This window comes from Protopterus annectens, chromosome 1.part1 (genome assembly GCF_019279795.1).
Source record: "Protopterus annectens isolate FY-2018-M chromosome 1.part1, PAN1.0, whole genome shotgun sequence".
Lineage (NCBI taxonomy): Eukaryota > Metazoa > Chordata > Ceratodontiformes > Protopteridae > Protopterus > Protopterus annectens.
This window is the reverse complement of record NC_056726.1, coordinates 702,869,007-702,941,095: the sequence shown is the minus strand read 5'-3', so window position 1 is coordinate 702,941,095 and position 72,089 is coordinate 702,869,007.

Sequence of the window (72,089 nt, the reverse complement as noted above, 5' to 3'; positions counted from 1 at the left end):
GTTTTATTATATTTTTATTTAATATTTTATAAAGACTAACTCAAACTTGAACACTTAGATCTCAGTCTCCCACACCTCTCAAATACCTAAATACTAATCTCCTGCCTTGAAATAAATCCAAAAAAATATTATTTTAATAGCCACCTATATTCCCCCTGGCAACAATCCTATAACTATTGAAAAACTCCTCTGCTGGTGTTCATCAAATTTTAATCCGGAAACCATCATAATGGGAGATTTTGACTTAAACTGGCTTACATGCCCATTCAAAAATGCCTCAAATTTCATCAATCTTCAAGGCTTCTTTCAATTAATACAATAACCCGCTAGACTTGATCCACGTAGTAATAAACTATACAAATACCACTAAAATAAATTAAGAAACCATCCATATAATGAATGCACTCAGGAAATAACATGGAAATCCAGTAATTTAATGATATTTAGCACTTTCATCTCCTGTAAGAGACTTCATCAGAATACAACTTCCTACATAAAATAACCCACTTAAATACTTCCAATTAATGGCATCATAATTAAACCTCATTATTCCCAGGAACGTTTACATAGCAATAAAGGAACAATATCTTAAAATATTAAATGCATTAAAAACCTTACAAAAATGTAAAATATATATTCTCATATTGTATAAACCTACACATATTAATGAATAATCAAACAAATCACAATTCATTTTAACATAAAAAATTTTTGTATTGAATAATACATGACTCTAAAATTGATTTGCTCTTTCCAACAACATGGGAGCAATGGAAACAGTTTCATTCAAACCAGGTGGAAAAATGGCAGCTAATTTGAGCTGCCATTGAGTTTATCTTTTCTTTAATAAATACTTCCAATCTCCACCCCTTGGATTCATTTTAACAATGTCCAAAATTCCAAAAATAAATTTCACAAAACCTGAGCAAGTAAGAGGATGCTTATATAGAGCAATGGATAATTTATTATTTTTATATCATTATTATGCTTGTACACTCTGTTTTTTAACATACGTTCTGTTTTACCCAGATAATAATGAGTAAATGACATACAAACTGCCAAGCACACTAATCCAGTGGTATTGCAATTTCCCTTCTTAAATGTTATTCTAATTTTCAAATTGTTACTCAGAATAATACTACCCTGTTTAATATTATATGGACAATGTGCACACATCCCACATAGTCTGGTACCTGAACCTATCACATTGGTCCTGTCTATTTTTATTTCAAATATTTTTTTCAGGCTTAAACCCATCTTGTTAATAAATATATGTTTGTCTCCCACTTTATTGAAAATCTCCCTGGTTGTTCTAAAAATGTTCCAATTGTGTTCCATTGTTTTTTTATTTTATTATTATTACTATTATACTGCAATACACAAGTTTTTTCAAACTTTCTATTCCGATGACCATCCCCAGAATAGTTAACACCTTTGGTAAAACATACCACTAGAAGTGGTTTGTAAAAAACACCCCATTTTACATATACTTCATTTAAAATGTCTTCAATCAAAATACTTGGGGTATCCCCTCTCTTGAAACATATTAGAAATCTTTTCAAGTTCAGGGCCTAGATCTTCCAAATGTGAGGTCATACGAGCCACCCTGATGGCCTGACCCTTAACAATGCTTTTCTTTTGTCTCATGGGTTGATTGCTTTTGAAATGCAAATATACATTACAAAAACTGTCCTTTCTGTATATTTTGGACCTAAAAACATCATCTCCATTAAAAATGTAAGTATCTAGATAATTTATACTTTTTGTATCATACTGGTATGTGAAATTTAAAAAAATCCGTACTAGAATTCAAATATTGAATAAACCTAGGGATTTCAGACTCGCTACCCTCCCAGAGGATGAAAATGTCATCCAAATAATGTACATACCACTTGACACTACCCCAAAAAAGACACTTTTTTTACATATTGATTCTCCCAACCCAGAAGAACCAAATTAGCATACACAGGTGAACACACTGCCCCCATGGCTACACCCCCTATCTGCTGATAATACTCTCCCTTGATCCATAGAAAGTTATTATCTAAGACTATGCTCATAATTTCACAGACCAGTGTAGCCATGTCATGTTCCAGTTCAGATTCCTGAAATAGTGCCTGTTCAAATAACATGAGACCCACATCCTTGGGAATAGTGATGAACAAATCTTTAACATCTACTGTTAAAAAGACAATATTATTTGTCCACAATTCTTTTTTTATTAAGCCCCAAAATACCCAAGAATCTTTAACTAGATGGGGAGTCTTATCAACCACATGCTGTACACAGGAATCGATTAAAACTGCCAAAGGGTGTATTTTGGAGCTCCTGGCAGCCGCAAAAGGTCTAAATAGGAGTTTAAAAATATTTTTATGAATCTTAGGTATACCAATAAAGACTGGTATCACAGGGTCCCTTCTATGCAAAAAATCATATAAATAAATATCTATTCTCCCATCAAGCAAATATTCCTCAAGATATGAATCTATCCTGGAATAAGAAATGTTGATTTGATTTCTAGAAACACCCAAAATAAGTAGTCTCATCAAAAAGCAAGTTCTGCATCTCATTCAAATAATCCATACTTTTATATAACACTGCACCTCCCTCTTTGTCTGGAACCATAACACGAATCTGTTTGTCTTTCCTCAAATCCAACAAGAGGTTATACTCTCCCTCTGTTAAGTTATCTTGTCTCCAGCTGTAACCCTGAGCCATGCCATAAATATCTTCCAAAACCAGCTTTTCATATGTTTCTACTAAGGGGTATAAGTACTTCTTTTTTGGGGTAAAGAAATTGGTTTGTTAGAACTCACTATAGTGTCATTTTCCTTGTGACCAAATGTAATCTCAAAATGTAATTTCTTAGTATACAAATTCAGGGCAAAGATGTTATCCACTAATTCACCCTTAGAAGAGGGAATACACTGTATTCCCTTAGAAAATAACTGGAAATAATCATCAGTGATATTATATATTTTAAACCAATTATTTTGTTTTCACAATGTTCTGCCTTGTATATGTTAATTCCTGTACCTGCTTCCATTGGGGTATACATTCCTCCTCGGCAGGTAATAACTCTTGTATTCCCCTTTTCTGTGTAGTGCTGTGCTAATCTCTCTGAGCGTCTGACTACTGGAAAATCCTGTTCCCCTCCCTCATTTCACCATCCATATTCCAAGCCTCACCACTTCTAACCACTTCACTGTAACTATTAAAATTCCTACCTTCTGCACCATAAGAAACATGACATTTATTGCTAATCATCTGTTTGGTAGGATATACTTGTTTATTTAAATAACTTTTCTGATCTCTATCCAGTTTGCATTTTTTCTTTTGAAAAATATTATAACATCTCTTTTCCACCTTATCCAGCACTTTAAAATACATTAGTTTGTATCACATTAGTTTGTATCACATCCTTCTTCTTTTCATAATAAAACAAGCAAGTTCAATCCTATTTCATCAAAAATTGTACAAAATCGTCCACAATTTCCTCATTATAAGTCACCACAAAGGGGAATTTATACAATCTCAACCCCTGTGGTATAATTTTTAAACTTATACACTGATTCAAGTAGGCAATGTCCATTTGCAATGTTTTATGTTTAAACAGTCTTTTTTCAAGCCTATAAATCAAGTCCTTGAGAGAGCATGCTTCAACCACTTCTCTTTCATTAGCACACTCTGTTGGAACAACACCATTATCCGAAAAGCTGAACTGTTTACTCAAAATGTTGAAAATTTAACATTAACATCCACTTGACCCTGTCCCTCATCACTCTGCCTTCATGAGGTATCGCTCTCACCATTTACAGTACTTATACCATTACCAGCAAAATGTTTGCTGTAATTAACAGTGCCTTGCACCAAACGGCCATCGCCAGCTGAATTAGAATAATTTGACACTCCTTGCTGATTTCAACGAATGTCCTGGGGAATAGAAGTGGAAAAAGTTATAGAATTAACTATATTGTGGCTTTGTGTCTCAGAAGCCAAAGTAGCTTCCTGCTGTAATAGCGGATCAACTCCCATATGACCCGCACAACTGTTAGCTGTAAAATCACCAGGAGGGTGATTTGAAATAGAACATGCCTGAGTACTCGTAGAACCATGGCTATTAGGATGTAAATGGAACTGTGAACCCATAAAAAACTGCCCAGCAGCTTGGCACGAACAATTTTCCTTCTGAGTGAAAAGCTCGATTAATTTGGTTAGCTCCCCTTTCAATTGAGAGACTTTCAACCTCAATTGCTTCACTTCCACATTGGCCTCTTCTGTAGCATCAATATTGAATGCATCCAAAGTATCCATTTGGCCTGAGAAACAGATGCTATGGTGTACAAAACATATTACAAAAGGCAAAATCACCACACCTTATATAAACGACACAAATACCACTAAAATAACTTAAGAAACCATCCGTATAACGAATGCACTCAAGAAATAAAATGAAAATCCAGTAATTTAATGATATTTAGTGCTTTCATCTCCTGTAAGAGACTTCATCCGAATACAACTTCCTACATAAAAAAAAACATTTAAATACTTCCAATTAATGACATCATAATTAAACCTCATTAGTCCCAAGAACTTTTACATAGCATTAAAGGAACAATATCTTAAAATATACCAAATGCATTAAAAACCTTACTAAACTTTAATACATATATTCTCATATAGTATAAACCTGCACATATTAATGAATAATCAAATAAATCACAATTCATTTTAACATAAAAAAAATGTTTATATTGAATAATACATAATACTAAAATTTATTTGCTCTTTCCAACAACATGGAAGCAATGGAAATAGTTTCATTCAAACCAGGTAGAAACATGGCAGCTAACCTGAGCTGCCATTGAGTTTCTCTTTTCTTTGATAAATTCTTCCAATCGCCATCCCTTGGATTCATTTTAAAAATGTCCAAAATTCCAAACACAAATTTCCCTAAACCTGTGCAAGTAAGGGAATGTTTATATAGAGAACTGGATAATTTATTATTTTTGTTTCCTTATTATGCTCGTACACTCTGTTTTTTAACATACGTTCCATTTTACCCACATAACAATGAGTACATGCCATACAAACTGCCAAGTATACTAATCCTGTGGTATTGCAATTCCCCTTCTTAAATGTTATTCTACTTTTCAAATTGTTACTCAAAACAATACTACCCTGTTTAATAATATATGGACATTGTGCACACATCCCGCAACATTGCAAATGGACATTGCCTACTTGAATCAGTGTATAAACTAAAAAATTATACCACAGGATTTAAGATTGTATAAATTTCCCTTCAGTGTGACTTATAATGAGGACATAATGGATGATTTTGTACAATAACTATTCTGGGGATGGTCATTGGAATAGAAAGTTTGAAAAACCTGTGTATTGCAGTATAATAGTAATACTAATAAAATAAAAAAGCAATGGAATCCAATTGGAACATTTTTAGAACTAATAGGGAAATTTTCAATAAAGGGGGAAACAAACCTATGTTTATTAATAAAATGGGTTTAAACCTGAAAAAATTATTTGAAATGAAAATAGACAGGACTGATGTGATAGGATCAGGTACCAGACCATGTGGGATGTGTGCACAATGTCCATATATTAAACAAGGTAGTATTGTTCTGACTAACAATTTGAAAAGTAGAATAACATTTAAGAAGGGAAATTGCAATACCACTGGATTAATATACGTGGCAGTTTGTATGTCATATACTCATTATTATGTGGATAAAATGGAACGTATGAGTGTACACGCATAATAATGATATAAAAATAATAAATTACTAGTGCTCCTTATAAGCATTCCCTTATATGCTCAGGTTTTGTGAAATTTATGTGTGGAATTTTGGACATTGTTAAAATAAACCCAAGGGATGGAGATTGGAAGAATTTATTAAAGAAAAGAGAAACTCAATGGCAGCTCAGGTTAGCTGCCATGTTTCCACCTGGTTTGAATGAAACTATTTCCATTGCTCCTATGTTGTTGGAAAGAGCAAATAGATTTTAGTATTATGTATTATTCAATACAAACAATTTTTTTAATATTAAAATGAATTGTGATTTGTTTGATTATTCATTAATATGTGTAGGTTTATACAATATGAGAATATATGTATTACATTTTTGTAAGGTTTTTAATGCATTTAATATTTTAAGATATTGTTCCTTTATTGCTATGTAAAAGTTCCTGGGACTAATGAGGTTTAATTATGATGTCATTAATTGGAAGTATTTAAGTGGGTTATTTTATGTAGGAAGTTGTATTCTGATGAATTCTCTTATAGGAGATGAAAGTGCTAAATATCATTAAATTACTGGATTTTCATTTTATTTCCTGAGTGCATTCATTATACGGATGGTTTCTTAACTTATTTTAGTGGTATTTGTGTGGTTTATATCAGGTGTGGTGATTTTTCTATTTGTAATACATTTTACATGCCATACCATCCATTTTTAAGGCCAAATGGATACTTTGGATGTATTCAATCTTTCTGGGACTGATGCTACCGAAGAGGCCAATGCGGAAGTGAAGCAATTGAGGTTGGAAGTCTCTCAATTGAAAAGGGGGGTAACCAAATAAATCAAGCTGTTCACTCAGAAAGAAAATTGTTCGTGCCAAGCTGCTGGGCAGTCTTTTATGGGTTCACAGTCCCATTTACATCCTAATAGCCATGGTTCTACGAGTACTGAGGCATGTTCTATTTCAAATCACCTTCCTGGTGATTTTAGAACTAACGGTAATGCGATTGGCTGTGTGGGTTACATGGGAGTTGATCCGGGATTACAGCAGGAAGCTACTTTGGCTTCTGAAACACAGAGCCACAATACAGTTAATTCTTTTTAACATTTTCCACTTCTTTACCCCAGGACATTCGTTCAAATCAGCAAGGAGTGTAAAATTGTTCTAATTCAGCTGGCGATGGTCGTTCGGTGCAAGGTACTGTTAATTAACCCATATATTTTCCTGGTAATGGTATAAGTACTATAAATAGTGAGTTTGATACCTTGTGAAGGTGGGGTGATGAGGGACAGGGTCAAGTGGATGTTAATGTTAAATTTTCAACATTTTGAGTAAACAGTTCAGCTTTTCAGATAATGGTGTTGTTCTAACAGAGTGTGCTAATGAAAGTGAAGTGGTTGAAGCATGCTTTCACAAGGACTTGATTTATCGGCTTGAAAAGAGACAGTTTAAACTTAAAACATTGCAAGTGGACATTGCCTACTTGAATCAGTGTATAACTTTAAAAATTATATCACAGGGGTTAAAACTGTATAAATTTATCTTTGGTGTGACTTATAATGAGGAAATTGTGGGCGATTTTGTACAATTTTTTGATGAAATAGTGTTGAACTTGCTTAGAAAAACAGTGTTTTATTATGAAAAGCATGAGGATGTGATAGCTAAGGAGACAGATGTTTTGGATAACAAAATCAAATCTGATTTGTTGTTTTTTTCAGTACAAAGCAATCTATTTCAAAGTGCTGGATAAGGTGGAAAAGAGATGTTATAATATTTTTCAAAAGAACAAATGCAAACTGGATAGGGATCAGAAAAGTTATTTAAATAAACAAGTATATCCTACCAAACAGTTGATTAGCAATAAATGTCATGTTTCTTATGCTGCAAAAGGTAGGAATTTTAATCGTTACAGTGAAGTGGTTAGAAGTGGTGAGGCTTGGAAGATGGATGGTGAAATGGGGGAGGGGGAACAGGATTTTCCAGTAGTCAGATGCTCAGAGAGATTAGCACAGCACTACACAGAAAAGGAGGAATGCAGCAAGAGTTATTACCCACCGAGGAGGAATGTATACCCCAATGGGAGCAGGTACAGGAATTAGCATACTTGCGGCAGGACAGTGTGAAAACAAAGGATGGATTTGCTATATATAATTTCACAGATAGAAATATCACTGATGATTATTTCCGATTATTTTCTAAGGAAATAAAGTTTATTCCATCTTCTAAGAGTGAATTAGTGGATAACATTGTTGCCCTGAAGATGTATACTAGGAAATTACATTTTTCAATTACGTTGGGTCACAAGGAAAATGACAATATAGTGAGTTCTAACAAACCAATTTCTTTACCCAAAAAAAGAAGTACTTATAACCCACCCCTGCATCCCTTAGTAGAAACATAAGAAAAGCTGGTTTGGGAAGATATTTATGGCATGGCTCAGGGTTACAACAGGAGACAAGGTAACTTTACATTACAGAGTGTATAACCTTTTGTTGGATTTGAGGAAAGACCAACATATTCGTGTTATGGTTCCAGACAAAAGGGGACGTACAGTGTTATATAAAAGTTTGGATTATTTGAATGAGATGCAGAACTTGCTTTTTAATGAGGCTACTTATTTGGGTGTTTTTAGAAATCAAATCAACATTTCTTATTCCAGGATAGATTCATATCTTGAGGAATATTTGCTTGATGGGAGAATAGATATTGTTTTATATGATTTTTTGTATAGAAGGGACCCTGTGATACCAGTCTTTTTTGGCATACCTAAGATTCATAAAAATGTTTTGAAACCTCCATTTAGATCTATAGTGACTGCCAGGGGCTCCAAAGTACACTCTTTGTCAGTTTTAATTGATTCCTGTGTACAGCATGTGGTTGATAAGACTCCCCATCTAGTAAAGGATTCTTGGGAATTTTGGGGCTTAATAAAAAAAGAATTGTGGACAGAGAATACTGTCTTTTTAACAGTAGATGTTAAAGATTTGTTCACCACTATTCCCAAGAGTGAGGGCCTCATGTTATTTAAGCAAGCACTATTCCAGGAATCTGAACCGGAACATGACATGGCTACACTGGTCTGTGATATTATGAGCATAGTCTTAGATAATAACTTTCTATGGTTTGTGGGGGAGTGTTATCAACAGATCAGGGGTGTAGCCATGGAGGCAGTGTGTTCACCTGTGTATGCTAATTTGGTTCTTCTGGGTTAGTAAAATCAATATGTAAAAACTGCCCTTTTTGGGGTAGTGTCAAGTTGTATGTACATTATTTAGATGACATTTTTATCCTCTGAGCAGGTAATGAGTCTGAAATCCCTAGGTTTATTCAATATTTAAATTCCAGTACAGATTTTTTTTAGATTTCACATACCAGTATGATACAAAAGGTATAAATTATCTAGATACTTACATTTTTAAGGGAGCTGATGCTTTCAGGTCCAAAATATACAGAAAGGACACTTTTTGTAATGCATATTTGCATTTCGAAAGCAATCACCCTATGGGAGAAAAGAAAAGCATTGTTACGGATCAGGCCATCAGGGTGGTTCGTATGACCTCACATTTGGACGATCTGGGCCCTGAACTTGAAAAGGTTTAAAATTTCTTCCACCAAATACTTGGGGTATCCTCTTTCTGAAATTTTAAATGAAGTATATGTAAAATGGGGTATTTTTTACAAACCACTTCTAGGGGTAGGCTTTACTAAAAGTGCTAACTATTCTGGGGATGGTCATTGAAATAGAACGTTTTAAAAATCTTGTGTATTACAGTATAATAGTAATACTAATAAAATAAAAAAGCAATGGAATCCAATTGGAACATTTTTAGAACTAATAGGGAGACTTTCAATAAAATGGGAGTCAAACTTATGTTTATTAACATGATGGGCTAAACCTGAAAAAATTATTTGAAATGAAAATAGACAGGACCGATGTGATAGGTTCAGGTACCAGACCATGTGAGATGTGTGCACAGTGTCCATATATTATTAAACAGGGTAGTATTTTTCTGAGCAACAGTTTGAAAAGTAGAATAACATTTAAGAAGGGAAATTGCAATACCACTGAATTAGTATACTTGGCAGTTTGTATGTCATGTATTCATTATTATGTGGGTAAAACGGAACGCATGTTAAAAAAATGAGTGTACGAGCATAATAATGATATAAAAAATAATAAATTACTAGTGCTCTATATAAGCATTCCCTTACTTGCTTAGGTTTTGTGAAATTTATGCTTGGAATTTTGGACATTGTTAAAATGAATCCAAGAGGTGGAGACTGGAAGAATTTATTAAATAAAGAGTAACTCAATGTCAGTTCAGGTTAGCTGCAATGTTTCCACCTGGTTTGAATGAAACTGTTTCCATTGCTCCCATGTTGTTGGAAAGAGCAAATAGATTTTAGTATTATGTATTATTCAATACAAACAATTTTTTATGTTAAAATGAATTGTGATTTGTTTGATTATTCATTAATATGTGTAGGTTTATAGTATATGAGAATATATGTATTACATTTTAGTAAGTTTTTTAGTGCATTTAATATTTTAAGATACTGTTCCTTTAATGCTATGTAAAATTTTCTGGGACTAATGAGGTTTAATTATGATGTCATTAATTGGAAGTATTTAAATGGGTTATTTTCTGTAGGAAGTTGTATTCTGATGAAGTCTCTTACAGGAGATGAAAGCGCTAAATATCATTAAATTACTGGATTTTCATTTTATTTCCTGAATGCATTCATTATATGGATGGTCTCTTAAGTTATTTTAGTGGTATTTGTGTGGTTTATATCAAGTGTGGTGATTTTGCTATTTGTAGTAGTAAACTATCTATCTTAGATGGGATCTCACGAATTCAATCTCAGTCTGTTATCACAGACTAAGTGACCACCTTCCCACCTATCGGATAAGACAATGTTCATGCACACCTAAACAGACTCTCTTCATATTTATCCATAACAAAATAAACTTCTCCCCTGATATCTTTAAAACACTTCTACTTCATTTTGACTGGTCCCCCTTAAAGTACCTGTACCTTGAACTTGCCGTACAATACTTCAATGAAAAATTTCTCACTGTTCTTAACAAGCTAACCCCCTCTCAGGAAGATTTGTATAAGATCTAAATCCATTCAATGCTTTACACCTGAAACCAAATTACTCCTAAAACAAAAGTGATAAACTTGACATCTCCACCAAGACTTCAAAAACCCAACTAACCTGCAGAACTACCACAAACATTGCAACACAGCAAAAATGAAAATCAAACAGGGTAAAAAGCTATACTATACAACTTTACAACATAAGTACCAAAATAACCAAAAAACTTTTGGGAAGCTATCAACCAGTTATTAAAACCAAGTCAAACTACAACCCCTCTCTCATCCACTTTAAACTCTACGGATAATCTTGCTACATAATTTAACAATCACTTCATCAACATTATTCTATCCCTAGCCAAACAAAATACCAATAATCACATTTCAATCCCTGCAGATTATAAACTGAACCAGAAGCCTTCCACATCAACCCTGTCCAGACTAACATCATAAAGAAACTACTAGCTAAACTCAAACCTTCATCTCCTGCTGCCAACCAATTAATGCCTCAAACTTGCTGCAGACATCACTGCCTACCCCATATCCCTCCTAAACAATAGATCCATCTCTGAACAGTATGTACAAAAACTCTGAAAAATATCCTATAAAATACACATACACAAAGGTGGCAATTCCACCAATTTTCCAAATTATAGACCAATTGCCATCCTCTCACCCTTAGCCAAAATCCTAGAAAAATGTGTTCATACCCAACTCCTAGACCATCTCCTCAAAAACAACCACCTATTCCCATCTCAGCATGGCTTTACTCAGTTTCCTCAATACAGTCAATCAACACAGAAACAATGGTCTACACACATCTGTTATCTTTCTTGACCTATCAAAAGCCTTCGATGTTGTCTCACATCAAAAACTTAATGAAGAGCTAGCCTCTCTCAACCTCTCCTACTCCTACCCCTACCTCCACTGGTTTATCAGCTACTTAACTGACTGTCACCAGGCCACTAAGTGGCTAAATGTACTCTCCCTACAATTGGATGTCTCTATGAGCATACCGCAAGGGACTATACCAGATCCTCTTCTTTTCAATATTTTCACTAACAAGCTCTGCACTGCCACCCAACATGCAACCATTGTCCAATACATTGATGACTCCACCCTCATGTGCTCTGCTCCCTCCCTATCTGACTTCCTTCACAAAACCCAAAAATCCTTCCTGGACATTGAAAAATATCTTTCTAACTCCCAAGTCATTCTCACCGCCAACAAAACAAAACTCATGATCTTGTTTAATAACACAACAACCAATCTCCCTCAGCCCTTTACTAATCTACTCCACTAACAACACCATCATTGTAAAAACAAACCACACCAAGCTCCTGGATGTCATTGTACATAAGGATCTTAAATTTGACAAACATCTATCATTAATTATTAAAAAGGTCCATTTTAAGCTAGGGTCACTTTACAAAATTAAGTCCTTCCTAAAAGCTCTACCAGATATTCAATTGCAAAGACTCACTTACTCTCAATACTGTTATACACCACTCCCATATTCACTGACTTACAAAAAGTGTAATCTAAACAAACTTGAATCCTGCTACAATTAGATAGCCAGATTTGCTTCCAATCACCCCATCCAGAACTCATTACTGTACATCCCTACACCAACTAAATTGGTTGGAACTACCTAACCTTCTATTATTCCACCAACTCACTATAGCCCATACCACCCTGCACTACCCTGATAACTGCCCATCTATAAGCAACCTTATTCAACCATACTCCAGTACCAGACAACTTAGATCCTTCAACAAACTTCTCCTGAAAGTCACCAAAGCCAATAATAGTCACTGTGAGTCCTTATACTCTAGTAACTTCCAAAGCCTGGAACAGCATGCCTCGCAACATACTCAGCACAAAAAATTCTGCCAAATTCAAACTCCTACTCAAGGAACATCTATTCAAGACCTGACTGTGCTCTTGTTGCAAGCCAGGTTAACTACAGCCCTTACCTTTCTCTCTGTTACTACTCCTACATCTTATTACCATTCCCCTTTATTTCTCCATTTTTTTTTATTTTTAATTCTAATTTCCACCCTCCCATTTTCTTCTAATAATACCATTATTATACCTATGCAATATTATAGTCTAAAACCATGCTCTACCATTTGGTATTTTATGTAACTTTTGTTTCTCCCTACTGATGATGCACAAACTATACTTTTATTTGTTATACTTTTTTATATTTTGTCTTTCCATCACTGTGCAAAAGTATAAAACTATGTACCAATTTTCCCCACCAAATGTTTATCCTTTTTTTCCTACTAAATGGAACTTTTATCTTCTCCCTGCTGCAAAAGTATAAAACTATGTACCAATTTTCCCCACCAAATGTTTATCCTTTTTTTCCTACTAAATGGAACTTTTATCTTCTCCCTGCTTACATATACTGTATAATGCATGCACTATATTTGTATTTCTATACTTGATTTATATTGTGGAGCTTTACTGCCTGAGCCTCCGCTGAAATGTTGTCTTTTTCAACCCAGTCAGACACTCCCAGTAAACAAAGGGAAATACATAAATAACTTGTACACCTAGCTACCATAAAGTTGTACAGGAAGCCTGCTGTTCATGAATCAATGTTTTGAAAAAAATGATAAATATCAGCCTGTTATCATCAATTCTCATGTTTAATCAAAAACAGTTTTCTGACATCAGTAAGGATGTTTCTGCTTTCTCTAGGTTGTATAATCTCACAGTTGGTGTATTTAGAGATATGCAGGTGTGTGAGTGTGGGTGACATTTGTCACAATTAATCATGTGCATTGTCAGCTAGGAATTGTCATTAGTTATAGCTCTGTTGAAGTTGGGGTGGGGATTAGCCATATATTTATCCAATACTAAATGAAGAGCTTGACTTCTCAAAGTTTCCTGCAGGCTGTGATCACAAGAAACACCACAAGCAACTCTGTCAGGTAGAATACATGAAGGCTTCAGTGATCCAGAAACTAGATACCTTACACTGCAAAACAATCCAGATGAGCTTACCAGCAGAATCATCCAAGGGGCGTTTCTTGAAAGGTCTGCCTGGAGTCTGCAGGACAAAGTAATCTGTTACCCAGTCTCTTTCATCAGACACAGGATCATCCATTTGTTGATCCCACAGATTCCACAGATATCAGTGAAATTATCTCATGTGAAATCATGGATCCTGTATCAATAGAATAACTGCACTATAGCTCAGTGTTTGTGAAATTCCTGACTGTTAGGCTTTTCCTGAGGACCACTGATGATAACAGAGCCCTGAATTCTGTTATCTGTGACAAACACTCTCTTTTAGTTGTTGTCCTTTAAAGCCAAGTTAAAATAACCTTCAAGTGAGCAAGTCTTAGGTACCACTAACAGTGATGCTTAATGCATGTTCCTAGGTTCATTGGTGTATACTAGGCTAACAACCACTAGGGCCTTTATAAACCTAGCCATGTAACTCAAATGTGTCCCACAAGTTATATTTGTAAGATGTTTATATAGGAAGTAATTGTTGGTCATGACATGATTTACTGACTGCCTCTGTCCATCAGAGACATGGGTGCTAGACCAAGGGTGAATTTTTGATTTCCCATCCAGTGGCTCAAGTTATGCTTAAACGGGGTTAGGGGAGGACTTTGTTTCATATGGATAGGGAGCCTATTCAAGAGAATAGGAGTCCACTTAAATACATATCTGTCTCTCCCGTGTCCTACTTTTGTTGCAAATAAAATTTAGATCATTACATGCTGTTTGTTTTGCCGATGTGCAATAGGCTCATTTGTGTGGGATCCAGGGATGCCTTGAATGTTAGAATAAATCGTCTCCCAGTAATCTGTAGGAGACTGAGTATAGGTATACGTCTTTGAGGTGATCATTGTGGTTATACACTGTATTGTTTTTGTAAGAAACCTTTGTGGATGCTCCAGTTGCTGCATGTGTCTGGTCAAGTACATAGCGTAGGGGGCATTAGACTAAATGGTGGGTCTGATGAGGACAAGTGTAGTGGTACAGTCACTTCCCTGGCTGTTGATGTCATGCTCTTACTTATAAGTTGAGTAATATAGAAGGATTTCCTTACTAACTCAGAAACTTGTTGGTTGAAGGTGAGGTTGCTGTCTAAATTTGTTTCTAGATCCCTGATTGGTGGGTCAACTGTTAAGGGTGTTTTTTTGATGGCATAGTTTCCTGGGGATGACCAGCTTCCTAAAAGGTACTATAATCCATTTCTTGGCATTGAGTTTTAAACTGTGTCTTTGAGACCAGTTATTTGTCTGTGTTAGTCCCTCTTGTAAGATGTTTATGTCTGGGGGATTCTGTGACTACTCCCAGTTTGCAGTCATCTGCAAACTTGGTCAGTCAGAGGCCTTTGATATTGGCCTTGACTTCAGAGAAGTAGATGCCAAAGAGGAGTGGGCTCAGAGTGGAGAACTCAGGGATGCCAGGGAAGCCATTGGTGACCTGCCTCTTTGTGGAGGTGGTCTCAGAAACCCTAACTACATGGGTCCTATCTGTGATAGTTAGCTATCCAGAGCATTATATAGGGGTTTGTGCTTAATTAAGTAAGTTTGTCAACAGTGCCCAAGTGGGGTATTGTATCACAAGCCTTATTCAGGTAAAGATAGGCAATATGCCCTGTTTTACCCTCATCCATTGCCTTGGTGACCTTCTCAAAGATGTCCACCAGGTTCAGTAGGCATGACATTCCTTTTACCATGTGTAACTTGGATGGATCCAGTGCCTAAATGTCTACTATGTCTTTGTTGATCATTTCCATAATAATTCTTTCCATGGCTTTGCACGTAAAACTAGTCAAACTAATGGGTTTACAGTTTACAAGATCTGTTGATGGTCTGTCCTAATGAAGAGAGATAGCCATTACAGTATTCCATTCTCATGGCAAGAAGCCTTTTTTAAGACAATATTTAAATAATAACTCCAGTGACCTTGATTAGTCATATTTTAGACTATTTAGGAGGCATCCCTGGATATTATTGGGGACAGTTGAAGCTCTGTTCTTAACCTTAGAGACTGCAGCGAGGAGATGCTGTCTCTTTATATCTGCAAGGGTTATATCTGAATGCATTTCCTGGGGTGGTTCCTGGGGTTGAGTGTGGAGTAAAGCTGGAATTGAATTTGTCACCCAGCTCAGTGAATGTGACATCATTAACCACTAGTGCAGCACATTGCTATGTACTGCCTCTGAGTTGCCTGACACAGCTGAAGAAGGCATCATGGTTTTCTGTTGCCTGGAAGGCCATCTTGACCTCATAACTGGATTTATTGGACTTAATTAGCCGTCTTAGTTTCCTGTATAATTTGATGAGTGAGTTTTTATCTTTATTGGAGTTAACACTTCCTGATTTTAGCCATGATTTTTTTTCCCTCTAATTGTATAAGCTCTTTAGTTTGAGATCCCACCAGGGTGGTTTCTTTTGGAGCTGGTTTTGGGGTAACTTCTGGTAGGCACAAGTAATCTGTATGCAACCATTGACATGGCTGCACAGAGTTTCTGTGAACAATTCTGCATAGTCTGCGGTGTTCTCTTAGTTTGGAGGGGCAGTGAAGTTTGAGATGCTATCACTTAATAAAAGGTAGTTTGCCTTAGAATAGTTTCTAATTTTTACTGGAATTATTAAGTTGATTTTTATTTCAAAGTAGACAGCTTTATGGAAGGACTTTACTAGGGATGGCGTGACATTGTGGGGGTGGCGCAGCACATTCTTCCATATTTATGAGTATGAGGTCCAGTATTTTGAAACTTCTGGTGAACATATGCACTAACTGGTTAAGGATGTTTGTATTTGTGAAGTCCAGGAATCTCAGTGCTGGCAGGTTTGAGGCCATGTAGGATTCTCGGGTCTATATTACGAGATTGAAAAACCCTATACGCGAATACCTAAACATCGGCACCTATACCGTGAACCGCAAAAATCCCGAACACACTAAACTGCGAAAAATAAAATATCGAACTATCATAGTCAGCCAACCTCCACCACCCGCTACATAGTACCTACTCAAACAAAATAAATAAACCACATACATACACTAACCAAACCCTACTTCTAACCTAAAGTAAAGCACCAAAACCCTACTTTTAACCCTACTCTAAACCCCATATACACAACTAACTATGCACTACCCTTAACCCCTCCCTAACCCTAAGGTCCGTAACTATCGCACACTTCCCCTACAGACATACACCCAAACAAAATAAATAATCCACATACATACATTTAACAAAAACCTACTTCCAACACTACACTAAACCCCACATACACAACTATCTATGCACTATCCTTAACCCTTCCTTAACCCTAAGGTCCGTAATTACAGCACACTTCCCCTGTAGACATACACCAAAACAAAATAAATAATACACATACATACACTTAAAAAAACCCTACATCTAACACTACACTAAATCTTACATACATTACTTATCTATGCACTTACCTTAACTCAAATCCTAACCCTAAAGTCCTATCTATCGCACACTTACCTTATGGAGCTATACCGCAGACAGGCCAACCAAAACAAATCGACATTCCAGAATTTGCGGTTTTGGACATTCAAGGTTCATGTACTTCGCGCAATATGGGTCAACTTATTCGTATTTGCGTAAATGGGTTTTTGATCTCGTAATAGGAACCCAGTTTCTCAATCTATAGAGGGGTAATTAAATTCCCACATGAGTAAGGTGTTAGGTTGGATGGTCCATGTCTCCAGCAGGTCTAAGTAAGTGCTACGAGTTTTGCAGGACATAGAGGATGACCCATAGTTTTCTAGGATATGGTACAGGATTTTATCTATAGTGATATGCACATGGAGAAACTACAGTGTTTCATTCTGTTTAACCAAAGTAGAGGTATGCTTGTTATTGCTGTATATCGAGACACCTCCACCTTTAGTCCCTATCTGAGCATTGGCTCTTCTAAAAGTGGGGAAGGAACTGAAACCTTGCACTGCTGGGGTACTGTCTGTGACTTTAAACCATATAAAGAAGGAATCACCACAGCTAGGTGCTCCACCAGCTGTTCTTTAAATTGCATTACTATAAGATAGTTGCCTATGAAGGGAAATTTTGGATGCTCATCATTCTTAAAGCTGCCACTGCTGGGGACAGATAGACTGAAAATAACTTAGTAGCTGCTGTCCCAAGGAAGAGCACCAGTTCTGTCTAAAAATACAGAAATCTGTTATGGGTCATAAACACTAGTACATAACACTAAGCACCATGCAAATCCAGTACTGCCATCTACATCCCATGAAGAAAGAGGGACAGAAGGGTTACCATTCTATCTGAGTAATTTTCTCAAAGGACAGATCTAATAATACATTTTTACTTGTATTCTGTTTTGTACACCGAAAGAATTTTGAATAGAGAACTATTCTTTCAAAAAACAAGGCCCTTAAAAAACATTTTCTCCAAACTGATTCAGAAGGTTATGATATCCTTTTGGAGTTTTCAGTTTGGTTTAAGTAGAAACTCTCCTGATGACCCCCCCCCCCCCCCCGTGCAGGGCATACTGCACCAGCAAACATGGTGGAAGAATACTCCAAATGCTTTAAAATGTGTAGATTCTTTCTCAACACATCAGCATTATTTGAATAATGGCAACTCTATTTAATCTGGAATATCCTCATCTGAAGAAAATGACCATGGTGCATGGTTCTACTGTTGGGCTTCTCAGTAAATCATTTATTGCTCCATTTTGTTTGTTGAGTGAAATGGGTTCTCAATTAGTCAAGGATGTCAGCCTGGAACATTTTCTTAATCAATAAGAAAGAATACCTCTGGTAGGCTGCTCCTAAAGGAATACTTCTCTCTGTGAGCAAGCCTATTAAAGAGGAGAAATGTCTTAACATGTGCAACCTGAGAAGCAATGTGCTACAGACTATTTCTTCTTTTTTAATCTGTTTTCATGGACATGGAATCCACTGCTTCTCCTTTATGACACTATAGGGGAGAGGGCCATTTTGCCAGCTCACTGTCTGCAGTAGGGAGGGGGAACTTCTGTCTGTGATATAACACCTCCCAGTTGGTGGGGAGATATTGCAATCACAAGAAACATTTCTTTTAAGTAACTGACATTACACAGTTGGTCTGGAGATAACTAATGTTGAATGTAATGATGCGGATGATATCAACAGCTCTGCCCAGTTAGGGCACTCCAAACAATACCCCTTTACAACACAGTGTATATAACTCTAACAATACCCCTTTACAACACAGTGTATATAACGCTAACAATACCCCTTTACAACACAGTGTATATAACTCTAACAATACCCCTTTACAACACAGTGTATATAACTCTAACAATACCCCTTTACAACACAGTGTATATAACTCTAACAATACCCCTTTACAACACAGTGTATATAACTCTAACAATACCCTTTACAACACAGTGTATATAACTCTAACAATACCCCTTTACAACACAGTGTATATAACTCTAACAATACCCCTTTACAACACAGTGTATATAACTCTAACAATACCACTTTACAACACAGTGTATATAACTCTAACAATACCCCTTTACAACACAGTGTATATAACTCTAACAATACCCCTTTACAACACAGTGTATATAACTCTAACAATACCCCTTTACAACACAGTGTATATAACTCTAACAATACCTCTTTACAACACAGTGTATATAACTCTAACAATACCTCTTTACAGCACAGTGTATATAACTCTAACAATACCTCTTTACAACACAGTGTATATAACACTAACAATGCCTATTTACAACACAGTGTATATAACGCTAACAATACCTCTTTACAACACAGTGTATATAACGCTAACAATACCCTTTTACAACACAGTGTATATAATGCTAACAATACCTCTTTACAACACAGTGTATATAACACTAACAATACCCCTTTACAAGACAGTGTATATAATGCTAACAATACCCTTTTACAATGCAGTGTATATAACGCTAACAATACCCTTTTACAACACAGTGTATATAATGTTAACAATACCCCTTTACAACAGAATTTATATAATGCTAACAATACCTCTTTACAACACAGTGTATATAACGCTAACAATACCCTTTTACAACACAGTGTATATAATGCTAACAATATCTCTTTACAACACAGTGTATATAATGCTAACAATACCTCTTTACAACATAGTGTATATAACGCTAACAATACCCTTTTGCAACACAGTGTATATAACGCTAACAATAACTCTTTATAAAACAGTGTATATAATGCTAACAATACCTGTTTACAACACATAATCCTAACAATACCACTTTACAACACAGTGTATATAACACTAACAATACCCTTTTACAACACAGTGTATATAATGCTAACAACACCCTTTTACAACACAGTGTATATAACGCTAACAATACTTCTTTACAGCACAGTGTATATAACGCTAACAATACCTCTTTACAACACAGTGTATGTAACACTAACAATACAATAATGATACGAATTATATCAACAGCTCTGCCCAGTTAGGGCACTCCAAACAATACCCCTTTACAACACAGTGTATACAATACTAACAATACCCTTTTACAACACAGTGTATATAATGCTAACAATACCTCTTTACAAGATAGTGTATATAACGCTAACAATACCCTTTTACAACACAGTGTATATAATGCTAACAATACCCCTTTACAACACAGTTTATATAATGCTAACAATACCTCTTTACAACACAGTGTATATAATGCTAACAATACCCTTTAACAACACTGTGTATAAAATGCTAACAATTCCTCTTTACAACACAGTGTATACAATGCTAACAATACCTCTTTACAACATAGTGTATATAATGCTAACAATACCCTTTTACAACACAGTGTATATAATGCTAACAATCCCTCTTTACAAAACAGTGTATATAATGCTGACAATACCAGTTTACAACACATAACGCTAACAATACCCTTTTACAACACAGTGTATATAACGCTAACAATACCTCTTTACAAAACAGTGCATATAACACTAACAATACCCTTTTATAACACAGTGTATATAATGCTAACAATACCCTTTTACAACACAGTGTATATAACGCTAACAATACCTCTTTACAAAACAGTGTATATAACACTAACAATACCCTTTTATAACACAGTGTATATAATGCTAACAATACCCTTTTACAACACAGTGTATATAACGCTAACAATACCTCTTTACAACACAGTGTATATAACAATAACAATACCCTTTTACAACACAGTGTATATAACGCTAACAATACTCTTTTACAACACAGTGTATATATTGCTAACAATACCCTTTTACAGCACAGTGTATATAACACTAACAATACCTCTTTACAACACAATGTATATAATGCTAACAATACCCTTGTACAACACAGTGTATATAACGCTAACAATATCCTTCTACAACACAGTGTATATAACGCTAACAATACCCCTTTACAGTACAGTGTATATAAATCCACTGGTGGATCGGATCCTTGTTTCCCCATCCTCTTCCCAACCTTCCAAATTGGAGGTGGTCTCAACCATGGGGGCTGGTATCATGAACACTGTTTCTAGGAACAATAGGAAACAAAAGTAGCAGATGGTCACCTTGAAGGTACACAATAAGAGTGCCATGAATTTTAAATTAAAAAAGGAAGAAAGTTGCTGAATTCAAGCACTTGTAATACATAAATATTGCTGTAAACCATTTGTATACAGTCATGGCAAACATGCAGTACCTGAGCTCAAAAAAAGCATAGACATAGTCAAGAATGAGCATTTAAGAGGTATACAGAGAGATCTTAAAGATCATGCGAAAAGCATTAAAATGAAAATGAAAATGAACTAAAATGTTCCATTTCAGCTCTGTTTCAGGTTTTTTTTAATGCTTATTCCTTATTAAAGCCAACCATCCACCATCTCATTGCCATTTAGGTCCTTTATTTTCAACTTTCTTGAAAGTTGACAGCCAGCTACAGGAGACTGTCATTCTGAGACCTATCAGGATGTTTCTCTTTTGGCTTAACCTCTTGATGTTGTAGCACACTCACTAAAATGAGGGCCCTGTAATGTTCTCATGGTAAAAAATTCACACTTGAACACATTCTCTACAATAATCAATGACCCCCCTCTGAGGACTAATGCAAGTGCAGCTTAGCCAAAGCTGGTCCCACATCCACTAAATATCTGCTACTTGTTGTTTGCATCAGACTGGACTACACTATCTCCCACACTGATGGGCAAGCTAGCATAAGGTATTCACTCCTACACCCTGCCTGGATCTTCTAGAGCGTAATCCATTAACTTACTCTAGCATCTGGATCATAGTCAGGGTTCCATCCCTCTATACCACGGAGGCAGCTACCCAAAGTTTTCTGCTTTACTACACAGCAAATGATATAGATCACCTGTCCAATTTCAAAGGAGCCACAATAAAAAATATTTTTAATTAGCTGGAATATTACAGCTAGCATTTTGTTAACTTCTATGCAAGGAAATTAACTGAATGCTTGTTGCAATGACCAAACTAGAGGACATCTTGGCAAGCATCAAAGACTGAAGCAATACTAATATCATAAACTCTAATTGTACCCTGACTATGGAATGGGGTTCATTCCTGTCATGGTATTAAAAATGCAACTCGTTTGGCAAAAGGAAAAAAGGGAGAAACCTGCATGTCATCTTAATAACCTTCTGACAACATATAAATTATATACTGGAGTTGATACAGATATACTTTACAATCAATACATTCAGGGCAAAAGAACAGAAATGTAATAAAAAACAATCATATGGAACAAATGATTGTCTATTACTAAGCAAAGACATAACACAGAGCAGTAAAAAGGGATGAAATCCAAGTATGGCTTTGGTAGATTTAAAAAAAAAACATTTGACAATATTCAACATTCATAGGTTCGTAGGTTCATAGATTCTAAGGTTGTTACTAGGCTAACAACCACAAGTGCCACTACAAGCATAGCTCTCACACACCCAAAATCATTGGGGTCTGGAGTCTCATGGGCATTTATGGGGTGGTCATGTTAGTAGGGAAGCAACTAAGAATTTGTGGCGGGGATGGGTGTTAGTGAAGATAACACTTTTATTACTAATGGCCTCTATCCATAAGGGACATGGAGGTAAGACCAGGGGTAATTTTATGATTTCTCATTCAGTTGTCAAGGTTTCATTTGAATAAGGTCAGGGATGAACTCTGTTTTACATACATGGGAGCCTATTCTATAGTGTGGGGATCCTTTGGGGCCAATATCTATATCTGAAACACATTCTGTTTATGTCACATATTACAAGCAAAAATATACTGGACAATTTACCTCACATTTTAAAAGATTCTTGGCATTGCCTAGATTGCATTAGGAAGATCTAGATGGAAAATACTGAAGAATGTTGGTTTGTAACAGTGGATGTCATTAATTTGTTTTCTGTGATCCCCCATCAAATTGGGTTAGATTGGTTTAGTAGTAGTTTGGCAAAACATAGTGACCTGCATCAAGTAAAGAGAAGCCTTTTAGTTGAATTAATGGAGATGGTATTACTCAACAACTACATACTGTTTGATGGTGAATATTATAAACAGATGACCGGGGTTGCGATGGGACCCAGATGTGCACCCATTTATGCCAAACTTGTGTTGGCTGAATGGGAAGAGCAATTTGTATTTAAGTCTGATTATACGTCCAAACATTTGATGTACTTAAGTTATTTGGATGACATACTTATTTTATGGAAGGGCTCCAGGTATGAACTTGATGTATTTATTGGCTATCTGAATGGAACAACAACATTCTTAAAATTTACAAGTCATTTTGATAAGGTTAAAATTGATTTTTGGACATACGGTTATACAATGAAAATGGTCAAATACATTGTAATATTTTTCGTAAAAAGACATATAGTAATTCGTTCTTACATTATGACAGCTGTCATCCTATCAAAAGAAAAATATGGTCAAGGGGCAGATGATAAGAATGCCCAGAATAGTAAGTCAAGATATTTGTTTTAGGGTAGAACTTGACAAGTTGATAGATATGTTCAAAAAGAGAGGGTATCCCTCTGATTTACTAACTAATGTTAGTAAAGAAATTGAGAAAAGGAAAATCGATGACTTTAGGCCTATTTTGTTGGACACCAATAGAAATCTTGGCACAATAAATGACAATAACAACCCCGGTCAGAATTACCATTCTGGTATGGTTATTGAGTACAACCCGATGGGAACAAAGGTTAAGAATATTACACACTCTGTATGGGACAGTGTGTTTACTCAGGAATTCAAAGATATAATTGGGTGTGTTCCAAGCTTTATTAATAGTAGAGGTCTGAATTTGAAAGATCTTTTTGAAAAAACTTCTTGGACAACTAGTCAGAGACCTGCTGGGATGGGGAAATGCATTACATGTAGCACTTATAAATGTATTAACAATGGGCCATATGTACAGATATGCAGTTACAAGAAGACATTAAAATGTCCTGAGTACTATAACTGTGACACAAATATGATTGTGTATGTGGCTACATGTCTATCCTATACTGCATTCTATGTGGGAATGACCACAAGAAAATTGAGATTATGAATACTTGAGCATAATAGAGACATTAAAAATAAAAAAATCTACTAATGCTTTATGTAATCACAGTAAGAATTGTAGTAATTTTAAAAGATTTTTACTTTTTGTCATTGATAGACTACCAAAACGTGATTTTGGAGGTGACCTTAAAACCTTATTGCAAATTAAGGAATGTTTATGGCAGCTACGCCTGGATGCAGCTAAAGCACTGGGCACCAGTAACAATATTTCAACAGTGTGTGTACTAAAATACAAATCTCAGTTTTTATAATGTATTTACATTTTAAATGTTTATTCAGCATTATATTTATGGCTAGGTTTATTTTCTTATCTTTTTATTGTATAGAATTAATGAGTTTATTTTTAATATTGCTGTAGCTTTAGTATAGACAACAAGTTTTTGTACACAAGGTGGTAACTTTTTGTGTTGAAGGGAACTGGGTGCTAGGGGGTTAAATGTTTTTAACAATTTAGAGTGTAATTTGTCAATTAATTTGTACTAATTGATATGTAAATGCTATTAGTGTTCTTCTACACTGACACTGATGAAGTCCAACTGTGGGTGAAAGTGCTTAGTCAGTTTGATTTCCTCTCAGCAGCCTGTAGGAGATGGAATACAGAGACAGAGCCTTTAGGCAGTCAGTGTTGGACAGGGTATTCATGCCTTGAATTTCCCTGGTGAGAAACCTTTGTGTGAGTTCTTACTGTTGCAAGCATCTGTTTAGATGCATGCTAAAAAGGACATTGGATTCAATGATAGGTCTAATAAGGGGCAAATAGAGTTGTACTATAACTTCCTTGGACCAAATTACCATGCCCTTACCTATAAGCTGGGTGACATAGAATGGTTTTCTTATTATCTTACCTATGTATTCATCAAAGGCCAGATTGCTGACTACATATGTTCCCAGATCCTTTCCTACTGGGTCAACTCGTAGGGGCATTTTATCATTGTAGTAATTAACTTTGGGTTGTTGATAGTTTCCCAAAGGGCATTATAATGCATTTTTTGCTTTGAGTATTAGGCCATGGCTTTGGTACCAGTCATTAGTCTGTGTGAAACCCATTTGCAAGATGTTGGTGTCTTGGGGTAATCTATTATAGGTCTCACTTTACAGTCATTTGTCATCTTGGTGATCCAGATGCCTTGAATGTTAGCCTTGACTTCTGAGAAGTACATTCCTAAAGGAGTGGACTCAGCATGGAGCCATAGGTTACTCAGTGGGTGATTATTCTCTTGAAGGAGGTGGTCTCACCGATCCTGACTTCTTGGGTCCTGTCTGTGAACTAGTCAGCAATCCAGTGAGTTATGTAAGGATTTATGTCTAGCTCAGAGAGCTTGTGAACAATGCCTGAGTTGGGTATTAGCCAGGTCAAGCTACGTAGTATGCACTGTTTTGCCCTTGTCTATTGTAACATATTAAGTAGGTATGAACTTCCCTTAACAAAGCCAAATTGGGATGGGTCCAGTGTCTGTAGGGTGAAAATGTCCTTGTTAACCATATACATAATAACTCATTCCATGGCTTTGCATATTAGTCTTGTTAGACTGATACATCTGTAGTTCCCTGGGACAGTTGATGGTCTGCCCTTGTGGAGGGGAATGACTGTTGTGGTCCTTCATTCACTTGGAATGTTGCCTGTTTCCAGTCTGTAGTTGAAGAGTGCCTCAAGTGGTCCTCATAGGTCATGTTTTAGACTGTGCAGGATGCAAATGGGAATGCTGCCAGGACCCAAGGAGATTGTATTCTTTGCTTTAGCGAGTGTTTCCAGCATCTGGTTCTTGTTGATAGTTGGGGGAAGTATGTTAGAGGGAATTTCACTTAGTGGAGGTGGGGGGGCAGTGGGGGAGTGAAGTTTGAACTGAATTTATCAGCCAGTAAATTTGCTATGTCACCCTGATCGGTGAAGGTGGCACCATTCATCACCAATTCAGCACACGTCTGTGTGTTACTTCTAAGGTTCTGGACATAGCTGAAAAAGGCCTTGTGATTGTCCTTAGCCTGCATGGCTATCCTAACCTTGTAGTTAGTTTCTTGTTTAGTTGTGTAAGATAGCACTTCTCTTTAAGGGAATTGCTGTTCATGATATTGGCCATGCATTTTTTTTTGCTTTTATTATATACCCAGTTTAAGTCTAGATTCTACCAGTAGGGTTTGTTTTTAGTATTTGTTTTTGGTTTATTTCTCAAAGGTTCAGCAGACTCTCTACAGCCATTCACATGTTTATATAATTACTGTGTGAATAATTCTGCATAGGTAATTTTAGTTTCTGGGTTATGAGGAGCCCTGAAATTTTAAAAAATTGTCTCTAATAAGATGTAGTTTGCCTTTGAACAGTTCTTAATTGTCACTGCTTTAGCTGGATTTTTCCAGGTTAATTTTTACTTTAAATGAGACAGCTTTGTGATCCGACCTCACTAGTGAGGCTGTGACACAGGGGAAGATACAATGCTCTGTCATGTTGGTGATTATCAGAACCAGTATGTCTGATCCTGTGGTTGGAGCGTACACTATCTGTTCCAGGGTGCCTGTGTTAATAAAGTCCAGGAAGCATTGTGCCTGTGAGTTTGAGGCCATCTATGTTTCTCAATCTACAGAGGTGTAGTTCAAGTCACTCATGAATAGGGTGTTTGATTGGATTGGTGAGTGCCTCTGGTAGGTTTAGGTAAAAGTTGTGAGACCCTAGGGGCACAAATGGTGACCTGTAGCTAGCAATGATATGGTGCGTCACCTTTTCTATAGTGACTTGCACATGAATGAGCTTCATGGTGTCATCCAGTTTAACCAACCAGTACGTATGTTTATTGCTAACACAGAGTGCGACACTTCTACGTATGTTTATTGCTAACACAGAGTGCGACACTTCTACGTATGTTTATTGCTAACACAGAGTGCAGCACTTCCACCTTTGGCCTCAGTCTGTGCTGTTGTTGGGCTAAATGCATTATTGGACCCTTACAGAGGTATACAATGCACACTACACTGATAAATTACTTATCAGTCAATATGAAAGAGTGGCAAACCACTTTACAACCAAATCATCACTTTTATATTTATAAATTGGTTTACACTGATATTCCAAGAGACGATGAAACTTGGAAAGAAGCAGAAGAAAGCAGGAAATAACACCAGACCAACAGCAATACTGGTAGATAAAACAGTTACAAATCAATTTAAAAAATACACAGAGCAAAATAATTATCAGTCAGGGTTAGTCATGATATGTTCAGGATTAGAAGTATTACACAGCTAGTCAAAAAGTATTTAAGGTATAAAAGAGGGATTACTGAGTGGGATTATTTCGAAATGACTGAGCAAGACTACCGTAAGGTGCATAAGGTGACCATATCTTTGTCAACGGATCTATCTTACTACGTCGACATGTCAAAACGCCGACAACAAAATCACCGACACCACATAACCGACATTTCACAAACACGAAACCTCACATGCCCGACACACCATAATCCCGACAAGCAACAAACAAAACAAATCCCCAGTCCAAAAAGCACACACACAACACAAGCACACCAAAATCCTTACAAACCAACACTAAACCTCACATACACAACTACCTACAACCTTAACCCAAACCCTAACCCTAAGGTCCGCCACTATCGCACACTCACCTAACCCGCCTAACCCTAACTCACTTAACCGCCCTAACCCACAAACTATCACAGTCGCACACTTACCTAGCCAGCGCCTAACCCTAACTGACTGACTCCGCCCCTAACCCACAAACTATCACAGTCGCACACTTACCTAGCCCGCGCCCTAACCCTAACTCACTTAACCCGCCCCTAACCCACAAACTATCACAGTCGCACACTTACCTAGCCCGCGCCCTAACCCTAACTCACTTAACCCGCCCCTAACCCACAAACTATCACAGTCGCACACTTACCTTACTCGCACCCTAACGTCCGTCACTACCGCATACATACACAGCCTTTTCCCATGTCGATGTTCTCAGCGTCGGGGTTTTGATCCGTCGGTCTTCTCCGTTTTCGATCTTCTGGCATCGGTGTTCTCGCTGTCGGCGTTCTGACTTGTCGACGTAGTAAGATAGACCCTTGTCAACATAATTCATTTGTCTTTTTTTATATTTATTGATAATTCAAGCCTTCAGTTAGATCCAGTTTTTATTGTATCAGACAAGTGGTTTGTGTCACTTCACTCCTAGTACGGACCAAAGACTGTGCTGTCACAGAGCCCTCTTGCAAACAAGCTGTGATCCTAACAATAGCAAGTTTTCTAGGTGCTGACCAAGAACTGCATCCCTTACTAATCCCCACTGATTGAGTCTGTACTTAAAAATTCATGGATGAACAGTAGTCACTCTGCTGCAGTTATTAAGCCTTTTAGTAAGCAAGATGTGTTACTCCCAGTAGCAATTTTTTTAGGTAGTATTTGTTCCTTATTGATTACTTAACTCCATCATATTTACTGTGAGAACTGAACATTATACCTGCACACTGGAAGACATAGGTGGCCACTGTATCAGTACTGGACACTGTTTTTTATCAGACATTCGCTTCCTCTGGTTCTGTTCCTACTGTCATACCTGAAACAAGCTGTTTCCCACAAAAATAGCCATTTGCCAAAATCCATTCCTGTAGTAAAATACCTGCCTCATACACCTGTACAATTATTTAAAATCCCAACACTATTCAAACAGTCTATGCTATTTATCCTTCTATCATAACTATCATAACCAGTTAACGTTGACCATCACAATACAATCACCACTTTAAACTGAAATACCATAATTGGAATGGTTTTGATACCCCACCCCCTTGTTACAGCAAATAAATAAATACACCATCCTATTCAAAATATCACATGTTTCACTACAGGTATCCACAGAAAATTACATTCTAAAACAAAAAGCAATTCATACACCTTGAAAATCTACAACACAATCAGATGTTTAGCTGTTCAAATATTCTTCTAAGACTTAAGCTTTTTTGGGAAAGAGATACAAATTCAAGTCCCATCTTCTATAAGAATAAAATATTAGTCAGTATTCTCACAAAAGATTAGATAATTCAACACTCAAACAATAGAAGTGCTTGTTATAAAATATAACAAGTACATGCCTAGACTGAATTCTATAAGCCAGAGACTTTAACTATAAGAAAATTTCTGTTCAAACTGGGCATATCAGAAGAACAAATACTCTGTCATGGATATAATATGTTCAAAATAGACTGATAATAGAAAAATACTGCAGGAATCATAACATTTTTCTCCAACCTAGCATCAATTGCCTTTCATAAATCATTACCACCTTTCTACAAATCAGAACTACTTCTAGCTAATGCCAAGCTTAATACGTTGGTAATCACACATAGCAACTGTCTATGTCCTTGCAAATCATATCTCAAAAATAGGCACTTTAGAATGCATTCTGTCTTAGACAACATCAAGCATAAAACAAAATATTTTGATTTTAGGAGACATCAGCAATGACTAACCTGAGATTTCTTCCCAAGACTTAAAAAGCAGAGCTATTCCATCCATTAACCTGTATGACCTAACTCAGTCAATTATAACAAGAAACCAGTCCAGTAATGTCAGGAAAAAACACTTTACTTCCACAGAGCTTTCAGGTAAAACCCCTTTGTCAGTGTAATAAAACAAATAAATTAAAACATTTAATATACAAACTCAAAGACACAGCCAACCAATCCTTAACATTCATCAATTAAGCTCATAATTAAAATGAAGGCACTTTTAAAGACATCTATTCAATGACTATTGGAAACTAATACATACAATTCACAATTTCATTTGTTTCTATTTTAAAACAGGTATTATGCTCACAGCAGAATTCAGACCTGGACTGTTAGCCACATTTAGCTTTAAAATCCTTTTATACTCAACAAGTTCCAGTTTATTATTTGTATCACCTCCCGATTACTCAGATATGCAACTTGCAGTACCCTAAAAACAAATTTATGCTCAATAGTTTTTTCCATAATATGTTTTGCTAGAGCATTTAACACATTTCTCCTAATATCAGAAATATGCTCAGTAATTCTCTCTTTTAACCTTCTACTACACTTCCCTATATAAAATGCTTTACAAACTAAACAGGTAGCAAGATAAACCATATTCTCAATGGTACATGTTGAAAAACAATGAAATATAAACTTTTTACCAGTAACTGGATGTGTAAAAACATTGCCATCCATAATATATTTACAATTTACACAATTCGACATGGATACATTCCTTTCTTAGAAACATTGACAGAATGACTAGTGTTGTTAACTTAATTTTTTTTAATTTCTCCTTTTCTTATAAAAAATGTGGAATGCTGCCACCAATATTTTTTTATCTTAGAATGAGAACTTAAAATATTCCAGTTACCTCTAATTATATCTCTCACTTTGCTAGTTCTAACATTATAAGCTGTAATATACCTTAAACTTACATGTTCAGGTTGTGTACTGTCTTTATGACCATTACTAAAAGGTCTATTCCACATAAAGTAAGGTCTTGCTCTACCTTCTCTTTACTTATTCACATTAACATTTACCTTACTAAGAAGGCTTTCTTCATCATTCCTTTCTCTAAAATCTTTATAAATTTCCTCTGTTTGTTTATGAAAAACTTTTTCACTGGTATTCAACCTACTATACAGTCAATATTGGCTTGTAACTATAATTTAAAAAATATGGAGTAGGTGCATATTTGACCTATGTAAAAATATAGTAGCTTGGAAGTCTTTTTTTATAACAGTAGTGTATACTTCATTATTTTCTTTAAATAAATATATATCAAGAAAATGAATCCTCTTCTTGGAACATCACATCTTAAATTTTACAAAAGTAGTAGTAGTGTCCAAAAAAGTCAAATAAGTAATTAAATCATCATAACTTCCTATCCATATTACAACTACATCATCAACAAAAAAAACAATAAAATCCTACATACTTAGAAATATCATTCATATTACCAAATATATGCATCTTCTCCTAATAGTCTGGCAACCTCGGATACATGATGGTAAAGTTGTTGCTCAAACAAAAAAAAATATTCTTTAAAACTGTCTCAAGTAATAAACAAATGGTTTCAATCAAAATGATCACTGTTCTGACAGATACACTGTCTAACAGCATCTATACAAAAATTATTTGGTATTACTGTAAATAAGGATACGATGTCCAAAGTCACAAAAAATATTCTACATTAACATCATTTGTTTCAAACCATTTATGTAATTTATTTAAAAAATGTCCAGTATCTATGATATAAATTCTAATCTTATTTTAAAAAGAATAAGAATATATTCAAGATAAATGGAAATAGGTTCAGTCATACATCCTTTACCCGAAACAATGGGTCACATAGGAGGATGTACTAAATTTTTATGAATTCTGGGGTGGCCATAAAGAAATGGAGTAACTGGACGCATAACTGATAAAAAAATTGAACAAATCAATAGTTGCATCTTGACATAATTGCAAATCATAAATAATCATAGTAACAGTACTTCTAGTATTATTCAACTTACAAGCATTGATCTCTTTAAAGACATTCCCATCTTCAAAAAATAATTCATAGTCTCAATGTACATACTTTTATTTAAAATCACAACAGCCCCTCCTTTATCAGCCAGCTTGATAATTACTGCTTAGGTAAGTTAAACCTCTTAACTACATTATCTGTCATATACAACTCACACAGCTGTTTCTCACATACATCATAAAAAGCAGTGATTATAGGAAGCTTATGGCCAGAAAAGTGCTAGATCTTCTAAGTAAGTTGACTGAATGACTATTGTCTTTAAAAATTAACTTAAAATTAAAATTCTGAACAAATAACTTAAGTTCAGTAAGAACATCTTCCAAACAATCACTGCTACAAGGTATGAAATGTAAGCCTTTGCATAACAAAGATATATCGTATTCAGATAGAATAAAGTCCAATAAGTTTACAACAACCTTCTTGTTTACTGGTTTCATCTGCTGGAGCAAATCCTTGTCTGTAACCCACTGTAATTTCTTTTGATATCTTCACCTCATCTTCTTCCTCGAGATGCCATTCGTGTCCAATTCTCAACTCTTTCCAGTAGTTGCAACAATATCACAGTCTGTACTGACGAAAATCCTCTTTGGAAATCGGAGGGTTAGAGTTGGACTGACCAATCACATTGGTCTTTTCTATTTCTACTGCTCTCTGACTGGTTGAATTGCCAGTAACAGAAGAGGAACTATTATCACTATTAATGGGCACTGGGGTTTCAAAAGTTAATAGCAGAGCCAATAAATTAATAGAGTTACTAAAAAGAGTAGCATCCTAGACTGGATACTAATTGCAAATAACAGCATCACTTAAAACGTAGGAACACTCTCAGATACTACATAATTTGGGCACAAGCTTTATCACATAAGACAACTTCAATTAACTGGACCAGCTCTAAGAAATACTTATCAGATACAACCATCAACTATCTACTGCAGAAATGGAGTTTGTGCAGATTAAAATACCTTCTCCTAGATGAAACAGCTAACTATTTTAACCAATTTTAGGCTTCTTGAGCCCTGTAGCTTTATTACCTAAAAAGAAAACCAAAAGCTTACCAGCTCCTAAGCTAACCACACAAATCTATCAAATTATGTTCCTTAAAGACTCGGCTGGAAAGATATGGAAGCAACTGCAAATTCTATCTGCTTAATAAAACTACAGATCATGTATCAATCACTTTTATATGAAACAAAGGCTACAATACAAAAAGAAAATAAAAAATGCTATCATAGGCTGCAATTCTCAAACATTAAACCACCCCTAAGCAGTTTGGTAATATCAGTAACAGTTAACTAATACCAGGCTAAAACACAGAAACTTCCACACCTTAAGAGACTGAGTACAATACTGTTTTCAAAATTAGATCATCCCTTATATAGACTGCAAATTTTCCTACTCGACTCTCAAAACATAACAACTACAACCCCCTGCACTGAAATAAAGCATGAGGATTTCATCATTCATTCTGTTTCTACAGACCTAATCTGGAAACTGATGGAAAAAATCCTAAAGCCTGCTACTTTAGCATGTGAGCATATCCTCCAGAATATCTTTGAATAACTTCTAATACTCAAAGATATCCATTAGGGATATGCATAAACAGATTTATGAAAGAAAGAAAATAAATTTCAACACTATGAAAGCAATCCTATAACATCTCAATTCACAAAGAGCAACATCTCAAACTTTCGGACAATAACATATTGTTTCCCATTTCCCTAATTGTAGAAATAGAGTAATAAACAACAATTATCCTTCTTAACCAATATTATATAATATAAACATTATTTTTTAACGTGAACACTGATTGGATAAATTAATCAGTCTGACAGTTTTAAATGCATCATTACTCATTTTGCAAAATCTTATATTTAGCTGATGATTCTATTTGAATGCATTATATAAATTCAGATAGTAACAGCATATAAACACAAAAACCATACATAAGGAAAAGATGCATATATCACTATGTACTGTGTAAGTATCAGCACATACATATTGAATAAAGTGTAATACAAGCTTTAGGTGTCTCCTTGATGTAGAAACTCCAGAGTAACACTAAACTTCATCGATATGATCGCATTATTTAGAAAAGGTAAGATTGTTTTTTTTCTCAAATACTATAATTGTAAAATAACAGTAATCTGTGACTTGTATAAATCTCAGGAGTAGGGAAAACAAAGAAAAGGCACAGATGTAAATATTTATGCAAGATTAATTTATGCTAAAGTTATTGGAAGATGAGGAACAACAATTAATAGCTAAGACAGGAAGAGATGAAATAAAAATAAATATGTGTAATCAATCAACTGGAGAGTCTCCAGGAACAGAAGATATTCCTGTTGAAATTTGGAAGTTAGGATGGAAGACAGTGTCAAAGGTCTGGGAGACTTTGGTTAATAATATTTTAAAGGCGGCTGAAGTACCAACACCTTGGATGAAAGCAGCAGTAGCTATATTGGCCTTTTTGGGTTTAAACCATGATTATAACGTGTTCATGTCTAGATTAGCTAGCTAACTGTTACTAACATGAATAAATATTGACCAGTGTGGTTTTGATGAGGGGAGGCAAATATTTGATAACATCAATACAGCAATGATGATCCTAAAGGAAGCAGAGTGTAACAAAACATTACTCTTGTTGGTAAGTCCTGATGCAGAGAAAGCATTCAATAGAGTCCGATGGGGTTCTATGAGTAGGGCAATATTACTGTATGCATTTTCTGATAAATAATAGGGATAATAAGAAGGATATAAGAAGGATCAGAGGCAAGAATTAAAATGGGAATGCGCCTTTCAAAAAGTTGTATCTGAAAAAAGATTCAGAAAGGAATGTTTTCTTACCAACTCTATTTTTATTATATGCAAAGAAAATAAGGGATTAAAAAATGCAAGACTATAACTAGTGTGGCAATTAAGAAAAGTTAGCTTTACTTGCAGATAACATTACCTTGTACTTGATAAGTCCAGAAAAATAAATTTCAGTATTGTGGAACATTTTGAAACAGTTTCACATCTTTTCAGGATAAAAAAATTATGAAGACAAAGTGAAAGCTATAGTGGCAAACTATGCAACCACATGGGAATTGGCTGAGCAATACCCATATTTTCAGGGACATGATGAGATGAAGTAGTTAGGTGAATGGATTAAAAGGGATTATATTATTGAAACTAAGGATATGTGGGAAAACACTAAGATGATAATACAAAAACTAAGAAATTGAAAACTCTTGATTATTGATATGGATAGTAAGATAGAAACATTAAACATGTTTTAATCCACTTAGTCCTATATAAAGGGCAGATGTATATTAATCAGTTGGAAGAGAAGATGGAAATGACAATAAATAAAGAGTTGAAGAAATATATTTTAGAGGTAAAGAGGACAAAAGTTAAACAGGATAAGTTGATTCTCTCCATAGAACAAACATCTGATTTGGAGGGGTACTTTACAGATACACAATTAAAGATAAAATTAATAACTCAGACAGAAGATTATAAATCAAAGAGGAAAAGGATGGTAATTACATGGGGAGGAGAGTTTGAGAAGCAAAGAGATTCTTATGATTTTGGATGCAAGTCCTAAAGGAGATCAGTAACAGCTGTACAGAATATTGTGTTTATTAAGTGGCAGACCATATTCTATGAACTAAGCAAACATAGAAATGAAGAAGGGAGGTTTTACCCCTATGGATATCTGGAAGTAGAAGAATAGCAAATAGGCAAGGGGTTTCATAATTTACTGGAAGAAATTAGTGAAGGAACCAAGGTGGCAGGAGCAGATAACTCAGGAGGGAATGACTGTAGAGTTGGATGAGGTTAAGAATGAGATTGGACTGCTGTTCAGAGACTGCCATCTACATCAGAGATTAATAAAGTATAGGTAAACAGAAAAGTAGACGGGAGTTTAAGCAAAACACTAACTCTGGTAGAATTTTTAGAAGATCTAGAACAGAACTTGTTGTTACAAAGGGGAGCAATAGAAGATCATATGAAGTATTGCATGGTAATGTTAAGGATCAATCAAAGGAAGTTTGAGAAGATTGGTAAAACAGAATAAGGAGGCAAATTACAATTAAACAATGGGAAGAAATCCATAGGGCTCCTAAGAATACAACAACGTCAAGGATTTCTTGCATGGAAGTGTTTTTCTATAGTCTAAGTAGAGTTCTGAGGATGTTTTTCCTTCGGGTAGTTATCAAATGTTGGAGATGTGCATGGGAAGTGAAAAAAAACTGGGAATGTGTTTTTTGGGAAATTTACTAAGTTAGCAGGTTTTAAAAATTCTCTGCAGACTAATTTGACAGTAATGTTAAGGAAACATTTTTAATGAGTTGGGATTTAGGACATTAATTGCCTAGACATAGTAACGCCTTAATAAGTTTAAAGCTACTGCTGGAGAAAAAAGCATTTATGAGAAATTGGAAATGAAACCCTTAACCAACTGGAATGGAAGTGGTGAATATTGTAAAGGGGATCAAAGAACTGGAGATAGGCTCTATAGAGAAAAAAAGGAACAAGTTACATAGAAATACATGGGGCCAGATTCCAAAAAAGTTGTTCTCAGTGTAAATCTGCCCTGATTCTGAAAGACTTGCTGCCACTTCAGTGTAAGTCCAATCTGTAAAGCAACTTACACTAGGGAATAGATTGCAAAATACCTGATCTCAGGAGCCAGATTACAAAATACCTGATCTCAGCTTCCACTCAGTGTAAGTGGTCAGTTACACTCATAAGTCTTTTGGAATCAGGACCACAGAATTTGTAGAAACACATGTCATATGATGATCAGCAAAAGGACTGGAGTTTTCAAGGGAAGGCAGCAAAAGGACTGGAGTTTTCAAGGGAAGGCAGAAAATGAACAATTAATGTAATGTTGTAGTGAATGATAATTGTTAAAAGAAAAAGTATATATGTATATTTCATAATAAAAATAATGAAACTATTATTACATTTTGTTTTCTTTCCTTTTCTATCAATGAATACAAAACCATGTTTAAATTTTAAATTTGATGATTTAATGAAGCTGTTAAAATAAATGAAAAAAATTGAACTAGATAGAATAAATACTACTATAGTCTGGCTTTCCAGTATTGGAATTAGCTCTCTTAATGCACATTTGTACTTATAGATGTCAAGAAACTTCAAAGTTTTGCATAATGCACTAAATCACACATTTGCACCCACTTAAGCAAGTAATGTCAAACTTTACTTCTACCTTCTCAAAGTTATTTTCCTCCCTCGTGCACTTAGAACACAGTTGTTTCGTTGCCACAGTATAACATACTGCAAGCCTTTCATAATACATCAAGTTTCTATTTATTGTTGCTTATTTTAGTGTCTCCATTTCTGTCTAGCATTAAAGTCTATTCCTTTTTTGTGAATTCAGTGTTTTGCTTTCTGTAATTTGCAGTTTACTGCCTTTCTTGGTGTTTAGAACTTGCTTTAAAGCATCACCCTTTTAAAAGCCTGACATTTGCCTTTTCTAGGAAAGTTCAGAACTGAAAGCTTTTTAGATGCCTGTACAGCCATTGACTGAGTTCCAAGGAATCACAACTGCATCAACTGTTTTTCTATAGTTTTCTTCCCCAACTACCAATGATATAACCATAATCTATTGTTTTTTTTCCAACAACTTGAATACCCCATTCTTACATGCTACTCTATCTGTGTATAGTGCACTATGTAATTACCAGTAGCTGACATGCACCACTTCTATTTAGCAACCTTAATTCAGTAGTATTACTTCCTTTTTAGTTGTATGTTGTTCTATCATATCTTTCTAAATGTGTCTCAGTTTTTAACAGTGCAGAGCATTACCAGAAGCACATTCCCATCTCCTTCTTTTTCTCATACTACAAGCATTGCTGTTCTTCTCGTAGGGAAAATGTTTTGGAGCCAACTAGTTATGTAGAAACATCTATGAAGGCATTTTCATGTAAAAGTCCTAAATTTCCCCAACTTAGTTACATACCAAGGAGACAACCATATATTCATCCACTGTGATGAAGTCATCTGTTCCACAGTTTCTCATTCCAGCCTTGTCTTAACTTTTTGGTTTGTTCCTTATAGATACCTATTAGTGTTTTGTATATTCTACTTATGAACTTCTTATCTGAAGGCATTGTTGCCCTGGATTTAGTTAGTAGCTCAGTTATTCCTGCTCATTCCTCTCCATCTCTTAACTATCTTTGATCTTACATTCTCTTAATAAACCCATGTACATAAACCTTTCCTTAGTTCTCGATCCAAACTCCTCCTTAGTTTTGTCCTATTCTATCAACCCCCTTAGTATCTGATTTGTTCCCCGTGCCTAGACTCTTTCTTTATTGTTCTCACTCTTTTCAACACTGTTTCTTTACTTCTGCTTCCATTTTTACCTGACGTTGACCTATTGGTATTAAGCCTTTTATGCACTCTAACCTCTTTTGTCATTTTACTAAATCATTGCTGAGTCATAAATAAAATATTCCATATCCTCTTCTCTCTCCCTTTCCAATTTTTATATACAAAGTCTATCCTTCTCCTGTCCTCTGTTAAACTCCCCTTGCCTAACCATCATTTGTTTTAACTTAGTGCTATACCCTTCATTTCTGCATCACATAAACAAATCTTACTTCTGTAGCCATATAATATGTTTCAAAGTCTGGTACTTCTAAGCTCCCTTGACTCTCAGGTAGAGCTAATCTTTAACACGGACTATTATTCACCCACAAAAATCCTTTATTTCTTTATTCATCTGCTCTGAGTATTTATTTTCTGGTTGAATGACATATGCTTGGCTCACATGCAGTATTAAGGGGAACAATATTTCTTTTATTGCCAGAACTCTACTATCTATATCCGTAGACTTCATCTTCCATCATCTAGCTTTATTACTTACTTGAGCAAAAATGTGAGCAAAAATGGTTCAATATGAGCAAAAGTGGGGAGAGGGGACACTCTAGTTTATTGCCTCTGGTTAACTCAGCTTTACCTGATAACCTGCCTGCCACTTTCATTTAAGCCTCCCCTCCATTTTATAACCACATTATTTTTAACACCTTTATTGAATTATCACATAAGACATAGGCACCCATACGTTAACAGAAAAGAAAATAATCCATATTAATATATTTTTCATTTACATACATTATAAATTACATATGTTTTCTTTCTTCATAACAACTGTTATTCAGTCCAGTGTTATATAAATTGATCAATTCCTGCCATCCCTTAAACCTCACTCCTACTTCTAAACATCGTTCTGCATGTATTGTTTCCACAAATTCCATTTATTTATATGTATCTTGCTCATTCCTTTTTCTAAAGATGTCATTTCCATCTTTTTTATCTCTGCTACAATATCCAATACTTCAGAATTAGGTGGTTTAGATTTTGATTTCCATTTTTAAGTAATTGCTTTTTTTGGCATCCAGTATAATTAAATGTAATAAGACCTCATTATATCTAAGCAATTCAAACATCATGTCTCAGATCAAAATAATAATTTCCTTAGTAGCAGCATTTGTACACCATTTTTTTCTGACAGAGTATTATGCAGGGAAATTTAAAAAACACCTCCAGCACTATGCCTGGAGGGAGCCACAGGCCTATCCTCCAGGGCAGAACTACCTGAGGGGTCAGGTAGTGCAGGGGCAAAAGAGAGGGTGCTACCAGGTTCTGCACCAGACATGCTGGGCAGCAATACTGTAGCCGGTGGAGTAGGGGCAGGTGGATCCCGTGGGACAGTCTTACCCTGCTGTACTGTGGAAAAAACAAACAAAAAAATAAACTCCACCCAAAGAAAGAAAAAAAGAGATAGAAGGGTTGGGGTGAGAGGAAACAAGGGATAACATTAGTAACATCATACGTGATATACAAAATATTGATACAATTATTTTACTCTATTCTGTTACCTTTCCTTTTAACACTACAAACTCCTAACAAATACCTTAGTTTACTTTGCAGACTACATAGCTTCTAACAGCTGCACAATATACAACACATTGCAATAAGCAATTCTGGATGTGTTCATACACTGCACATATGTGTGGTCCAGTACACTGTTTACAGTTTACAGCAAGACAGTGGTGGCACTGCTTTACACCTCTGATGTTACATTGCAATATTGATGAAACTGTAACATATTTAATATATTATATATATTTAATATATTTGGGAAGTATGGATTCTGAAGGCACAACCTATGACTACTTTTTTAATAGTGAACTGTTTTGCCCTCCAGAGTAATCCATGCCTCTTCCCTAATACAGTTAAGAAATGAATGCTCATTTTGATACAACTGCATAAGTAACAAATAAATGTGTTGTAACTTTGAATGTTAAAGTAACCCCACAGTTTGTATTCATACATACCACATGTGTCTCACATCTGTGCCAGTCTAGTGGCATGGGTTCACACATTCAGTGCCCAGTCTGTGACAGGTGTGGAAAAAAACAGTTCACAACAGAATATCATTATGCATAACAATCCTGACTATATCCAGCTTTTAAGTCTGACAAGTAGCCTCTGTAAGTGATACTTCCACATCTGTGGGGTGTCCCCAGTCCTATATTCCCCGATCCAAGGGTCGAGGATATCCCTCTTCCTCATCCTGAGATCTCTGCAGTGGTTCCTACACTGGTCACTAGTGCGGGGATACCAGTAGCACTGGTCAGAGCCCAGGCCAGACTATATTTTGCCTCTGCCTTGTAATCCAAACAATGATAGTCCCTCTGCAACAGTCTAGGCCCAGGTCCATTGAATAGTAGTCCAACAAGCACTTTGGACTCCAGGACATCCCATCTTTGGGCATGGAATCTCAAAAACTCTCTGGGAATGCCAGCCATACCTTTCACAGATCAAGACAAATGTAGAATGATGTTCTCCTGCCAATTGCAGGTATTGCGCTTACTGGGACTGCGCACTTTCTGGATTTGCAACATTTGAAAGTGTTGCTCATCACTTACCATTGTGCAAACACTTTGCACAAGAGTGTGCACTATTCGGAAATGTGTTTGTGCAATGGCCAGTAGTATTAATTAAATGCATTTGGTGCATGTGTCTGGCTTTCTGGGTTCTGTCTGCTACATGAGTGTCCCATTCATCTGGTTTGTGCACTGCTGCTCTATGTGCAAATGAAATGTGCATAGTCAAAGCCTTTGTGTTAAGTGGTGCATCATGCAAGCAATGCCCTCCCCCAAAAAAATACAGCAAATGGAGAATTAGAAATATGGAAAATCAATCTATGACATACACAGTAGAAACTGTTAGTACACATGAGATATGACTACGTAGGTCTGGATATGACTCTCACTGCCATGCACTGTCACAAAACAGGAGTGGGGGGTTATCCATCTTTACCCCACAAAAACCTTTGCAGCAAATACATGATGTAATTACCTCACACAACCAAGTGCAACTGAATGTACATTGATAAGAAGGCATGACCTGATATTTGTAAATGTATTCTATGTAATATACTTGGATGTGGTGCACTTACTGATCACACAATCTGTTATGATTATTCATTGCAAATATACAGCTGCGTCCTACCTTACTGTGTTTCTTGGTCATTTATCAATTATCTGACCAGTACTCAGAGGCAAGCAGTGTGTAAGCCAGTATATATCATTTACTGTAAAATGTATGAGGATATTCACTGGAGACAATATGATATGCAGTTGTCATCAAATTAATGGAAGGTTGGATGCCACAAACAAGCATAGACTGCTGTTTTTGGAGTTGGGAGCAAAGGTAGGTTCCTGTCATGGAACATGCAAGAGAATAATGTTCTTTCAAGGGGTGGACCAAGGCCGAGCTACTGTTATGACACAAACAAAGCTATGTTGCTCTTGTTACTCTCCTTGTTTTACATCCTGCCATACTTCTCAACCTCTTAGAGCAAGAAATCTGGACAAAGCCATAAAAAGAGTGGGACAAAGGCCCAAAAATAGGGACACTTTTTGCACTTACAAACTTAGAAAATTAATAGAATAACAGGTTTTGCATTAGCATGAATCTTCTGAAGGATATGAAGTCTAAAACTCAAATGTCTGTCATTATTTTTGAACTTCAATCTTTAATGATTTACCAGTAATTTGCCAGGAAACCACAATTTTATGAAAAATGGACCAAACATGCAAGGCCAAAATCTGGACATTCTGTGAAAATCTATACATGTGAGAGGTATGCAATCCTACTGGTTTGATCTTTTGAGGGTGGTGAAGCCAAAAACTGCTCTGTGTCTCATTACTTTCAAACTTCTGTGTTATAATTTCCCATTTAAATGTTTGTTGCTAAACTGAGGGCATGCAGTGACCATCATTACTTTGGGGAGGTATAATTGTGTGAATATTTGAGGCCTGAGACCTATTACTTGCTAATGGACACATACAAGTCAAATAAGTGTCTGCTGCCACATGTGAAATTAATTTCTGTACAAATCTCCCACCTTGCAGTTGCTTACTGTACCAAGTGATGAAATGCAAGGACATGTCACAATATTATTATACAATACAGTACATGCTCAGGACTTACCTTGTAAATGCAGCAGTTGACACAGTGTTAGTTCAAGGCTGACTGTGATGCAAGCAGTACACAGCCAATACATGAGAGGATACAGGCTATGACTCTGAGTCGAAGCTGGCAGAGGTTGTAGGGTTCCCATATAGTGTTCCTGTCCACCCTGTAGCACTCTACAATGTCCACGTCATGTATTTTGTGATAAGTTAATGCGGCATGAAAACTCTTCTCTGTCTCAGCCTAGGCCTATTGTCAGAAAGAGCAGCATTGTCTGTAGCCTGTAGCACATAAAAATGGAGTTAAGAAATAGCAGCTCCTAACATTCTGTCTATGTAGACTTTGTGTGTCTGTACTCCACTACGTTTGAAATCTACAGGGAAAAAACAGCATGGAGTCTAAAGGGTTGCTTTATAACTTCTTGAATAGCTCCACAAGACTGGATGATTAGCATGCAATTCATCTGCTTATGCTGTAATTATCCTCCCTGAAACACAGCCTAGACAGATGCAGTCCATTAATAATCTACTCCATTATAAAAAGCAAATCTGCAGCTAGCCAAACTGATGGTGAGGATATTTGCTACTTGTTCAGCAAAGCAAACTATTCTCCAAGATATAGAGGAGTATTGAACTCAAGCAGATGTGCTGTCATTTTATTTACCTACATAATTCATATGCTGGAATATATTAATGAATGATGTGAATCAAGCCTTTTACATTGCTATTTGTATGCATTAGTTAGAAGTATACTGATGGCATGGCCATGTTTGTCAAGCCATTTCAGAGTTACAAATGATTGACAGTATATGAAAATAGGAGTCTATATTATATGTTTGAAACTTTAGTTAGTCGAATGACTAAAGCTTGATCACTAAATGTCAAAGTCGCAAAACCACAATGTGAAACAATTTGTTTAGCCATTACGTGGATTTTTCTCTTTTATACAATGTGGAGTGATATCGGAGTTGGTATATTTAGTTGGGGGGGTGTGGGGGGTGAAGCCTCCCAATTGATTTGTGTTTAATGTTTTTTTTGTTTGTTTTTTTTTTTAGTTGGAGCAACGGCATTGTTTCCGTCTGTGGAAACTGCTGTTCATGGTTTTGGGACTTTGACATTTAGCGACCGAGCTTTAGTTATTCGACTAACTAAAGATTCGATCATAAGATATAGACCAGAAAATAGTAAGCCATGTGATACAGATGTACGCATGCTTCAGGGACAGGTCCTTAGCATTTCCAGTGTGTTTTATTAGCAAAATGGTTCATGTGCCTGTTTTTTAGTGGGTGGAGGAAGCAAAGAGATGTTGCTGTTATGTCACAAACTAGAATGGACTGTTCTTTTTGGGAGTGGCACAGTTGAGTTAGTGCTATGGCACATACAAGGATATGTTGCCTTTGCTGCTCTCCTTGTTTTGTATTCTGCCAGTTGTTAGTATTTCACATCTGTAGACTGTTTTATGTTTTTCCAATGGGTACTACTGATTGTCAACCTTAGATGATTTATCTGGTAACAGGTAATTTGTAGTTATGTGATACTTATGTGTGTTATCATTCTGTTGTGTTTTAGGACTGAAAATATAATTGAGGTGCAGACCCCCCTTCAGTGAGGCAGAAAGCATGAAAATAGCGGATACACTGCATCAACATGACATTTTCCTTCTTGGAAGGGGTCATCCCAATGTACCAGGAAGGCTGAGGATATGGCACCAAATCACTGATAACATAAATGCCTTGGGTGGCCACAGCCATACTTATGAGCAGGTGTACCACAGGGCCACTGACATGCTCACATCTGTATAGAGGCATGCAGCTGCTGTTGCCCAAGACCATAAACTAACCAGGAGTGGGCCTACTACAGAATCACCTCTCACCCCCAATGAGGAATTCTTGGTGAATCATCTAGCAAAGGACAACTTACAGCAGAGTGGCCCACAACATGTCCTTGATGAGGGTGCAAATCCTTCTCAGTCACAGGAAGAGCTTCCAGGTAGGCTTTGTTATATGACCAGTTCAATACTGTTGTTTAGTAAAACAACTGAGATAAAACTTACTTCTGTGTCACTTGTGTTTTTCGGGGGGAGAGAGAGTGAATATTAGTACAGTGATAAGCTCACTTTGGAGTTGTCAACCACGTACTTGTTAAAGTAAAACGTCATGCTGATTAAGAGAAGTGCTTGTAGTACCTCTTGTTTTACTGTTAAATGTAATGATGTTGGCCTTACCTCTTGCTTAACTTCTTTTTGGACCATCAGGAATCCAGAACCATAGGCCTCCTGCATGTGGTAAGCCAAATCATGTTATTTCAGTACTGCAGATCAATTTCTAGTAATCTAATGTGTCATTTTTAGGCCTGTTGTGTATATTGCTGTACTGTCTGTAATAGTGATAGCACTGTTAGTTGTTTAGCATATAGTGCACCATAGTAGTGCAGATATCAATTTATGCCTGTGTTACTCCCTTTTTATCACAGATGATCATGACAGTGGGAGTGTAGGCCTTGTGCCACCTGATGTCATTGTCTCTTCAAACACTGATGATGATGATGGTGGTGAAACTGAGACACAGTTGGGGGTGCACAGGTTGAATCTGACAAAGAGGTTGACATCCAGCCACCCTCTTCTTTTTCTGTGAACTGAGGTAGTAGGCCTATGCCTACCCAGTCCACTGAGCCCACAGATGTAGGACAGGTGGAAGGCAATGACATTGTGCAAGGAAGTGTGGCTACTGCAGCTTCAGTGCCTGTTGAGTCTGGCCATAGCCAAAGTACTGGCGAGGTGTCATGCAGAAGAGTTGATAGGGGTGCTCTGAGGGGGCCTGCTGTGCCTTCTCCACCTGCTGCAGGTGTCTCTTACCATGTTACTCAATGTATGTTTAGGGCCATCATGGAGGCACAGGCATGTTCATAAAGGCACTCCAGGCAAATGCTCAGGGTTGTGGATGTGACACAATCTGCCTCCACCATGTCATCAGTTCCCTGGATTAGATGAATGACACATTGGAACAAGGAGTGTCTGTGATGGACCGAGGGGTGTCTGTAATGGAATGAACAGTGTCTGTGATGGAATGTCTGCTGGGAGGGGAATGGCATCCTCATTGACATAGATCAGTCACAACATCTGCTGAGAGCCAACATGGCCATTCCTGATCATACTCCTGTAGTGACAGTACTTCTGCTGGTCCATCAGGGAGTGTGCTGTCCATACCCAGACATGGCAGGCCATGAGGTTAGGGTCCTGGGCATTCCCATGAAGGAAAGATGTCCAGCAGACATCTGTTATGGTTAGGTAGCAGCACTCGATCTGACCTTAGGTGTGGAGGTGCCAGCGCAACTCCTGGCAGAGCTAGTTTCTATGGTCTGTGGTGACAAGAATGAACTGCCACCTCCACCATGCATTGCTCACATCTGTCCAACAACCAGGATGTGGATCTAGCATTGGGCTTTGCTGTGTTCATGCAGACTCTCACACACCACTTTCACATGGAGAACCCCTACAGACACACACTCAGCCTTCCTGCTTAACTTTTTCTCTCACACACACTCACCAACCTTTTGTGTCAGCCTAGACTTCCTGTCCCCCCAGCACCCAGTGTAAGTGATGATAACTGCACCATATCCATGTTTTCTCTCTTTTTGAGTTTAAGGATACAAAAGCTTTGTGTCTGATGCACAGGGTGCCTAGCTACATTTGTGCCTAGTATATCCTCATTTATGCTGTTGAACTGATAATTGTACCTGTCAGTTATATTTGCCTTAACAAATGATACAGTGGATAACATCATCATGACAGTACTTTGTAGTGTATTCTCTTGTAACGGTTGTGAAGTCTGTAACTGCAATGTTTGTAATTACTTTATAACCTGCCTCTTTAATGTTTTCCAGTACATACGTATGGTGCACATTGTGAGACACACCATCACATGCAGATCTCAGGATTGTATGATAGCACTGTAGTCAAATTCATCATAACAGTAATACAGCATAATGCTGTCTTTTGCAGGAATCTCACCAGATACATGCAGCAGCTGGACAGACCACAGGGCTTTCATCAAGATAACACAGGTCCTACTAACCATGACATGTTGTATGTGGATAAATTAACAGACATGTCACTGTCATCTGTCTGGTATCGCATTATATTGTAACTGTGATTCTAAGCCTATTACTTTTGGTTTAAGCACTTGGGCTTCAGGCCACTTGCCTTACATTACAAAGGTTTGTAGTCTACACTCTGGTGGGAGGAGAGAGCAGCCTCTGCCCTTCTGAGCTGGGAATTGCAGGTTGAATACTTATTGAGGCTGTTGTTCTAAGTCTATTTGTTATGGTTTAAGCACTTGACCTCCAAACCAGTTATTTTACATTAGAAAGGTTTGTGGTGAAGACTGTTGTGGTGGGGAAGGATAGCCTACAGCCTTCTAAGCTGGGAATTGCTGGTTGAAGGCTTATTGTGTTTGTTATTCTGAAAGTGTTTAGTTCTGGTTTAAGCACTTGTGTTCCAGACCACTTATTTCACACTAGGAAGGTTTGTTATCTACAGTCCTGTTGGAGTATTATACTGGATGGCTGCTTTATTTAAAATGTTTGTTCTTCGGTTGTGATTGCGGCTTACTGCACTATGGATTTCTTTGAATTCTGCATTTTATAGCATAGGCTCAATTCAGGCTTGCTGAATCTAGACTGTTTTGTATCATTGGAGCACAAAAATCAGCCCTCTTACTTTAAGAAGGCCCCCCTACACCCATGTTGCAGAACTGTGCAACCAAGAACCTATCTGACTTGAGGATTGCTGGAATAAGGCTCACTGTTGGCCTTTCCCTTGTTTTACTTGTTTAAAATATTTCAGCTTCACTTGTATTCCAGTGTTGTGTTTTGGGGTGTTTGCACTCAGTTTACTGTAGCTGCTCAGAGCTTGCACTGCTGCCCTGTGAGCAACTCAGGTGTGCATTATAAAACATTTACACATTTTTATAACCCTAGCCTGCCACAGAATAGACACATTTTGTTAGTCTTACACCAAACTCTGGTCCATCTAGCCCACTCCCCACTGGTTACTACAGTACATATCTTCCATAATGGATGGACAGTTTCCTACCATGTCTCCAGGTAGCCTGATGTGCATGGGCTTCCGGAAGCAAAAAAGCAATTGACTCATGTATGCTGACAAACATTTACTGCTAAACCAAATTGAAACAACATGTGAAAGCTGTATCTATACTATGAATTTGGAATCAATTCTCTCATATAACAACAAACCAGATATCAAACATGTCAGCACACACAATTCACCTGTTGCATATAGGCTCACAACCCATAAACCCACATACACAGAGTTACTTGCTAGAAACCTAGCTAAAGATTGGATACCTCCCAGGCGCAAACGTACTGCACACAGTGCAGACCTAAAAAATCCATTACACATAATAATACACACATCAGTGTCTCAGCCAATAAGCCCCTCAGGCAAAACACCTCAAAACCAAATGTCTTGCTCATAAGCAACTCCATAATGAAATGCACAGATGTCCCCCTCACCAGGCTGGAAAAGAAGAATGTCAGATTCAGCTGCCTGACAGGTGTTAGGGTCCATCAGATCAAGCAAACATTCAAATCTGTCACCAACAAGTACCATTATGACTCTGTCATAGTCCATGTTGCAGTGAATGACTGGAGATGTACCTCAATGTATTATATGAAGGTGCTCATCTCCTCCATAGTGGCCTTTTTAGGCAATGTCAGAAGTTAGGCCCCAGCATAAAATAATCCACCACTGACAAACTGATGCAGCTTAATGCAAGGAGTGTAAATCAGAAAATGCACTCACTTGAAGAACTACTTACCTTGCAAGATGCCCATATCTATGCAGTTACACAGACATGGTTCAAGGCCACAGAGAGAGCACCCTAGCCATACAGGGGTACAATGCCTTCCACACATTCACACATCAAAATGAGCATGAAAGAACCAAAGGGAGAGGTGCATACAGTTTCATTAAAGACAAATACACCACAAGACTGGTCAAAGAGTTAGACTCTGTAGCGCTACTCCAAGTCCAACTAACTGTATATAAAATTCCCTTCCACATCATTGATAGTTACAGGTCACCCACTCTGAACCACAAGGACTACTCTGCCTACTTGAACCTAACTGAGTCACTCACTAGACAGCAAAACACATTTGTCTTGTGTGATTTCAACTATCCTTCCATTGATTTGGTGTCATATATGTGCACAAACACATTCCCTGTAAAGTTCATGGACTTTGTTAATACACATGCTATGTAACAGACAGTCTGCATGCTAGCAAGGGAATTGAATGTCTTAGATTTAGTACTGACCAGCATAGTAGTTCTCTGCACTAACTCCTGTGTGTTGGCCCATCTGGTTAGGTCAGATCATAATTCAGTCTCATTCACATTCACAATAATACCCAACACCCCCTGAACAGCAACTATAGGCTCCTAACCAACACCATAGAGTTCCAACCCCCCAGCTACCACTGTCAGCAATGACTGCCATATAGAGGTGTGTACAAATGACCTGTATAAACAGCTGAATATGAATGGATCAAAACAAGTTCCTCATAGAAAACACGCCACCCTAGTGGGTATCAAGCATACATAGGTTATACAAGTAGAAGAAAGTTATGTCTAAGAATAAGAGGGAACTGACTCAGCAGAGGAAGGACACCCTCCACAGCTTTAACAAGTCCTCTAAAGCCATGCAAAAACCTAAAGTAGCATCCTTAGATAAAGATAATCAGTAGGCATTCTTGAGCTACATCAAACATCTAAAAGTGAAGGCCCAGCTTTGTGACCAACTAGTAATTGATGGTATCACTCATACTGATCCTGAGGACATTACCAATCCGCTACCAGTTTTGGGAAAACCTCACCCACCCCCCCATCCTCACCAGACATACCACAAAGCATAGCTGTCACCAGTCCTCTACCTAGTATCCTTCTATGAACCTAAGGTGATATTTCCTGGGCTCCATGTCAGTGTATGATCCTGGCCTGGTGGAATGGTTGTATGTGCAATAATCTGATATAGCTGATTATATCAACTTTGTCTAAGCATGTGGTGATAACAGTGTCCCGCGTGCTGGTGTAAAAGGATCTCTGCAATGTCAAGTAACATCTGTCACACACACACACAGCTGACTGCAGTAAGAACAGAACCCCCACCTAAGTACACAAACTACAGAACACAGTACTATACACAAGCACCACAGCACATGTCTGACTTTTATATGTCAGTAGGTTAACTTGTAGTGGATGACATCAACAGGCCATGTGGGAGCTAAGAGTTTGGGAGGGCTGCATGAAATGAATGTGTAGGCTTCTGCAAGTATGAAAAGACTAGCAAGCCATACCAGTGGAGAAGTAACTGTAAGATAGCACATCTACTCTGCTGAGTAGAGACACACCCTCACCCTGTTGACTTCATTGAGAACAGAAACACTACCTATCTAAGTATACAGACTACAGAACTCAGTACTTTACACATGTGCCATGATGCACGTCTAACTTTTATGTAGTTGCATGTAAACGTATGGTATATGACATCAGCAGGCCATGTGGGGACAACAGGTTATGAGGCCTGCATAGGTACATAGGTTTATAGGTTCATATTAGGCCAGTAGTCTAACCGTGCAGTGTGTCCTAGGCGTGTAGAAGCCTAGCTGTGTAAAAACAGTACCCTTATAGAGCATACCTGGATGTTTGAGTTTAGCAGAGCAAAGTTGCCAGCACCACCGAATGGCCCTGTCAATGAGGGAGCACACGACATTATTTATTACACGTTGTAGTGTGATTGATACATGTGTGCAAAATACTGAGCCCCCAGGGTTTTATTACTGGGGGGTAGACAACACATGTATGTATTGTGAATATATGACATATACAGAGAATGTGCCCTGAAAAACTCATCATATGTACAGAAGATAAGTTGAATTTGGACTGTCACCTCCAGTGAGAGAGGTGACAATGCAGTCATGTTGTATAGTCAATTGGACCAACTCATGTGTGTCAAGTAGACATGTGTGTGATATGGAGAACTATGTATGGGACAAGTATTTTTCTTTGGGACAGGTGCCCCATTTTTTTTCCATAGGTTCATAGATTAGAAGTAGGATAACTGCCCTTGTGAGCCATTTCAAGCCTAGCCAATTACCCCGTGTGAGAATCAAACCCTGCACCTTGTGTCTGTAAGGTAAACACCTTAACCATTATGCCATCCTCCCACCCACTTTTTTTTGAAGAAAGAGAGGTATATTGCAGAAGGGGCACAGGTATGTCTGAGTCAGGTAATTTGGAAAGGTGAAGAATCAATTGCAGATAGACAGGACATACAAGACAAGAGACAGAAATGGTGAAGAACACAAGAGGTGGGTGAACATCATGGTAGGGGGTAAGGCTGTGGACCTTGCAAACCTATGGATGTAAAGCTGGTTGACAATGAAAATTGAGTCCTCACCCACTGGACTGTAATTAGTCACCTCACTGCACTGTTGGCTGCAGTGGCTGACATCTGCATCTCTTTGTTTTATTCAGCACAATGATGGAGAGCAGTGTCTCTATCTGGCATAGGCGTGCAACCACAGTGAAGTGCACAATCCTACACACCATTCTTGGCAGTTCTTCTTGGGTAATAAAATCCTTCCTCTGCCACTGCTACTGGAGGGAACCACATGCCTGTCCTCTGAGAAATAAGTACCTGAGGGACCAGGTAGTGCATAGGCAGCACAAGGAGTGCTACCAAGTTGTGGCTCAGACATGCTGGGACTTAGTGCCATTGCCAGTACAGTGGGGGAAGGTGGAACCCATAGACAACCCCTACCCTGCTGTGCTGTAGGGGGAAAGAAAAAAAAAAGAGAAAAATAAGGGTTGGGATTAGAGATTGCACAAGTATCTTATTTGCTTGTTTAGGCTGAGGAGGGTGGTCTTCCAGGTCTGGGTTTTCACTTTTGTATTTGTAGATAGCAGCTTCTTTTGCTTACTGTATAACCTGGTAATGACAGATGTGTGTCTGTCCAGGACAAGATAACAGTGTCCCACAGGCTGCTGTAAAAGGCTCACTTTAAAGTGCAGCTCACAATCACACAAACCAACTCCCCATTTGACTGCAGTGAGAATAGAACCACTACCTATCTAAGTACATACACTACAGAACACAATTCTTAATGCAAGCACCATGGCTCATGTCCGACTTGGTGTTTGTTAGACAACACTTTATAGATGATGACATCAGCAGTGCCTGTTGAGGGCAAGACAACAGTGTCTTACAGGCTGCTGTAAAAGGCTCATACACATACAAACCAAACCCAAAATTTGACTGCAATGAGAATAGAACCCTACCTATCTAAATACACGGGCTACAGAACTTATTGCATGCACCACGGCACAAGTCTGATTTTCTCAGGTGAACTTATAGTAGATTACATCAGCAAGCCACGTGAGAGACAAGATGTGTAGGCTTGTGCAAGTCTCAAAAAACTGGCAAGTAATACACACACACAAACACACACACACACACACACACACACACACACACACACACACACACACGGGTATATATCACATATTCAAAATTCCAAAATATCGAACACCATATGTTTGAACTTGGAATTTCGAAATATAATAACATTGAACACTCAGAATAGTAAATTTTTTCCCATGGAAAAAATTAGCTGTTCTGAGAAACATGCACACAACACAAGCACACCACAATAAATAAACCACACACATACACTTAACAAAACCCTACTTCTAACCCTACACTAAACTGTACATGCATTCCTAACTACCCACTTACCTTAACCCGCACCCTAACCCTAAGGTCTGTAACTATCACACACATACCCTACAGAACTATACACAAACTAAATAAGGCACACACATACAGTTAACAAAACCCAACCTTACACTACACAATACATACATTCCTACCTATCCACTTACCTTAACCTGCACCATAACCCTAAGGTCTGTAACTATCGCACCACATTGGAGGAAATAGCGAAGCCACAGAACAGCCCACCGAAATCTTGCCCTAGGTAAGAATTCGATGTTCTGGGGCTTTGCTATTTTCATCCTTCGATGTAGTGCGTTTGATATTATAGCATTCAAAGTTTTACAACTTTGATGTTATAATATAGACCGACACACACACACACACACACACACACACACACACACACACACACACACACACACACACACAAGCGGGCGCATGTGCATGCACACACACACACTCACACACACACAAACACACACACACACACACACACACACACACACACACACACACACATGCACGCATGCGCACACACACACACACACACACACACTCACAGTTAACTGCAGTCAAAATAGAACCCCTACCTACTGTATCTAATGACACAGACTACACTACACAGTACTTATCACATACACCACAGCACAAGTTTGATTTTGGCAGGACTGCAGGCGCACTTATAGTAGATGACATTGATAGGCAGGGTTGGGGACAAGAGCTTGGGAGACCTGCAAAGGTACATCACTTCATAGTGTCATCTGAGGCTAGTAGCCTGATAGCAGTAGGTTGTTTGTAAGCTTAGCTGTGTAAAACACTAGTACCCTCATTGAGTGTACTTGGTGTTTTGAGTTTTGCAGAGCAAGGCTGTGAACACCACCAAGTGGGTCCTGTCCATGAGTGAGCCCATAGCATTATATATAATACTTTGTATTGTGGTTGATATTTGTGTTGAAAAAGTAATGAGACCCCAGGGTTGTAGTGCTTGTTTGTGGTGGTTTGGGGAGGGCGGGGGGGCAAATGGATGTATTGTAAAGAACATATATTATAATTATTATTATAATTATTATTATTGTCATGACATATATTATTATATTATATATAATAATATATTATATTATGTTCTATTCTATTCCATAATATTCTGCCCTTTGTTTGCAAGGTTTCCACATGTGGTTTTATGTCATACAAAGGAGCTGGACATTAAATAGTAACAATAAAATGTCATATATACAATTCCATTGTGCAATTAGCACTGGATTTCCGCAATGTTTAACAAAGTGTACATCCATGTGCTAGGCCTGTTTGCACTCAGGGAAGCAGTGCGCAAACATGAAGTGCATTGCTAATGCTTGCTAATATGCCTTGGTCCCATCTGTACTACAGGCTGGCTTTTTGCGATGGCTAAGACCATTAATTGAATGTATCCATTTTCCATTTTTTGGGTGTCTGCTTTCTAGGAAATCTGGTTGTCCCCATTTGTTGTGCATTGTGCAAACAGGATAAACTTAGCCAAATGTTTTTTTTTATTTTTTTGGGATATAGCGCATTGCACAAAACTGGAATTAAAAGAAAACACATAGGAAAAAATACTAAAACTAAGGAACACATACACACAATCTGTACAAACACAGTAAACTTGATAGTACACATCACAAATTTCTACATATGTCAGGATTTGAACCCTCACACCAATACAGCTTCAGAAAACAGGAGGTGGCTTAGTCCTCTTGGCCACACAAATGACTTTGCATCAATGAAAAATTGGAAAGGCATTCCTCACACAACCATCTGCATCAGAATGTACACTGCTATCAAACCATTAGCTTTGATTTGTATATTTAATTCTCTTTAATATATTTCGACATAGAGCAGTTAGTGATTACACAACTTTTCATAATTATGCTTACAAATATGCAGCTCTGTGTTACCTTTATATGTTTCATGATCATTCATCAGTTATCTAACACATGCAGTGTTTAAGCCATTCTATATCATTGGCCTTAACATGTGAAAGGATATTAACTGGGAATATAATGATATGCAGTTGCCAACAAATGAAATCCAGGTTTGATGGCACAAACACACATATACTGTTCTTTTGAGCTGAGTTACTGTTATGGCACAAGTAAGTCTGAAGTCTGAAACGTTAATGTGTATCATCACTTTCTAACTTCTGTCTTTAATGGTTTACCAGTACAAAGGTATGGTGCTAAACTGAGGCCATGCAGGGAACATCAGAATTCTTCAGAGGTATGACTGTGTGAATCTTTCATGCCTGAGGCCTACTAATTACTAATGGACAAATATAAGTAATACAAGTGTCTGATGTTACATGTTAAGGTACTTTCTGTACAAATCCACCACTATTTACTTGCTTACTATACCAAGTTAGGAAATACAAGGATGTTCCATAATATTATTAAAGAATACACCCTAGATTTAGGACTTACCTTGCAAATGCAGCAGTTGACCCACCTTTAGTTCAGGGCTGACTCTGTCTGATGCAAGCAGTACACAACCAATGCTTGGGGAGGTAAAGGCTCTTTGAGTTGCATGGCATCAATTTTGATAAATATATGTGAGTAGGAGAAATGTATTAGGTCCCTAGGTGGCCAGTGAATGTGCTAAGAGTTGTATCTTAGCCAAAGCAAGGACATACTGATCATGACTGCATATGTCTACTAGGACAGCAGCTGGAGTTTCCTCCTCCAAGCCTTCCTCTGATTCTGGCTGTGGTGACCTAGGCATTGTTGGGGGGATATGTGTCCCTTCCCCTGGCTAATCCTGCTGCAGCTGTTTCTACAGGATCAGATTGTGAAGCATAGCATATACTGTCATTATTTGTGTGCATGTGCATGGATTATATTGCAGGGCTCCAGATATATATCTAGGCACCTGAACCATGACTTCAGAAGCCCAAACACATGTTTTATGATGTTTCTAGTTTGAGCATGTGCCTCATTATTGCATTCTTCTGTGGGTGTGTGCGCACTTCTGATGGATGTTATAAGCCATGATTCCAAGACAAAGCCAGCATCCACCAGTAAATGGCCCTGTGGGATGTCCTCCTCTAGCAAAAATCTGGTACAGTTGTGATGTGTACCAAATATGGGAGTCATGATAACTACCAGGGTTGCTAGAACACACATTCAAGATACTTCCCAGGGCATTACATGACTTGGCAATTGTTGGAGTGGTATCCCTTGTGGTTAATTTAGATTCTACCCTGCTCACCAGGTTATGTGTTAATGTGTACATGAGTGCAATCTATGGCACCCAGTACTACAGGCTAGTGTGCTACATGGAAAAGTAATTTCATATTACTGGCTCTTTCTTCAGAAGTACGGGGGAAATTTATTTGCTCACTGGCATGTATGAGCATAGCATCCAGAAATTTGTGGAGAATCCTGGAGGCTGATAACTTTGACACACCCATCATGTCTCCAGTTGGTCTTTAAATGGTGCCAGTAGCTAATATTCTAAGGGCTACACTTACATTAGTTTTCACTGGGATGGGTTCCCCTAGGTTGGCACTGGCTCTGAGTTGAGGGTGGCAGAGATCACAGAGTTCTTGTGATGTGTTCCTGTCCACCATGTAGTGATGTACAATCTCCAGCTCTTGTAGCACCTGGAAAGATACCCTGGGTTTGAACACTCACATCCTTCTTGGTCTAGGCCTATTGTTAGCAGCACCAGCAGCATTGGCTTCAGCCTCTAGCACACGCAGATGTAGAATAGCTGGAACAGCCCCTAGCATTGTGTCAGTTAAAATTTCCTTGTCCCTTCTCCAATGGTATTGAAGGATAAAGGAAAAACAGGTTTAGGCTACGTGGATATTTTATACATTGTTGAATAGGTCCACCATGTTGGATTGGTTGATTAATATGCAATTCACCTGCTTATGTTATAAATAGCATCTATTAAAATACCTGTCACTTGCTCATAAGTGCTCTATGTGTACCACTGTGCACCACCACGCACCTTTGCATAAATAAGGTAAGCATCGGCAAAATTGATATTTCCTATGTTCTCCGGATACCAAGCAGGCATGAACCATAAAAAAGTGAAGGAAAGGTTGCACACCCTAGAGTCGAACCCAGAACCATCTACATTCTAGCCTTAACACGTACATGTGCTACCACAGGATTAGTTACACAACAGCAAACAGAAACCTGCCATCCGTTACTCTGTTTCTTGTGGTTGCGCTAAGCACCACATCTCACAAACAAGGAAGAAAATTAAAAAATAAATTTAAATTAATCCGATACATTTTAAGATACAATGAAGAGGATGACACAGAACTTAGGAATTGTGCACTGCTTATATGCACTTTCACCCTTCATAGCCCTACATATTCACCTCTGCAAGTGTAACCTGACCTCCCCCCGATGTCAGCATTCACTGTTGCCATGCATTCAACACGAACACTGTGGAAGTGCCTACACAATGTGAATATCCCTACATGGTTACTCTTTTGTGATTCAACAATGCTAATGAGTTTTGACCTCATTTGCATCTTCACTGTGCTGACAGCCCAGAATCTACATGGTTAGTAACCATGTAAGCAGAGAAACTGCACAAGAGACAATTGCTGTAACAGAAGAATACTGTAATGCATCAGTTGCACCCTGCATATGCTTACATTACAGTATAATACTCTGTTTCATGGAGGTTTACACCTTCTAGCAGCCTGCATTACTTAAAATTATATTCTTCATTTGGGGGTGGGGAGCAAAGCTGCATTTATGTCATTGCATTTGAAATGACATTATTATGATTGTTACACTGATTTTCTAGCATCTATCCTGTGTAATTTGGTCAAAATATGTGTGACGTTACATGTCAAGGGCAGTTCCTTACAAATGTAAGAGCTTTTGTTTCCATGTAGACTCATTTCTGTGGTTGTATTTGGAAAGTTTTGGAATACAAGGCCAACATGAACACTGAGTCTACAGGGTTGCTTTGCAGGTTGTTGAATCGCTCCACCATGTTGATTTGCTTCATTATCATAAAATTCAGCTACATATGCTGTAATTTACATACCTAGAAAGTTTCCATATTTGTGTGTGCGTTCACAAATCTGTGCACCATCACAGTGAGTTTCCTGAATCTAAAAGTTTTTGCTCCTGTGTACGCATCACACCGTGATACACACATGGTAAAAATTATCATGTAAGTTTTACTGAATTTTATATATATACATATGGGAACATTACTGAATCTCGAACGTTTGAAATCTCGAATTTCAAAAGCTCGAGACCATGTAGCCGAAACCCCACATTACCGAAAGACCAGAAGCACGAAATTCAAAATCCCGATGTTAAGGGATTTTGAGTTAGCGCTTCTGGTGTTGTGGTTCAGGTAAGTATGTGTGTGTAAGTGTGTTTGTGAGGGGCTTTAGCGTGTGTAAGTGTGTGTTGTGACTGTGGTGTGTGTGTGTGTGTGTGTGAGGGGCTGTAATGTGTGGGTGTGAGTTTGCCTTGTGTGTATGTTTGTGCGATCTCGGAGTTAGAATATTAAAGTAGGTCTTTAGTGTAGGGTGGTTTGTTTGGTTATAGGGGGAGGCTGTGTGTATGTTTGTGTGTGTGCTGTATGTATGTAGTACTTTTGCGATTTTGAATTTCGCGGTTTTAATATTTCAGTAATGTGGGATTTTGGGCTTATAGTCTCGGTATTTAGGTCTTCGGGATTGTGTTATTTCGGGATTCAGTAGTGAATCTATATATATATATATATATATATATATATATATATTTTTTTTTTGCATTTAACACAGTTGCACATGAAATCACGGTTTAACAGTAAAGTTTCCACTGAGAAGTTCATGAGCAGTGAGTTTGGTTTTCTTGCTTGAGATGAAGGGTTATGCATTTAATGTGCTGTTGTGGTAATGCTTTATACATTTTTGTACATTTAGTAAGATGTTTTAAATATTATTTTGGTTTTACACAGAGTTTCTTATTTTCATTTATTTTAGTTAACTTTGTGTTTTTGGTTCACTTGTGACGTGGTGCTTCAGAGCTCTTCTGACAGTATATTGTGTTTAGACAGGTTTAGAAAAAGTAATGCAGTGTTATATTATATAGACTTATGATAAAACTGAGGTTTGCTAGGACCTAGGAGAGCTGACAGTACATCAGTTAACAGGCAACTAATCCATGATCTAAATCAAGGCCTACTGAAGAAGCTGTACTTTCCTACCAAGCACTGATCTGCCCCCTTTTCTTGATGGACTGATGCCCTTTGTCAGAGATTCCTGCCCCAGTAGCACCCCTCTACTTTAAGTGTACAGCTAGAAGGTGACTACTATGTGGAATTTGTTTGAGTCCTAGAGAAAAAGGGCTGTTTCATTCTTACTGTAGCATTTGATCAATTTTGGATCATTGAGAAGGATCAGTTGTTCATTAGTAATGTTCTCCCCTCCCTTTCAGATCCTTACATCAATAATGCCACTGTAGCTAGAGAGAATTTAGCCATAGGTTAGATAGTACAAAGGTTAGCAATGTCTGCCTCATAGTACTTGGTTCTCCAATATGTGTTCTGTCTGAAATATACATGCTGTACCTCATCTTGTATGGCTTTTACCAGGTAGTGTGGTTTCTTCCTACATCTCAAAGATATGATGCAGGTAAATTTGCATTCCTCCAAATCTCATATAGGTATGCATGCTGTGTAAGAATGAGAGACTGATCGTTTACTGTGATGGATTAGTTCCACTGTCCTACTACCATGCCATTAGCACTGGGACAGGCACTGACTACCTTTTAACCCACAGTTGGATTAACTGGGCAAACACTGCTTAAATCATACTGTAAGTAACAGCTGTTCTTTCTTAGCACATGACTATATGATTTGCTTTTACAACACAGTGCAGTAGTGTTCCATTGTGGCCACAATTAAAGTCATGTTCAGTGTGACAGACATGGTTTGCCCCCAGTAATAATCAAAAACAGTTTCTATATAAGTTGCATTAGATTACATTGTTAAAAATGAAATAAAATAAGGATGGTGCAGCTTACACTATGCAGTCTGGATGTGCCATGACCTGGACCGCAGTGCACAAGATGCAGAAAGTCTATATGTGATTATGCATACCTGATGGCAAACAGAAAGCCTACTCTGTGTGTTCTTGTTGGCTTCACTGATCAGAACTCATAGCAAATCATGCAAAGTAATACAAGAGAAGTCTGTATTTATCTCTTCCTCCTCTCGTCTTCCTTGCAGTTAACAATGAACTTGAGAGAAAAGTACCTGGTCATATAAAGTAACTCTAAAATGCATATGTCTGTGGAAGGCACCTGCCCACTTTCATTCCCTATAAAATAATAAGCCTAAGAGTTTTCATGTATCATTCTCCTCTTTTTAATATGTGCAAATGCTTGCATCCAGGCTAGATTGAATTTCAGTATTATATCCCTTGAAAGTATGCATGTCTGCAGTAGTCCCCCCCCCCCACAATCTCCCATCCATTAAAGATGTAAATCAGGTTTTGGGTACACTCTCACATGTGTAAATATTTCTCTCAAGTAAATTAAAACTGCTAATGTTTAGGTGGTATAGCATCCTCCCATGACCTAGTTTCAAGATTCCTTGAAGGAATAGCTTGTTGATCAGGGAGATGGAATGGTGATTGAATCTCACGACCACCATCCAGTGTAAGGAAGTTAGTCAGTCAGATGGGAGTTGAATCTCACCAATGACAATCAGTGTAAAGGGATTATCATAGCAGATGAGGTTGATACCCACCATTGCAAACAGTATGAATAGCTACAAAGGGCATGGTCTTGTGACACATTACTGCAGCCAACCAGATTAAAGTGTAAACAAGCACATAAGTATAAACAACAGAATAATGTACTAAGTACAGCCTGCCCACAAGAGCATGCTGGGTATATGCACTGCCATCCTGCATATGTGCCTTCACCATCCACACCCAAGAATAGGCTCCTCATTGAACATCCCACCTGTAGCAGAATGTTTTACCTAGTCCCCAGATCCTTTTCTTACCATTTTGTTTGAGATTTAGTGCCTTCTTTTGCTCACTTGCCCATGTTAACTGTACATTAAATAAACTCTTGCACAAGCATGAGCTACATGGACACACAGGCACATCACCGGGGAAGCCTGGTAATATTTTCCAACATTGCAGCCTTCTGCCCTGGCTCACAGTAATAAGCAGCCACCACTCCAGATTATCAGGCTCTGGGTCTCACCACTTACTGTTCTCTTTTGACGGTAAGACAAATAATAGTAAATAGCAATGTACACAGCATTCTAATCAGTTACAGCCAGATGCCAGCAGTTCATCATATTTAGCAATCAATACCTTTTAATTAATAAAAAAGTAAAAAAAAAAAAAGACAAACCACAATAGTTCTAAAGTGAATAAATAAGAACGAGTTAAGTGGTACAGTAAATAATTAAATATTCATAGAGCTAAAAAGAAAGAAAAATCACTTGCCAACAGAATTACACCATATATCTTTACAGAGCAGTTTTGTCCCATAGCCACAGGACTTCTTCAAAACCCTGTTACACAATTCACCTGACTTTAAATAATTAATAATCATGTGACTAGCTTCTATAAAAAAATCATGTGACTAGCCTCTATACAAAATACATGTGTATGTTAAAATAAAAGTATCATTTAGATCTCTCTCTGTGTGTATATATATATATATATATATATATATATATATATATATATATATATATATGTATGTATATATATGTATATATATATATATATATATAATATATATGCATGATTTACCTTCAGTTGGTCAACTAACACAAGTATTGATAACCTGAAGGCAAAGCAGTCTATGTTGAAAATGGAAGTACTGACTTCCTAGTATACACAAAATATATATATATATATATATATATATATATATATATATATATATATATATATATAAATATATATATACATATGCATACATTTATATAGATATATATATATATATATATATATATATATATATATAGATATAGCTATAGATATACATTTTTGCTGTCAATCGTCATACACAAACAACATGAAATCTATATATCGGTTATTACCTGTTGGTTGGCCACTGGTCAAAATAGAAGGAAAAATGTGTTCCTATCTAATATACTTTTGTTAGCAGTGTCTAAAAGAGCAAATTTCTTATACCCTCTGTTTTCATACATATGCATGATGTTAGATAATTTGTTCATAAAATCGTCATAATTAAATGTCAAACTAGATGACCTTTTTATTTGCCCAAAATGTTACACTTCTTAACATGGGGTGATTGCTCAAATAATGAACATAACTTTTTACAAAGGTTTCCTTTCTATATATTTGATTCTCATACATTCTCTGAGATGGGGGCACAGTGAGATCTTGTGTCTAAAAACTTTTCATTACGTCCTATGGTCCCCCAGAAGAAAACCAAAAAGTCAGTGTAGTGTTCAGTTATGTAATAAATTATTCTACCTGCATAGTATTTCCTCTCCACATAAAGAACAGGTTGTCAACAAATCTTTTGTAAAAATGTTAGAGTAACTTGAGACTTTGGACAAAAAAAGAAACCTCCCACCATACCAAAACTGCATTAGAAAAGTACAAAGCAATTGTAGTTCCTATCACTACACGTTGCATTTGCTAGTAATATTTATTGTTGAAAATAAAAAAAGATGATCTCCAAAAGTAGACTCAGAGGTAAACAGATGTTGTTAATAAATTAATTAGAATAACAATTAAAGTCAGATAAATTGACTTTCAGAAATTCTACTCTTTCTAATTTTGGGATGCTGGTAAATTGAGACTTAATATCTAATGTTAACTTTAAAATTTCACTGTCATCAAAGCACTGGGGTCGTTTAGATATAAGCTGCACAATGCAAAATGACATCCTTACAACAATGGATATGTGGTTATCAAAGGACAGCTCATTCTCAACATAAGTTCCCAGATCCCTAACTACAGGATCCATTTTCAGGGGTGTATTTTCAATGTGATAGTTTCAAGGGGAGTCATGCTTGCTGAAGAATACAATTACACACTTTTTTGTCACTTAGCATTAGTCCATGGTTTTGACACCAGATATTTGCTTGAGACAGGCCCTCATGGAGGATCTTAGTGTCATCTGAAGAGTTTATGGTGGCAAAAAGCTTGCAGTCACCTATGGACTTGGTCAGGCAAAAACATAACATTAGCGTTGACTTAAATACCAAAGAGGAGTGGTCCAAGGACTGAATCCGCTAGTGACAGTTTTTCCTGAGAAGGTGGAGCTGCCCACACTAACTGCCTGGGATCTATTTCTCAGCCAATTTATTATCCAATGAGTTACACAGGAACTGACATTTTGCTAGGAGTTTTTGTGTACAATGCCTAGGTGTAGGATGATGTTGAATGCCTTTGCAAGGTCTAACTGTGCACTGTTTTACATTCACCCATTGCTACAGCTATTTTTCATAGAAGTTGATTGGGTAAACTTACTCAAGCCTAAAATAACTTTTTTGTGTATTTCCATGTCACACCCATGTCACCTTATAGCATCCAGAACTTTTTTGGGTCTGAATTCTTTAACTAAGTGACTTACCAGCTAATAATAGGCAGTATTAAAAAGGACAAGGAGCTATTAACAAAATTACACTAAGATTGTTAGTCTATGGTGTCTTGTAGTGGAGAAATCTTTCTTTTTTTGACACTTTTGTGTAGCTTGTGCAGTTTTCAAGATATGAAAGCTTGTGAAAGTTTACAAAAAATATAATTTGGGGCTTGTGTATTTTATAATATATTATAGTGTTTATGAAAATACTATGAATGCACTATTATCACTACGAAGAACACTTCTTACTGATTTGTACAGTTTTAATAGCTTTTATTGTTCACAAAATATTTCCATTTTTTTCTTATGGTTTTTAAGTTTATTTTTCAGAAAATGCTATGGAATGCAAAATGTGTGTATGCTTTAGAGGTGTGACATTCCACACCACATAGTTGTTAATGAGTTAAGTAGGTAGGACCCACTCTTTGACAAATCTGATCTAAGCTGCATTAAGAGAATGTAGGTTAATTATTTCCTTAATAATTGCATAATGATCCTTTCCATAGCCTTACATATGAAAGTGTGGTCAGGCTTATGGCTCTGTTGTACAAGGGAAAGACTGTTTGCTGTCATCACTGCTTCTGGCAAGAAGCCTGTTTTGAGATCGATATTAAGTCACTTCTGTAGGAGATCAAACAGGCCACATTTGTGACTTATGAGTAATATGTTGTCTAGCCCCATAAACACAGAGTTCTTGGCCTTAGTGCCTTGAGAACTTGTTCTTGAGAGACTGGTGGGGATGCAGGTGTGGGTATGTGATCTTAAAATATTGTTGGGAAGAGGGTGGGGTGAGGTTTTGACTAAATTTGTCCTATAATAGGCTGTCTATGTCCTCGGGGTCTGAGTATGTGATATTTACTATTAGCTCTGCACAATGCTGGGCATCGTTTCTGAGACTTTTAACATAATTAGAAAAAGTTTTTTTATCTAGCCTGTCTCTGGGACCACCTGTCTAGCTGTGAATGGCTGAATCGATCAGGGTTAAAAACATGCATTTATGAAAACAGTACAAATTTAAAGATGACTACCTGTCTAACGGCATGTATTGCAATGCCTATTTTCTGATAAAAGAGAATGGAAAAGCTGATGGAGACTTAAAACTGTCTAACAAGTCTATGTAAGCCATTACTGCAGCTTTACCAGGAGGTATTACATCTACAGACTGACATTTAACTTGCCTACATGAGAGACGTGCTGCTATGGGTTAACAGTTAGTCTCCAATGTACAGTTATAGCAAGCCATCTTGATGGCTTGTTGAGAGATCACAAACCCAGTGCACCATTGAAGAGGCTTGTGTTGGAAGTTGATGTAGCAGCATACCTGCTAATGTTTGAGATATTTGCATCTAGGGAGAAATGGCACCAAGATGAGTGAGGAACGACTATGTCTTCACACTTGTCCACAGTCACTTTGAGAGCATATGCTGACTTGAAGAGTGAAGATGACCATAGTTGTCAAAAACTGAAAAAAAGGGATGCTGGCAATGGCTGGAGGTCCTCCTGAGGCAGAGTGTTTCAAATCTCACAATGTATATTCACCATGGACAAAACAGTAAGGTCACATATGTTTGATTGTAAGGCTGTTGTTATATTCTGAGGAAAATAGTGCACAAAAAATGTATAAGTCTTAGCTGTCGATAACTTTAAGAAGGCACTAACTCCTAATTTAAGAAAATGAGCTTCTCAAAGTGATCCTGACACAACTATTTATTCTAGAAGAAAGGATGTTAACTGAAATGCAATTTCTGAAACAGACTTGCACACACCGAAGGCTAATATTAAGCCTTCATCTAGATATGTATCTTTACCTGTAAACAAACAAACAAAAAATTTACTATCTGAATTCAAGTGCTCTAGAAAGAGGCACATGTATTGAAGTTAATATTTTGTCACACTTTGAGCTGTCATTTAATGAATTCTAAGACATAGGCCAGAATTTTAATTACATTTTTCCAGCCTGTCATTCCAAAGGACATGGAGAACTTCCATGCAGCCTGCTCAGAGCATCAAAGGACAGCACCTAGCCAAAGATTTAAGAATCGTTTCATACCCTCATGCCCTTGGGGATACACCCTTTAAAATGACAACAATGAACATTATGGATCCATTTGTAAAATTAAGTAACTGACTTCAGTATACTTTAGTAATTATTGACTATGCATCACAATTTTCTAAGGCAGTACCTTTGTATGGAGTCAGGTCAAAGGCCACAACAAATGAATTCCTGCTGTTCTGAGAATGTGAATCCCTCAAGAAGTTTTTACTGACATATAATCCACTCATATCCAGAGCAAGGCATGAAATAACTTTTAAAATGAAAGAGTTGAGGATATCTGTATACCAGCCTTAAACAGGTGGACAAATTAAACACTGTAAGACCGCAAAGTCCATGTTGCAGAAGATCATAGAAGTGGATGACAGAAAGGGATCACTATCTACCATATCTTCTCTTTGTTATAAGCTATAAATACCTCAAGCCTCAGCGGAGTGCACCCAAGTTGAACTACTATACAACCGGTATCCTTGAAGCTTGCTGGATATAGCAAAAGAAATATAGGTGAAGGAAAACAACCCTTCTAAACATATAATATAGCACTTTGTAGACATACAGGATGGGTTAATACCCATAATACCTATAGAAGGAGAGTATGAAAATGCCCAAGAAGAACAACAGAGAGCAAATGAAACAAATGTTCATCTCAGAGAGTTTAAATCATGAGATGGAGTACTTGTTTAGTACCCACATCCGAAAATAAGATCATTTGAAAGTAGCAAGTAGCTATTGAAGTTCGTAGGCAGTTACTAGGCATGTTGTTCAATCCGCCATTGAAAAGCCTAGCACAATTTCTCAATGGACTTGGAATAATTTCTGGTTAAGTGACTTGTACAGTTTCCCATTAGTCAAACAGGGTATTGGAATATCCCCTGGACTTCAGGAAGCAGCTATTTAAAAGCTTATAGCTTTAACACTGTCACTATGTGCAGACTGCCATTTATAGGAAAAAATAAGTAATGCAATCTGTTGGAAAAGACTTCTTGAAAAAGGAAACCAGAGCAAGTCTGACTACATAAATGTTGTGACTCCTTAAAGAGAAACTGAGGTCTCTCTCTGTAGTGAGCATGCTTGCATATTGAGGAATTTAAGGCCCCCAATAATGTGTCCTGAAGTCAAAATGTCTGAGAGATTTTCAATGTCCCAGCAACAAGAAGTTAAAGAGTTTGTAATCAGAATTTCATGACAGTACCCAATTAATCTAGCACAACAGAGAAACTGCAAGTTGAATAAGTGAATCTGAAGCCATACTAAATACGAGACTTTTAACAGCAAGCAGTTAGAGAAGAGATATAAAAAATGCTTAAACTGTGGGTCACAGAATAGTCTCAAACTGAGTGGAATTCCTCCTTGTTCTGGTATTCAGACCTGAGGAACCTATAAGGTTTTGCATTGATTTCAGAAGGTTAAATGGTATTGTCAAATCTGACTCCTGCCCAATGTGGATGAACTGGTTGAAAGACTGTGCAAAACTAGGTTTCTTCCAGTTTGAATCTAGCCATAGATTATCAACAAAATCTGCCAGCCATGGAAGCTAAAGAAAAGCTGTCCATCTTAATGCCAGATGGGCCCTTCTATTATCAAGTCATGGCCAATACAGCCCTAGAGTCTAATGGATAAAATTCTTAAACCACATACCAGCTATGAAGCAGCCTACCCTAATGATATAGCAATATTGCTTGAAAAATTGGAAAGATGCCTTCTGAGAGTGCAAGACATTTTGCATCCACAGTACCAAAGTTGACTAACTACCAATTCAACTAAGTGCAAACTGGATATAGCAGGAGCCTGCTATTTGGGGTGTGTCATTCATTGGTATTAATAAAAACCCTATGCTGAGAAGGTGGCAGTACTCAAAAATCATCTGACAAAATCTAGGAAAAAAAAAAAACAAGTAAAAAGCTTTTTTGTGTTTGTCTAACTAATACAGGAAGTTTATTGTAAACTTCCTTACAGTTGCATGCCTCTGTCTGATGGTGGAGGATACCTGTGAATGGCACATGGACAGCTGCAGATGAATAGGCTATTCAGCAACTAATGAACATATTATATCCTGGAATAACCCCAAATGACTTTAAGAGATTTGTTATATTTACAGATGCACTGGACATGGACATTGCTTTAGTTTTATTCCAGACAGTTTTCAAGGCAGAGCATCCTGTTTGCTACATCAGCAGAAAGCTTAGTAATGCTGAATGAATGTATTCTGTCACTGAGAAAGAGTACCTGGAAATAAAATGGGCATGCTTAAATATTATCTGTTAGGAAAACAGAGTTATTTTTTGTCGACAGTGCCCCTTTGTAGTGGTTATGCCAACAAACACATTGTAAGCCCATGCTGACAGGATGAGTATTAATCCTTCAAACATACAGACTTTGAATAACCCATTGTCCTCCATCATATCTATTCTAATGTCTATGGATTGTCATGTGCGTACAGACCATCAGTGGATGTAATGAGTGTGTGGGGGAGAGTCATGTGCAGAGCCAAGTGCCTGTACAAGGAATGGTGTAGTGGCTTGTAGCAGAGGGGATACTGTACAAGGAACCTTTCAAGCAGCCAAGTTGGAGTGAGGCTTATATCCATAGTGATTAAAAGGGAGGAAGTTACCACTGGCAGTGTAAGTTAAGCATCTCTTCTAAGGAAGACAAATTCATATCATTTGGGGTTTTGGAAGGATTCTGTGAAAGGGGTCATACCTACTTACATACTACGGTGAGTGAAAAGAGAAGGGAGCCTTCAGGGGATTGAGGGAAATTGAAGTTGTGTTTCCGAAGCGGCTATGCTAACAAAACTGAAACTGTGGATGGGAAGCAGATGTCCTGAGAGAGAGGGGAGATACCTGTCTATCTAAGATAATTATTTGAATGATTTACCTTGTAAGCACTGAATTACTTTGGAAACAGATTGAAGATTGTTATTCACTATTGAATTGGGCTGGAAAATCTTTATTTACATTGACTAGATTGCTGTGAGTCTGCAATTATGAAAATACTTGTATGTGACTTAGTTTTTTTTTTTTATTCCCCAACTGCATTATTTTTGTTATCCATATAAATAAACTTGTTCATAGGTTCATAGGTTCGTACTAGGCTATCTGCCCTAGGGCATTTATAAGCCTAGCCAGAGTGTATGTGGCTTACACCACCCCTTAGGATGAGAATACTATGCCCTTTTAGGGTTTAGTTTACTATGCCTCTGTCTAGTAGTGACACAGAGATGACCCCAGGGGTAAACCTACGATCTCCCATCCACTCGTCGAGATTTCTCTTGAATAGAGTCAGTGAGGGGCTCTGCCTAACATGGACTGGGATTCTGTTCCAGAGTGTAGGGAGCCTCTGGGTTATGAATCTGTCCCCCCAGCACGTTCTATTTATTTCTGTGTTGAGGTTTAAGTCACTTTTTCTCGTGGCTCTGATGGATTTGGATTTTCTGAGGTGGAGCATGTCCATTAATTCAGGATTGGACATGGCCTTGTACGTCAGGCACAGATCACCTCTGAGTAGGCGGTATGCGACTGAATAGAGCTGAGTTTTTCAGTCGGGCAGCATATGACATATGTTTAAGACCCTTTATCCTCTTGGTGAGGAACTTTTGGGGTCTTTCCAACTGCTGCAGGTGTCGGGTGAGATACATCCCAAATGGGGCATTGTACTCAATCATTGGCCTGATAAGAGAAGAGTACAGGGGCACAATGACCTCTCTTGATCTAGATGTGAAACCCTTCATGATAAGGTGGGCAATATAGAAGGTCTTCCTAACCACTTTGGCAATGTGAGTGTCAAATGAGAGGTTACTGTCAACCTGGGTCCCTAGGTCCCTGATTACCTCTTCCATACTTAATGGATTACCGCCTATGTGGTAATTTGTCGGTACCTTGTTTTTCCCAAAGGGTATGACTATACATTTTTTGGCGTTCAGCTTAAGGGCATGGCTCTGGCACCAATTATCCATTTCTATGAGGCCTCTCTGAAGGATGTTTGTGTCCGCTGGAGTATCAATTATGGCGCCCAGTTTGCAGTCATCTGCGAACTTTGTCAGCCACAATCCCCCTATGTTTGCCTGTACCTCGGAAAAATAAATGCCGAACAAGAGGGGTCCCAGGACTGAGCCCTGTGGGACACCGCTTGTGACTGGCTTAGAGTCTGACATAGCTCCAGCAACTCTGACCCTGTGGGTTCTGTCCTTGAGCCAGTTTGCAACCCATCTTGTGACATATGGGTTTACATTTAAGCTGGTGAGTTTGTCTATGATGCCCGAGTGGGGTATTGTGTCAAAGGCTTTTGCAAGGTCAAGGTAGGCTGTGTGAACTGCCTTACCCTCATCAATGGCCTTAGTGACTGTTTCAAAAAGTCGACCAAGTTCAAAAGGCAGGATCTACCCTTGACAAAGCCAAATTGGGTAGGATCCAATGTCTGTAGGTCCCCAATGTCTTTGTTTATGAGTTCCATAATGATCCTCTCCATAGCTTTGCAGACCAGGCTCATCAAGCTTATGGGGCGGTAATTTCCAGGGTCCGTAGAAGCACCGCCTTTGTGAAGTGGGACCACTGTTGCCGTACGCCACTCTTTGGGTACGTATCCTGTGGTAAGGCTAAGATTAAACAGCAGCCTTATGTGTGGGTTTAGGTCCTCTTGGAGTTCATGTAGCACACAGCCTGGGACACCATCTGGTCCCATTGATGCTGTGTTTTTAGCTTTAGAGAGGGCGGCTCTCATCTGGGCATCAGAGATGTTAGGGAGGCTACACTCTGCTGGGATAGTTATTTCTCCTTTTGGGGGGGAGGAGAAATTTGCACTGAACCTGTCTGCCAGAATGTTGGCAATGTCAGTGGGTTCAGTGTATTTTGTGTCATTTTGGACTAACTCTGAGCATATCTGGGAGTTTCCACCCAGGTTTCTAACATAGCTAAAGAAGGCCTTGTGATTGTCTTTTGTGTCTTTTGCGATTTTTCTCTCAAAGATGGCCTTGGATGATTTTATGAGTGATCGTAGTTTTTTGCTAGTACTGATCAGAGATGCCTTCCCTTTTAGGGATTTTGCTCTGTCATGTAGTAGCTTCCTCCTCCTGTTGTAAAGTTTGTTTATGGCTGGGGTCCACCAGACCGGGCGCCTACCTTTGGGGGAATGGGTCTTGGTTTTATTTGGGATTGCATGATCCATGCATTTTTGAAGGTGCCCATAGAAGGCATTTGCAAAGGATTCAGCAGTGTGGGTTGTGGTTTCCACTGGCCCAGGGGCCTTGAAAGATACCACTTCAGTCTTAAGAAGTGTGAAGTTTGCTTTTGAGAAGTTCTTCACTGTGGTCTTTTGTGCAGGGGGTGGGGGCGGGATGTGGATTTCCAGTGAGATTAATTTATGGTCTGATCTTACCAAAGTGGGATGTACTTCCGGTGTGGAGCATTTTGTCCCCATGTTTGTGATGATCAGGTCTAGTATATTGTCTCCTCTTGTGGGAATGGTGACTAGTTGTTCCATTGCATTTGAGTTTATGAATTCTAAGAACCTTTGGGCTAGGGTGTTGGGGCTTGAGTAATGTTCCCAGTCTATGTTTGGGTAGTTGAGGTCTCCCAAAATGATGGTATTTGGAGAGACATTCATACTCTCCAGTGTCTTCAGGAAGGCTGTGTGGGGTTCCTGAGTTTGAGAGGGTGGTCTGTCGCATGCTACAAACTGTAAGGCAGTTTTGCCTATGGTTAGTTGCACCTGGATAGTCTCCGATGCTTCATGCATTGCCACTAACCTGGAGGTGTGTGTATCTTTGATGAAAATGGATACTCCCCCTCCTTTTGTGGTTCGGTCCAAGTTTTGGGGCCGGAAAGCATGATATGAGGTAAAACCTGATAGTGCTGGGGTGCTCTCAGGAGCCTTGAACCAGGTTTTAGCCACTGCACAGACATCGATGTTCTCCATACTGAGGAGGGCTTCGAGGGCGTGCATCTTGAGGTTTAGACTTCTGGCATTGAGCAGCATTACCCTTAGTTTTTTTCCACTTGTGTTTTCTAGGGAGGTAGGTTTGTCATTTGAGCCTTGCCTAAAAAAGGCACTATGGGGGTGGCAAGAGTCTTGGCCAATATCCAGAAGCCCAGGGGTGACAGGTGCAAACCATCCCTTGCGAAGCAGCGTGGCTTGTCAAGCATGTCATCCCAAGCAGACAGACACTGGATCCCCTTAGAATGACACCAGTAATTAAGCCAATTGTTAAAACTGATCATTTTATCTTTGTACTGTGGCATCATTCTTGGTGAGAGTAAGATGCTGCTCAGGGTCAGGGTCATACCGGCCTGGGCTACATAATCAGAGAGCTCTTCTATGTCTCTTTTCATAGTCCAGGGAGGTACGTCTCAGGTCGTTCACACCGGCATGTACAATGACTGAGTCATATTTGTACTTGCTGTGGAGTGACCTGAGTGCTTGTGTTATGTGGCGGATTCTAGTTCTCGACAGGCAGCTTACTGTGACCCTCTCCTTGTTCAGTCTGGTGACCGGGACGTCAGTGTGCCTGACTATGGAGTCACCTATTACAAGTGTGCCTGGCATGTTGTTTGGCCTTAAGGGCTGTGACTGTTTAGCACACTGACTTTGTGAACTATGTGTTGCATGTGCTATGTCTTGAGGTGGTGGTTGCTTGGGTGTCTGCAAAGCAGTCATTAGTGACTGTTTCTGTGACTATAAGAGTAACAAAAATAGTTGTGCGCGCGCGCGTGTGTGTGTGTGTGTGTGTGTGTGTGTGTGTGTGTGTGTGTGTGTGTGTATGTGTGTGTGCGTGTGTGTGTATATATATATATATATATATATATATATATATATATATATATATATATATATATATATATATTTCAGATAGTATGTTAATAAGCTTGGGAGCCTGTGCTCTCTTAAAAAGGTGTTATGTCACTCCAATTGCTGAACAATCAAGTTCAGAAGTGGGTTTGGGAAAATGGAGAAATAGTGGAGAGGATTTGGTAAATGGCCAGAAGCCTGCTATTATTCACTTAGAGTGGATGTTTGTATAGATCTGCTTCATTGTGACTAGCAATGGCAAAATCAGTTGATGTGGTCAATTACAGACAGTGCAGCGAAAAGTGAAGATAGAGACTGCACTGTGCATACCTACATCCAGGATGCTGATGCTGTTACTAATGGCCACATAACTGCA